Here is a 71,892-nt window from a genome sequence, read left to right as displayed (position 1 = left end):
TTTTATTTTTTCTGCCTCTCTCTCTCTCTCTCTCTCTCATTTACTACTTTAAGGACTCATGTTACCACTTTGAGGACTAATATTACTATTTTGAGGACTCATTTTACCACTTTTAAGGCAATTGTATGCATGTCATACGTTAACACATTGTAGAATTTTCCTATATATATATATATATATATATATATATATATATATATATAGTGTGTGTGTGTGTGTATATATATATCTATATCTATACATATATATATACACACACACACACATATTGTATAGATATAGATACACACACACACACACACATATTGTATAGATATAGATATATACACACACACATATTGTATAGATATATATTGTATAGATATACACACACACACATATTGTATAGATATATATATCTGTGTGTGTGTGTGTGTGTGCAATATGTGTGTGTGTGTATATATATATATGTATAGATATAGATATACACACACACACACACACACACTATATATATATATATATATATATATATATATATATATATATATATAGAGAGAGAGAGAGAGAGAGAGAGAGAGAGAAAAAAGGGAAAAAAAAAAGAAAAAGTGAGGGGTATAATAGTCATTTTAGGACCTGTTGTGTGAGAATTAGAAAGAATAAGGACTAAACTGTTTAATATTAAAATTTTGGACTAAACTGTTTTTCATGCAAAAGTATGAGGAGTAACGAGTATTTAATCCAAAAATATTCTAGCCCAGCAACTGAAGCTGGGTTTCGAAACTTGGTTGGGTGGGAAAAACAACAAAAAAGTTGCCCATAACCACTAGGCTGATGTTTGGTTTCAATGTCATGGTTTCAACAAATATAGATATAGACATATAGTATTCTTTGACTAAGTAGACAAATCGGAGGCCCCCGAGAACTGGTGGTCTGAGACGGCTGCCTCACATGGCAGCCCTCAGGGCCGGCCCTGGCAATGGCCATTCGGTACACGATGAATGTGGAAGGACTCATTCCCTTCTTTAGAGCAAACATTGAGATTATCGAAAGCCCAGCATACCCGAGCTGCACCAAAATCACAGCTAACACAAGCTTTGCCCGGCGGATTAACCCCATAAACATTTTTACTGCGTCTATGTATTGTTGTCAAGCCCTTGCAGCCTTAGCCTAGCAAAAATTGATTTATATAGAAGAGGACGAAAGAGGATATTAGTAGCTAGAAGCGTAAACACAGCTGGAAATTCTGAGGTTTAATTCAATTAGGAATTGAACTCATAAGATATCGACGAAAGTGGTAATGAGACAATTAGGACAATTATTTACTTCTACACTTTGTACATGTGGTTTTTCGGTTACATGCATCCACCAATTTGAAGAGCTAGCGCAGAATAACGTTTACATGTAGCAGAGTCTTAGGCTATGGCTCATCAGTAATTAGTTACATCAAGTAAATATTGGTCAATAATGGTAACGATAGCATTGACTCCGACTAAAGACTTGGACTTAATTGGACAGAGGATGGGACATGGCAGAATTTTAAGTTTGAGGTGGAAGAAACTTGGAAGCAGTTAGCCCTGCGCTAATCAAGCCTGGAAAGTGGTCTAAAAGCTGATGATTTCGTTATGGAGATTCATAAACCCTTGCAAAAGGTCCAAAGGCTTGGCCTATGATGATTGTAATGCCCTTCAGCTATGTCTCTCTTAACGACTACTTGTATTCTTGTAACCCAAACACTAGACAACAATAACTTTAGACTGAAACTAGGTTATGCTTTTATGGGTCAACGTCCTTGTGACTCACCCAAACAACTATTAGCAAACGTATCCTCCAAAACGCCCTTCAAAGAAGGAAAGCAACGTGAAGCATCAGAGCTGCACAACCTCAACTTAGAGGGGTTTTATGGGTCAACCCTTCACATTACTTTTATGGGGCAACGTCCTTGTGGCACAAAAAAACTACTCTATTAGCAAATGCGCTTCCATAATTTCCTTCGTCCAAACGCGCTCCCAGTTCTTGTTGCTTCCTTTGGGAGGCTGTTGAGCCTCGGTTTGTTTATTGAAACCTCCTTATGTTTAAATGTTTAATCGCCAAAAAAAAAAAAAAATCGCTCCCAGTTCTTCTCTAATGCTATGATCACAGCCCACATGGATATGCGCCAATTTTCTCTCTTATTAACACTGGATAATTCTTTTATGGGTCAACGCCCTTGATTGATTGTTTTAAATATTAGTTTGTGCATCTAAGTTGTTCGATGAATGCCAAAAACAAATTTGAGTGCCGTATCACAAGGAATCAACTTGCATTGGTGAAAGATAGGAATATGGTGTCTTGGACCCGCCTGACTTATGGTAACTTCAATCATGGTGATATCAAAGCCAGTATATCACAGCCCGAAGCATAGGACCGGTAGTTATTCATGAAACAAAGAATCCCCAAAAACTATTGAAATTAGTTCATGAAATCCAGTCAATTACATCTACGAAGTGGGTATATACCTTGTTTCCACAGAGTAAACAGGGCAAATTATCAATGCATTTTCACATTGTTGATGGACCATGACCAGTCCTTTAAAGAATGGGAATGCAGAGGAGTTCCATACTGAAAGAGGTTGGTTAATTTTATTTTGTACATTTGTATAGCTGTCATCGTAAGAAATTGATTTAGGGTTATTTACCCATAAGGTAAAGACTATAGTTCAAAGTACCATGCCCAGAGACAACTGTAGTCTGCACCATGCGGACCACTAATCTATATAACGTGCTAAAATTAAATAATTACAAGATCACCGGCCACTACTTCAAATGGTCTTAAAATACTGAGAATTTGTACTCACGGTGCAGCCATACATCTTTTATAACACTAAACATAAAAAGTAAGACATTATTCAAATTAACCATTTAAACAATTTGGCCGATAAAAATTAAAAACTATATCTCAGTTTTTTTGCCCACCAATAACAACACTAAAAGTATCCAACAATAATATTTACAATTTTATTTATACAGATACTTGCTCAAACTACATTTGGCCTAACTTAAATGACATTCTACAGTCACAAGTACTTTTGTTTTGTACCATGTAGCTTGGTCTAATGGCCTTTAATGCTTTTTGACAAAGCAAGCAAAGTGTTACAGATCATTTACAAATCTAACTCAAAATAATCCAAATCTAAGGACCTTAAGCATCTCCACAGCTACACTTCATCACTGTAGATCAAACTTGTTTTGTAGCAAGGTATCTACATATTATTGATCCTCAAATTACAAATAGTCAGATAATTGTTTTCAAATCAATCTAAAGAGGGAAGGCCTGCAAAACAAATAATAAGGCAACTGTCAGTGACAACAAATATGCAAACAATGCTCATGACACTGATTAGCAAACAAATGCTACTAAAGCTTAATAGAAAATAATACTGATATCTGAATCAATAGCAATTTACTTTCTCAAAACACAATAACTCAAAGCAAATACATAATTGTGTTTTTTTTTTATGTGGGAGGTGAAACTGACACCCTTTTTTTTTTTTTTTTTTTGCAAACCTAATCCTTAATTTGTGTCTCTTATTGTTACTTTTTATTTTATTAAAAAATTTCTTTGAGCAATAGGTAGCTGCTTTTTTTCCCTTAGGAATATTATTCAATCTGATATCTATTACTGTATTACCATGCATAAGCTTCATATTAGAGCATATTTCAATCCTTTTTTTTATTATTTGAGAGTAATAGTCAACCACTTTATTAAAATCCTTAAAATTATATGAACTTTAAAAGAGACTAAAATCAGGAGGAAAAAAAAAAGAGAGAACAAGAAAACACATACAAACAATTCAATTCTCCCATAGACTTGAACAGGCTACCATGCTGCTTTTTACGTTGGAGTGGCTCTAAGCCCTTGATTGCCAGTTTAACCAATTCTTTTTCTGGTAGCACCATGTTCAATTTTGCTTTCTGAATCTGGAATCGCTGGAGATAAGCAATAGCAGACTCATTAGGCTGCTGAGCCATCTGAGTAAGAGAAGTTAGATCAACCTCGGGCTCTATAGCCCTAAACGTTTCCCTGAAGAGTTTCTCCATGGCGGGCTAGTTAGCAACTGATCCCTGTTTCAGCTTGGAAAACCAAGTAAAGGTAGCCCCTGAAAGAGAATTACCAAAGATCTTGCACTTTAGGCTGTCATCGTTCTGGTACTGGCCGCATTGTACCCTGAACCTAGCCAGATGAGTCGCCGCGCTCTCGGTATCCACCCCTGAAAAGGTGGAGAATATGATATTCTTATAACCCCTAGGATATGGCGCCAGCATTATGTGCGGAGGAAAAGGCCCCTTATAGACCTCGTCGAGGTTAACTCTTGGATTTGCCAGCCTAATTATCTCCTCTACCTCCTCTCTCCTTACAAACTCTGGACCAGGAGGGGTGGTGGCGCCATGGTTTGGCGAATAGATGGTAGGACAGGAGCAGCTTGATTAGTAGCCGTTTCCTCTGTCATGCGAACAACGTGAGGCTTGTGCGAAGGTCGGAGAGTGGGAGTTGAGCCTAACATATCTTTGGCCAATGCCACAATTTTGACCGGATTCCCTACCTGGTCAATCCCATAATAGTTCCCTGCAAGCTCTTGATATATGTTTTCCACTCCATCACTGTCATACTGGACGAACTCGACAGGATTAGCAGAAGTACTTCACCAATCTTCAAGCCCCTTTTCTGGGCATTCGCCAGTGGGATCTTGTCCTTACCGCCCACCTGGGCCTTATCCTTATTCTTAGAAGATGGAGAAATAGCACCTGCAGGGCGTATGACAGCATCGCTGCTGCTTACTTTTTCTCTGGCGTTTGGGTGCACATACTTTCCTGAACCGGCAGGCTGGCCAATAGCGCCAAGAACCGCACCAGGATCTCCTATAGTCTTCTTCAATACCTCCGTGGCCTGGTCCAAATCAGCTTTCTGCATAGCGACCTGAGTAGCGAGGTTGGACCCATCGTTGCGTATGGCTGCAATCTCCGATGCAGTGTTCTTGCTTTGGGTTGAGACATCACTTAAAAGCTGCTGGTACTGCTCGTAACTTTTGTCGGCGATCCTATCTGCATGCATCTTAGCTTCTGTCGTAAGTCGCTCTACCTGCTGCTTAACCTCTCGGGCATTCTTGTCAATTCACTGGTTCAGCTCACGAAGGTCTTTCTTTGTTTCAGCGATCGACTTGGCCACCTTTTCCCTGTATTTGTCACTGTTGATCTTCAGGATAATGAGTTGTTCCTCAAAGCTCGCACCCTCTGGAATGGGGAGAGGTACGAATTCATCAGTTCCAGTTGTCACGCTAACCACAGCATTGGTGGCGGCAGAAGCATCAACAACCTCCTTAGGTTGGATGGTAGCAGAATTCTCGCCCTCAGTGGCGGGCTGGTGATTTCCTCCTTGTTCATTCGACAACTCGGATGATGGCGGATTGAGAGAAAATCTTTGACTTACTTGTTCTTCAGAAAGACCACGACAGTCTGCACGAGGGTGCGGCCTGTAACTGGAGGTCTTATGCTTTGGGCAGTTCGCGTAAACCTTTTGGTAAGGGTTACCGCCTGACTTCCTAATGGTAGTTAGCGCGAAGAAATTCTAATGCAAGTCCCACTGGGCGTGCCAAAATGTTTGGCTCCAAAACCAGTCTGGGTAGCAAACTGTTTCTTTTGAGTGCGCGAGCGTGCCAACACCTTGCGGTGTAGTCGTCGGGGCGTCTCTTGACCTGACTTCTTCTCAAAAGCTGTGGACGAGGGAAGCACCAACCTCGTTACCAGGTTCTTTTCTCTGCCTTTCGTAAAAGGACTTTCGCCTTACAGGTAAGGACTTATGGTGTGATCTCTTGCGTCACCGAGTTGATACTCAACGTTGTAGGTTGAGCAGAGCAATCACCAGGAAGTAGGAGAAAACACGGGTTTTGCTAAAGAGTGACTTTAGCTTCGCTGGGTTGCGAGGGTGTTACCCTTGCTTCGCTGGTTTCAACTAGGTTGAAGGTAGGTTTGCTCCGGAGAGACTTTGATAATCTGAGAGATTAGTTGATTGAAGAGTTGTCTCTTGTTGTCCCTTGAAACCCGGTATTTATACTAGGGTTTCAGCTTTTCCTTGCCATAGAAGGATAATTGATTGAAGATTCCTAATCGGTTTCTACTACTCAAATCCTATAAGGACTCGTTTTCCTTACCGATTCCAGAATGAGCGAAGCTGTAACCCAAACCCAAGTAGGCTCATTTTTGGGCCGCAGGTATCGGCCTGCTGTGCTCAATGATATTGCCAAAAATACTTTTGGGCTCAAACAATGAGAGAGAGAGGAGAGAGAGTCTGATCGGAGATGGATGAGAGGGAGGGGGAGGAGGAGGAGGAGGAGGAGAGAGAGTTTGATCAGAGAGGGATGAGAGAGAGAGGAGAGACATAGTCTGATCGGAGATGGATGAGAGGGAGGAGAGAGAGATCGATGGCATGGATGTAGTTTTTTAATTAAGCTGAGGGCAAAATTGTCATTTTATTTGAAATTGTGTAAGTGGGAATAAAAATATGTTGCTAGGGTAAGTGAGATAATTTTGGCCAATTTTAGTGTTTTTGGTCAGGAACCCATAATTATTTATTAATTTGATTTTTATACTTTGTGAGAATGCTGATAATTGATTTAATTTTGTACGTGGTCTTTCAAGTATGAGACAAGATGTTAACATTTGAACTTTTTTGATATCAGAATTCGACCAAAAAAAAAGAAGAGAAAAGCTTTAGCTGGCTGCTGGTATGACTTTGATATAATATTAATAAATTTTTTTGATTAACATATAATATTATTAAATTGAAAGAGTTATTTGAGTTCGTCATCACTTTTTCTTGGTTTCTTTCCTGTTTCTTTTTGGGGGGTGAAATTTGCACCCCAGTTTTTACAAACCACACACTCTTATAATATTTTAATAATTTTGGTTTTCTGATGAATTTTCCTCTTCCAGAAATACCCCCTACCAAGTCTCTTTTCTATTGGGCTAGTCCTGGAACGAGAAAAAGCAAGCATTTTTGCATAGATTTTTGGAAAAGTTGGGAACTTCTGAGATGGGTCTTCGTTTCTTGACCTGCAATTGGGTTTTGGGTGTAGGTCAGTTCAGTTCTCATATCTCTCTCTGCAACTTGATAGATTAGAACCGAAATAAGACGAAAAATGCTGATTGCGCACGACGAGGCCAAAATTGGTTATGAACACAGATGTTAACTGCAGCACCATCAGAAGGCAAGAACAACAGATTCGCTTTCTTATCAGATTACCCAATGTTAGTTTGAATTTAGGGAATGGAACCATACCGGTCTTTTTTCTTCAAAACCAAAATTATATCAAAATGCATATTCATGTCCAGATTCGTACCTACATCTGAGACTCCAGTTTTCAAAAATTTTTCTTTTATTTTCTGGGTTGTTGCTTTTTTATCTTTGATTTTCATTCATAGTCAAAACCAACACAAAATCCATTTCATTGAGAGGCAAACGAGAGAAAAGTTTGGTTGTTTTAATCATGAGACAAAAAAGAAAAAGAACGAAGGTAGGAGGCAAGTCCATGAATTCAACCCCGTATCCTCTCCTATATAAACCCGTCACTACCCAACAAGCTCAGTCACACTCACACAAAATCTCAATCCCAAACAAAGCCCACACAACCAATCAAAATGTCTTCTTCTTCTTCTTCCGTGCCTGCATGTGATTTCAAAATGCACAGTTTATCCCAACGAAAAATCCACAATCAAATCCCTCAAGCTTTCGGCCTCTGACCTTCCCATGCTCTCCTGCCATTACATTCAGAAGGGAGTTCTATTCAATTCCCCACCTTACTCCATCAACGACCTTGTCACTTATCTGAAGCAATCTTTCTCTGTTGCCCTGACTCACTTCCCAGCTCTCACCGGTCGTTTCGAGACCGACTCCGACTGGGTACGTCCACATCTTATGTAACGATTGGGGGATTTAGGATAAATTAAAATAAATAAAATAAAGAAAACGAAAAAACATATATACAAGGGTGGAACGCAAGGAACAAAGATCAAAACCAATTCCATGTAATCAAATTCGATTCAAACCCTATAATTGATCATCTAAGTCATGAGAAAGGAGTTGATCATGTGAAATATTCGAAAGCAAATAATTTCCCATTTTTTACTTTTCAATGCTAATTAACCTAAGTGAAAGCACAAAGATTAATCCTATCAAACATGTAATCAAGCCCTAGAAAGCTAGTCAATCATGACATGTTTAACGCATGAAACACATAGAAAGGCTATCAACTCAAGTGTACAACCTAGTTATGAATAAGTTCACCTATTTGCAATCCTCTTCAATTGAACTCGACCTTTGTCCAAAGCCTTTACTACTTTTGATTCAAGTTACACAAAGCAAAAACTTGATTCATGTTCTTAAACCTAGCACCAATTACATGCAAATCCTATAAGTGTCGACCCAAATAAGATAAACATATAAAAGTTTTCTGTAAAGCAAATTCAATCGAACAAACTCACATAAGCAACTTAGAATCACAATTATAGAATTCGAAAACTTTATTTAAACATAGAAATTGGGCTTAAACTTCGCCCTAAACGTTAGGTTAACTAGAAACAAGTTCATACGAAATCAAACAAGGAAACCAAAAAGGTTACAAGGAAAAGGAACGAATTACACCGTGAGTGGAGATGGAGATGGAGAGCTAGATGATTGGATCTTGAATCTTGGAAGCAAGCCTTCAAGGTGGATGATGGAGGATATGATCTTCACGGCTCCTTCTTCTTCTTCCTCTCATTGCTTGAAAACGCAGAACTTTTGCAACTAGAGAATGGAGAGAATTTTTCTGAATGAAAGTGTTGTGGTGTTGTTGTTGTTGGTGTTAAAACATCTATCATAGGGGGGTTTATATAGGGGAAGGCAAGGCTTCATGAATTTAATTTCCAAGGAATTTTCTGGTTGCACCACACAGCTCCAACCAATGAATTAATGCCACGTCAGCTCTGCCATGTCATTCAACCAATCAGGAAGCTCCAAAATCAATCCCTAATCTTTCGAAATATATTATTGCTGATTTTCCCAAGATTATTTCTGATTTTTCTCTTAATTTTCGGCCAAATATCTTGAGTGAAAATAGGAATGAATCGGGACTTGTTTTGGACATTTTCTCCCTTAAATCTCTCCATGGCTTTATCCTTAACATCCTCCCCTTGATTTTCTCTTGATTTCCACATTAAAATTGCAGATTTTATTCTCTAATTTCAGCCAACATATCTTGAGGGAATTAAGGAACGAATCTGGACTTGTTTTGAGCTTTTTCTTGTTGCACAATCCCTTGAAACTCTCCCTTGATATTCTCCTTGATTTTTCACGTTATCTTCATGATTTCCCATGGCAAAAATCAGATTTAATCTCCCATAATATCTCCCACGTCATCTTCAAGCCATGTAGTCTCCTAATGCCTTCAGGTTTCCTAGCCTCATCAGGATTCCTAGTCGGACCAGGAAAACTTCATTTCTTCATTTCAGCTCATTTCTGCATCCCTTCTGCCTTTAAGCTCATTTCTTCTCCATTTATTCGATGTACCTAGAAAATAGAAACTAAATTAAAAATGATTAAGTAAAGGAAATAACTAAGCAAAATATGGGGAAATAACTATTAAAACATCGCATTAAAATGCTTCTATCAAACTCGAGAAGTTTTTACTTTTTAATTAACAACCAGCCATTCTCTGGCTCTCACCCACAACACAACAACAATAGTAACCAAAAGCAAGCCTAATAAAGGCCTAAATTCTCAACATTTGGGCAAGGAGTCCGATGAAATCTGGGCAGCGAATTTGAACAATACCAACCAACATCTATGCATTTAGTCAATGATACAAAGCAATTCCAAATTAGTTGTAATAATCAACAATCTTATATTCACAAAGTCTTTAAAAAGCAGAGCCTAAACATTCAAAGTGCGAAAATCAATTGGAATCGTACCTTCAAATCTTGTCTGCAAGTCGAACTCCAAGTCTGCAAGTCAAGTCGAACTCCAAGTCTGCAAATCGAACTCTAATAATCGAACTCCAATAATCAAAGTCCAAGTCTGCAAATCGAACTCCAATAATCGAACTCGAAGTCTGCGAATATAACTCCAATAATCGAACTCTGAGTCTGCAAATCAAACACTAATAATTGAACTCAAAGTCTGCAAATCGAACTCTAAATCTGCAACTCGAACTCCAAGTTTGAAAATAGTCTCCTTTACAGCCAAATCCTTGAGAAAGCTAATGGGTTCTAAGAGATTTGCATCAGCTTGCTGCCTTTTGGAACTTTGGAAGTGCGTAGGCTAAAATGGAGAGTCGAACGATGTCCTCTGCTCAATGTCGCGACCTAGATATATAGGTCTTTAAACCTCAAAAATAAAAAATGGCGTCGTCTCGGAAAAAAAAAAACGCTGCGCGTACGCCTTGGGCGCCTCACGCGTCGCTTTTTAAGCCTTGGACGCTGCCTCAGAAGCCTCGTCGCCTTATCATCAAAAGTCACTCAATTTAAGGGCTAATTTCCGCTTTTTAAGCCTGAGGCGCCCCTGCCACACATTCAGCTGAATCAGCTCAATAGTATCTGCAACATCTATAAGTAGGGCGGACCCGTCATTAAGCCTGATGGGGTCCCGACCCCCCCACACCTTTCTATATATATATATATGCAATTCTATATGTATGATATTAGAAAATTCAATTAAAACCTCTTTATACAATATAGTGGACCCCCCCCCCTCCTTCACTCTCTCTCTCTCTCTCTCTCTCTCTCTCTCTCTCTCTCTCTCTCTCTCTCTCTCTCTCTCTCTCTCTCTCTCTCTCTCTCTCTCTCCACTCCCACGTGACAAGTAAGAAAGGAAAAATTCAATCAAGTAAAACAAATTAATTAAATCAATAGGCAAATTAATAGGTAAACCTTTTATTTCTCAAAAAAAAAAAAACAAAACTGTTTGGTTGATAATAAGTAATATTAAATTTAATTAAAAAAAAAAAGTAACATAATAAATTAACAAAAATCATTAAGGAGAGCGCCGCCTTCGGGCTTGGTTTATCTGTTCCTTTCTCCATCCTACGTGGAGTACACCTTCGGTATCCCCTTTGGGGTTGCCCAAATCTGTTTCGACTATCGCTGTGGTTTCTCTGTGGCAGAAGTTTTTCGGGCCTTCATGGCTGTCTGGCGTGGAGGCTTGTGTTTTATCGGATCATTCTCTTGTTGTGCAGGCTTGTGCAGCCCCATTGGAGGCGTCGTGTTGCGGTGGCTCGTCTAGGCCTAGTCGAGCGCGACTCAAACGTCATGATATGATGATGGCGGCGGCGCTGGCAGATCTGGGAGGATCTTGGTGGGCGCCGTTGGTGACTGGGTGAATTTCCGTGTCGGGTCAGCAACAATCTCGACATGGAGAGCTTCTGGCTGTTCGGCGTCTGGATGCTCGGCTGTCCATTTGGGTCTTGTGGCAAGACCAAGGTGCAACGGTGAAGGAGAGACGCAAAAGAGAAGAAGCCGGTGGTACTGCAGCAAGGAACGGTTGGCGCTAGTGGAGGTCTCCATTGCTGGGTTTCTCCCTCCGGTTTGCTCTCCTCCCTCAGGCGAAGGCAGCGCTGCGTTTTGCTTCAGGAGGAGATGGCAGCGGACGTCGGGCTGAAGCCAGGGTGCCCAGATAAGATTAAGGTGGGCTTGGGCTTTTGTTAAGTTTGACCCGTCAGATTTGATCACTTTGGATTCGGGCCGGATTTGGATCCGTATTTGGGACCCAGGTCGTATTCAAATCCGGATCTTGGATCCGAGACAGCTGCTCATGTTGATTTGGTATTTGTTCTGGTTCTTGGGCGTTCGTTTGCTAATTTTCGAGTTTTTGACACCCTTGGTTACTTTCGAGCTCCCGGTGAGCGAATCACCTCTCCTAGGTGATCATATCACTTGTTATGGTTATGGTTACTATTTGTGGGGGTTCTTTTGAATTAAGCAAGACTAGGCCAAAATTAACTCAATACCTTGATGTTAAAGAGAGAACCTTGTGCGTGATTCAGATATCAAGGGAGGCTTGGCAGCGTGAAGATGGTGTGGGAGCTAGAAACATACTGCGGTGAAAGAATTTGGGGATTTTTGAATTCGGGTTTTCTGGAAGACGAGCTTGAAGGGGGATTTTGGGAGAAAAGGGACTAAGAGCTAGGTTTTGTGCTTAGAGGCTTGGAGGCTTGAAGAGTTGAGGCTTTTTAATGTTTCTCAGCTTTCTGGGTTGTTGCTTGATGATAATTTCAGTTCCTGATCTCTCGTTTTATAGGCTCAATTGGAGGGGTATTATGGTGGCTCAAGCCCTTTGGTTTTCTGGGTAAGATGCTTCTCCTTTAGCTCATGCATGATTTCTGCCTTAAAATCTGGGAGAAAGAGGATGCAACAGTGAGAAAAGGTCGCAGCAGAGACAGCTGCGGTGGCACAAAACCTGGAACGAGGCAGAAGGGGAAGCTAGGGGGTTGTGAGCTCATCGTTCAAGAGGGGAGAGGACATCCGCCTATCGGTCGGAAGGTAATCCTTGCTAACTGACAGGAGGGATCAATATTCCTCTTGGATATTTGGGTCGAGTAGCGTGTTTGGCAGTGCGGGGAAAGGAAAGGAAGCTAGAAGAAAGACCGGGAAGGCTTGACTATCTTATTTCTTTTGGGTTTGGGCTTTTCTTTGGGCTTTGAGTTTTTAGGGAAAAAGGTTGATCCAAACCTCATTTTCACCAATTCGCTATTGATTTAAATTACCGGGCTTGGATCTCGAGCCCAAGATCGAGACCACCGATGACGTTAAACCAATAGACGAGCATTATATGTTTCCGTAACCTTCCACACCATACCCACTTCTGCAAGCCCCAGAAATGCGTGGATGTGGCTTGGGTCCACATCTAGGGTGTGTTTGCTTGGCGGGTTAAAGTCGAGAGATGAGTATAAAATTCTATAGTTTTACAGAATTTTATACAAATTGCGTGTTTATGCTAAAATATGTCGCGACCACATATTTATTTGTCGTGTGATTTTTCGGGTACCAACATTAGCCCCCTTGATTATGTGGGCTGCTTGAAGCATGAAATGGGCCGCATAATCAAAATGAGGAAAAATCAGCCCAACCTACAATTTCTAAGGTGAGTCAGCATGAGAGGCCTGCTCTTTTCTTTTCTTTTCTTTCTTCTTCTTTTGAACAATAACGTGTAAAGGCTCCACAGTTTCGCCTCCTCTTCCCGCTTAAGGAGTGTTGAACTCTTCGCGTCCTGCTTGACACTTTGAGCTCGCGTTCTTCAAAGATTCCAGAGATTCTTGAACCCACTGAGCTTTCGGATTCGAGGTATTCATTTCCCCTCTTTCGAAACCCTAAAATTCTTCTCTTTGTCTTCTTTTCCTTCCTTCAGCGTGTAACCGTTGCATTCCTCCTCCTACTACGGGGAATCATGATTCTTTTTCTGTTGTAGGGATCCATCTTACACCTCTTCCAATTCGTGGATTTGATTGCATGATCCTTTTCATCTAAGGTAATCTCGAATCCATGGGACTGTTGAACTGGGTAAAATTTTTGTTGAATGGCTTATGCATGCAGATGGGTTATGGATGTCTTGTGATGGCTTGAATTAATTTCGGTATTGAATCGATCTTCACTCTTGCTGCAGCTTGTGTTCAATTCCTCCTTGCGTTTATTGGCTCTGTTTTTTTTTTTTTTTTTTTTTTTTTTTTTTGTGATTGCTGCTTATTTGTGCCCAGCCTTCCTCTAACATGACCTTGGATTGACCTCACTTGAGCTTTTTTATTTTGCCATCTGATCCTATCAACTTGATGAGCTGCGATTTTGTTTCATGGGTAGTGATGCAACGCAGCAGAAGGCTTCACAATTGACTTAAAACAGCAATTTATCTTTCCCCCTTTTTTTGTGTGTTGTGTTTGGTTGCATAGCGTCTAACCTTTACCGGAATTACCGCAGCTGAATATCTCATAAGAAGATTTATGGTCCGCCTGCGTTACGAACCCTCTTGTTTTCTTTCTTGGATTTAGTTTCCTTAAGATCACCGCAGCTAACTCTCTCTGTAAATACATATGTATAAGTATATCGTGCCTGTGAAGCTTGTATTATAAAAAACAGGTGTGTGGTTTTGGCTTGAATGTTTATGTGTGTCAAACATTGCTTGAGATTGCTAGATAAGTGCATATGTGCCTGGAGTTTTTTTTTTTGAAAACACAGTTCCTCTATCATTCATCTCTCCTTGTTTTTGTTTAGTCACATCAGTCGACCAAACCCTTCTTTCTGTTTTTTTTTTTTTTTTTGTGTTGCTTGCATATATTTGTATGCGCGCATCATGTGTCTGAGGTTGATACTATGAAGGGAAAAAGGTATTTGCGGCTTTACCTTGGGATAGGCATGTTTATGCTTGGAGCTGATCAAGAATATCACTCTATTGTCTGTTCGTTTTGTCTTCTTCTTTTTTTCTCTTGCATGGGCTAGCTTATTAGGATACATCCGTTTTGAGCAAGGCATGAATATGTCACATTTTGGCTTGGCTTGTGTATTGCTTGGCTGCCATCTTTCTTTTTGCATTTCGATTTGTTTCCTGCTTTAGATGTTCCCATTCTATTTTTTTTTATTGGGGGGAGTAGTTGCATGCATCGGTGTGCGGGGTTGTGTTTGCTTGGTTGTTATAATTTGCTTGAAAGCGATGCACCGATGATGAATTTACCACGATATATTACAGTGATGTGACATATTTTGGCATGGTGTTGCATGTTTCGTTAGTGTATGATTATGCTTGGCATTCTGCCTGCTTGTTGGTGTCGGATAGGGGTTGCCATGTATTAGAAAACCAATTGCCATTGCTCACAGGTGTTACACTTTTTATTTTGCAGGAAGGCTTTCTTTTGTTTGCAATGGCTCAAGCGTCTGAATCTTCTCAACCTGTCGAACTTCGTGATCGCCACTTCTCTCTGGAGGATGGTCTAGTTCCTACTTCCACCGCGAGGAATTGTGAAGGTAGCCCAGAGGAGGTATCTCGTGAATTTTCTGGGCACTTTGTTTCTCCCAAGTTCATATCCAGGTTGCTCATTGAGAGGGGAGAGTACCCTGCAGTGCCTATATGTTTCCGTTATCCTGCGAGGACCACTGCAGGTAGGCCGGAATGGGTCAGCTTTGAGGTACAACAGGAAGAGTTTGAAAAGGCCCTTATTAGTGCTGGAGTGAAGATTTCACTATTTATTTCTGGCTTTTTGTGAGGTTTACAAAGATGACATTTGCCTTCTCCATGTGGTACGAAGATGGAGCCTTGAGACTCACACGTTCATCTGTTCTTGGGGGGAATTTACTCCTTCTCTGGAAGATGTCTGCAATATTATGAGAATCCCGATCATTGGAGATGGTAATCCCTTCAGGATAGAGCTGAATAAGGCGCAGAAGAAGAAGTTGCAGATTCTGGAAAATGGTGCTCATGACTTTAAAGAAGTGTTCCGTTTTTGTAACTGGGTGAGACACTTTTGGGGCTCAACGGATGGAGGCAAGTTTAGGCATGGTGAAGGCTTTGAATCTGGCTACCGGGTGGAGGCCATGTTTGCTTACTGGTTGAGCAGGTTCATCTTTGCGGATTTTCCCTATGAGAACGTGCAGCATCGAGTCTTCCTATTGGCCATTATGCTAGCAGCCGGTACTTGTTTCCCTCTTGCTCTTCTCTTCCTTGGTCATCTATATAGGAAGCTTGATCAGATTTCAAAGGATGACAAAGAAGGTGCGGGGCAGTATGGCATTGACTCTTTAGTATCTAGCTTCTTCCTTCAAGTGTTTGTATGGGAGAGATTCGAAGGTTCGGCTGTGGAACCTGTAACTCCTGAGTCCCTTCATCAACTTGAGGGAAGTAAAAGAGACTTCAATCTAGTAGGATTCCCGTTGTGTTATAGATGGTTCAGAAGGAAGGCCAAGAAGGGTGCATTTAGGCCTGCTGTTTTGGATGACATTAGGCAGTTCAATTTCAGACCATATTTTACTGCTCATGGCTTCCAGGCATTTCCTTTCTTTTATCCAGAAGGTAATTCATCACCGTTCTTGGAATCGGTTGAGTTGCTTCTTGCCACTAGCGCGCAGTCCATAATAGCATGTGGCGATTTCTTTGACCCTGTGATGGAGAAGTATTCCCCTCATAGAGTTAAGAGGCAGTTTGGCATCGACCAGGATGTGCCATCGCATCTATCTTACGGTGGACATCTTGGGGACTGCATCATGGGTTTCACTCGGATAGATGGTATTTCTTGTAGAGGTATGCTCTCAGATAGTCTCGGGAAGAAGGACTGTGTTGGCTCCCCTACATCAACGTTCTTGAGGTTTTGGGAGTTGCAGCGGTGCGAGTTCAGGAGGTTTATTCAGACTAGTGGGACTAGGTTGTGTCCGAAAGCCAATAGTGAGAACAAGAGACTACTTCGCAGTAGCACTGTCATGGGTGTCATGTCTAGACTTAACCTTCCATATACTGAGGTATACTCGAATGGCATAGAACATATGGTTGGTCATCTTAAAGGTGGGGATGCTTTAGAGGTGGACTTGACAAGAACAGAGGAGGGTGACAAGTGTGCAACAAAAGGCAAAGTCAGGCCTTCCGAGAATAGAGAAGAAAGTAAAAAAAAAGTTTACCGCTTCAAACCTAAGGTGGCAAAGGATCACATCCCTCCTCCAGTAGTCAAAAGTGCCTTTGGTGTTAGAGTGATACTGCCGTTGAGTTTAGCTGATGGAAAAGGGAAGAAAAGGAAAGCCGCTTCTTGCTCAAGACCTAGTGGAGCTACTAAGCAAAAGGTTACAGTTGATGCCTCACCTGCTGTCCGCAGGCGGAGCTCTCGCGTTGCTAACATGAGTTTTTCTAAACCTAAACCGTCGTCTAAGGGTGCTGCTCATGTTGATCTTAGTGACGCGCCAAGTGACGACATCGAAGGTAGCCCCCTTAGTGATAATGTCAGTACACATGAGGAGAATGAATCTGATACTTATGAGGGAGAGACCTGCTGTCATCCTTTTCTGGCACGATCTTCTTCTTCTTCTATTTTTTTGGCTGCATGACGTGCGATTTACTTGGTGTTTTCCTTTCCTAATAGGCGGAATCCCTTGGAGATGAGGATGATCGGGTGAGTTTATATGCTTGGGAATTCTGTGTAATTTTGTGTGAGGATACTTGCTTCTTTGCATGTTGCATGTTGCTACATGACCTTGGTATTTGCTCTTGGTGTGGTGTCTATGCTTGAATAATAACTTGTTGCTTTGCAGGGTAATCCAACCGTAGCTTTAATGGAAGAGGATAGCTACGGTGATAACTAAGTATGCAACCAAACTTAGGCCTCTGTACTCTTGCATGAGTTATTATTTTTTGTTTGTGTAGAGGTTGAGTTGTTGCCTCGCAGGGAGCTCATGCTGCTGTCTCGATGGAGAATCACGAGCATAATGTTAGTGGGATACGTGACCAAGGCTTTCTGCATGTTTTCTCTTCTTCTTCTTCTCTGTTTTTTTTTTGGTAAACATTTCCCTTGCAAGTGCCTTGTTAGGTGCCTGGTGCTAGTGCTCTAATGAAGGAATCTGCTGTAAATGTCTGTCCTTGTGCAGATAACCGTAACAAGCAGGTGAGCAAAGTTGTGAGTTGGTATAGCATTATTTGGTGTTGACTGCAGTGAGTTTAGTATTGCATTTTTTTTTGACATTCTGCTTGCATGTGATTTGTTAGGACATCGGTATAAATGATTTAGTGAAAGAACTGCTGTCGACGATAGTCTTTGTGAGGATGACCATAATGAGCGGATACGTAGTGTTCTAAATTGTTATTGCACTACTTGGCACTGACTGTGGTGCCTTTAGCCCCCATGATTATGTGGAGTATGGGAAGAGATAGACAGTGGAGTATGGGAAGAGATAAACAGAGTCCACATAATCAAGTTTTGCTGCGCGTTTCTTGTGAATCTTTCACTTTTTTTTTTGTAGGGTGGATCATTTTTGTTGATAGTTGAGGGACATCATTTTAGCCCCATCTCCCTGAGACAGCACTGGGGGACGAAGGCGTTACTGCTGCAATCTTGGTTAGTATAGGGGTTCCGTTGTGCATTGCCTCCGCTTGTTCTCTCGCTCTTTGACACTGAGGATCGCTTGAGTATCACTATTGATGATATTGCGCTCCCATTGAGCCGTATCCGATCTTCATTTGAGGGTGGGAAAGTTCCTTCAATTCATGGTTCCACTCACTAAGTTTGCTGAAAGGTATGGTGGAGGCAGCTTCTCTAGCTTGTTTTAGAAGGAAAGAGCGCCCGTCAAAAACAAAAATTGATTGAGGAGTTTGGTTATGTATTACATAGCATGGAGATTGATGAGCAATTCGAACAGAAGATTAGACTATGCTTTGGTGTTTTCAAATCAATCCCTTGCTTGAGATTCATTGTTCGACTAAAACTTCTGGTTAGCCTCTATAAGTACACTTGCTTGTATCCATCTATTGCATTGAATAATTAGGATTCTTTTTGTTAATTGCATATGGCATGACTCATGAGGTGGTCTCAATATCTTACCATGAGCTGGTTTGTGACTAGTTGCTTGACTTCATTCTACTCATGACTTGATTGCAAGAACCATGATATTTTGCAATAGTATGTAATTCTAACAGTGACTTGTAGACGTGAATTCTAGGATTGTATAAATGAATGTTTAGAGTATGAAAATGCCTTTTGCTTAATATTTAGCATATGAGCATAGATCTTTGCTTGCCTAATTCACTGCATAGACACTCTATTTAAGAGCAATTTTGTAATTTTGTTGTGGGTGGCAATTGAAGACAAAACACAGCAAGTGTAGGGTAATATTTGTGGAAAACTGCGGAAAAAGGTTCTGAGATTGAGTTAAAACTCTTAAATTTTGGAGTTTGGACATGGATTTGGTAAAGTTTAAGCTGGGTTATGATGATAAATATGTATGTGTTCACCACCGCAGTAAACATAGTAAAAAACCTTGGTTCAAGGAAAGGTTTAAATGTCAATTTTGGGTTTGAGTTGATATGGTATGTTGTTGAAAAACATTGTGTCTAAAGGATTGAATTTGTGGATCTCATATTTTATTACTTGAAGTTGTGACTTCTCCATGGTAGAGGACATAATTAAGTCATTGAAAATGGCAAATGCCATGCATGAACTTGACTACTGGTAAGTGTACTAGCATGACTACAAGGATAAGACTCTAGTATAATATAGAATTTGTATATAGGGGTTTTGTTCGGTGCGGTAGTAAAATTTTGGGTATAATACTAATTATTATGGTTTGATAAGACCTGCAATAATGATCTTGGTTTGGCATCATGCCTTATTTGGTATAGAGTTGAGTGTTGTGATCAATGTTAAGGTTTAGGTTCTTGAGTAGAATGGTTACTGCAGTGGAAGTTTTGGCTATGGTAGGAAGCTTTCTATCGTGGTAATGAAAATCTTAGACATGACTGGGAGCTGCTAGGAGAAAGAATAATCAAGAATACAGATCATAGTATTAAGACTAGCATTGGTTCTTTGGCTCGGGGAAATTAAGACTTGGAATACAAATGTCATTTTGACATTAGGATCACTTAGCCATGGTGGAAAACATTGACCATGGCATATCCATGAGTTTGGCTAACACAATAGCTTGAGAGAGATATCAGCTTGTTGATATTATGTCTACCACACAAAAGAGGGGCATTAATTCTGAGGTGTTGGTTTGAAAGAGATATGGAACTACAATATATGATGATCACATGAATATATTGGGGACTAAAACTTCACAATAACCCTGAACAAGATCGCCATTAGTTAGCCCCCAAGTGTCATAGCATATTATTTTGAGATACTGATTGTTTTCGACTGTGATGATGATCAATATTGTCTTTTGATTGGAGTTGGCTTGATTGAGTATTGATTCCTTGCTCTAATGGTCTTGGCTTGATTGAGTATTGCTTGTTGCTTGATTGAGTACTTTTCGACTGAGTATTCCCCTCATGCTTTAATCGTTTCCTTAGAAATGTGTTTAGTATGTGAAATCAGCATAGTCTAGCCGATAAGCTTTGGGAAGGAGCATGAATGGTTTGACTAGTTCTTTATCCTTTGCATTTTTTTTTCTTTTCCCTATTCAGTATACTACTGCATCAGTACGAGAACCTTTCCCTCATGAACTTCTTTTCTTTTTGTTTCATATCCTGAAGAATAACAAAGTGATGAGGGGGGGTTTCATTTTGCTCGATTAGAAATACAAATTAATTTGGCATGAAGCATGTATATATGATTGGCTTTATTGGATCCATACTATGCATCTGCTTGGTACTAAAATATGTGGATAATGAAGCGCTTTCATCAGAGAGCTGGTTTTTTGCTACAATACTAGTGGAATGAAAAATATGGTTTGAAAATGAATTGCGGTGTAGAGTGAATATTAGAAACAAAAATATCTGTAGCAGTAAGACAAACTTGAAACATGGATTTATCCTGACATAAAGTGATGTGGCTATGGCAGGTGAGGCTATGGTTTATTGAAGCTTTTGGCGGGCAAAGAAGGAATGGATTTTAGCTTTTGAAATTTGGTTGGAGATCTTCTGAAGTCAAGAACATCACTGAAGTGATGGAGGAGTAAAAATAGGGATCTAAACCAGCCTCCAATAGAGTTGATCACACTCTGGGATCTAAACCCAAGGATGTAAATCATAAATTGAGAACTTCCTATCCAGTACATCCCTTACACTTAAAGGGATAGATAAAATTAGTGACAAAATTCATTGGCTTGTAATAAGAATTTTGGTTTGACTTCAAACATATCCCAATTTTGTTACTGTAGTGAAAAATTGTACTATGCAGGAAAAGTTGGTTTAATAAAGGCTTGAAATAGTTGGTTTGATTTGATATCAAGCGTATTTGATCTTGAATAGTTTGATTACTGCAAGTGAAGTTTTGGTTACTGCGGTGAGAGCTTTGAGTCTGATGGTTGATGTTTTTGTTTGAGCTTTGACATCAGGCTTATTTAGGTACAAAAAGAAGGAGGAGGAGGTTTTGGTTACTGCAATGGGAGTTTTAGCTATGGCATAATCTGCTTTGGCTTGAGGAGGCTTGTAATAAGGATTTTGCAAACTATAGTGGAAGTTGTTACTATAGCTTGATTTTGGTAATGGAATGAAATATTTAACTGTAGTTGTGAATACTTGAATACTTCCTTTTGGGAATGCTAGAATGCAGAAAATCATGAATGGATTAGGTCTTTGCTTTGGCATGAACATAAATTGATGGTTGTGGTGATCAAAAACTGAACCTTCAGCTAGATTTATTCAAAAAAGGCATGTATCTATAGACCACAAGCATGTTTGCTTGTCTATATATATTGAGTATAATAGTTTAACAAGTGGCCTTGCTAATTGCATAGAACACTGTCAGGCATGGCTTCAAATAGCCTTGATTTTGAAAATGAAAGCCTACTTGCTGCAGTGCCTGGCCACCAATATAAATTCTTGTTTCCAGCTTCCATAGTTAAATCCCCAAGTCTTCAACTGAATATGTAATTGTACGGAGTACAATATATTAACAGGGGAACCTCTGCTAATTGCATCCAACAACAGTTGTGAATGACAAAGGCATGCTTGAATTGAAGAACTGCGTGATGAATCATTTTTCTGAATCACAACCTAGTCCCCAGCAGAGTCGCCAAAAATGTGGGGGTTCTTTTGAATGAAGCAAGACTAGGCCAAAATTAACTCAATACCTTGATGTTAAAGAGAGAACCTTGTGCGTGATTCAGATATCAAGTGAGGCTTGACAGCGTGAAGATGGTGTGGGAGCTAGAAACATACTGCGGTGAAAGAATTTGGGGATTTTTGAATTCGGGTTTTCTGGAAGACGAACTTGAAGGGGGATTTTGGGAGAAAAGGGACTAAGAGCTAGGTTTTGTGCTTAGAGGCTTGGAGGCTTGAAGAGTTGAGGCTTTTTAATGTTTCTCAGCTTTCTGGGTTGTTGCTTGATGATAATTTCAGTTCCTGATCTCTCGTTTTATAGGCTCAATTGGAGGGGTATTATGGTGGCTCAAGCCCTTTGGTTTTCTGGGTAAGATGCTTCTCCTTTAGCTCATGCAGGATTTCTGCCTTAAAATCTGGGACATCAGAGCTTTCTTGAGGGATGGAGTCTTGGAAAGAGGAGAAGATCGTTGCAACAGTGAGAAAAGGTCGCAGCAGAGACAGCTGCGGTGGCACAAAACCTGGAACGAGGCAGAAGGGGAAGCTAGGGGGTTGTGAGCTCATCGTTCAAGGGGGGAGAGGACATCCGCCTATCGGTCGGAAGGTAATCCTTGCTAACTGACAGGAGGGATCAATATTCCTCTTGGATATTTGGGTCGAGTAGCGTGTTTGGCAGCTGCGGGGAAAGGAAAGGAAGCTAGAAGAAAGACCGGGAAGGCTTGACTATCTTATTTCTTTTGGGTTTGGGCTTTTCTTTGGGCTTTGAGTTTTTAGGGAAAAAGGTTGATCCAAACCTCATTTTCACCAATTCGCTATTGATTTAAATTACCGGGCTTGGATCTCGAGCCCAAGATCGAGACCACCGATGACGTTAAACCAATAGACGAGCATTATATGTTTCCGTAACCTTCCACACCATACCCACTTCTGCAAGCCCCAGAAATGCGTGGATGTGGCTTGGGTCCACATCTAGGGTGTGTTTGCTTGGCGGGTTAAAGTCGAGAGATGGGTATAAAATTCTATAGTTTTACAGAATTTTATACAAATTGCGTGTTTATGCTAAAATATGTCGCGACCACATATTTATTTGTCGTGTGATTTTTCGGGTACCAACACTATTATATTTACACGTATTGCTCTCGTGACATATGCAGTGCAGCGATGTCGTCCGATATCAAGTCACATGGTTACCTTTCATTTTAGATGTGTTTGTACATCTTACTATCCTTTATTGTTTTTTCTATTTTATAGATGCGTTTGTGCATCTTGTTATGCTTTATTGTTTTTCTTTTGATGTTTTTGCATTGCTCCTTGTACTTCTTAGTTTCAATTAATATAGTTTGATGTCTTTCCCTTCAAAAACAAAAATCTTTAATGCGGTTAAATAGTCTAAGGTTTATAACATCTAACAAGCCAAAAAAATGTGTGATTTAAATATATAATTTCATTGTGATTTTATTGTTACAAGTATAAATTTTAATTTTTTTTTTCTTATTTGTACTTTTGTTCTTTTAATTGATAATCAATTTCTTTCTTGTATGTACTTTTGTTCCTTTGATCAATGATCGATTGAATTTACTAGTTGTTTACCGCAAATTTAGGATTTAGGGTTTGGAGTAGATTTTTTTTTTTGGACCCCTCCAAGATTTAAATCCTGGTCTCGCCACTGTCTATAACATTCTTAATTTTAATTATGATGAATACCCCTCTTTTGGTATGGTGTCGGTGATATTGTGTATTTTCTTAGCAACAGTGTCCTTCTCTGAGACTTGACTGCATTTGTTTTTTAATTTTTGAAGGGATGATGCCGACCTCATTGAGCGTATTGTAAATGATGTATTTGATAGAGTGAATTGGATCTCGCCACGTAGGGAGGGTGGCTTGGTTGCAATGGATTCTCATCTGCATCAAGTGGGACGACTATTATCCGCTGCGCCTGATGATGTTGCCTATGTTGGAATCTGGGGAATGGGCGGCTTGGGTAAAACAACCATTGCCAGGGCTGTTTATTACACAATTTCTCATCAATTTGATCACCGTTGCTTTTTGGAAAATGTGAGGGAAGGCTTCAGCAGTTACGGTCAAGTACAAATGCAACTTCAATTTCTATCTGGAATATTGAAGGGAATAGTCAACAGTTTCGATGGGGGTTACATGACTATGTTGGAAAGGCTATAGGTCGGATAAAAATTCTAGTTGTTCTTGACGATGTATCCCGTTCCTTGGAAATTGATGCCTTACTCGGAAGCCCAAAGGAACGTTCACTTGGTTGTGGTAGTAAAGTCATTGTAACAACTAGAGATGAACAAGTACTAGGTGGATTTAGGAAATACAAGCCCAAGCCATTAAGTGATCCTGACGCTCTTGAACTCTTCAACCAGAATGCCTTCAGAAAAATGCCACCCTCAGAAGAGTATGTTCATCTCTTAAGACGTGCAATCAAATATGCTCACGGTCTGCCTTTAGCACTTAAAACCTGGGGAGCTCATCTTCGTGACAGAAGTCCATCTGTGTGGAAAGATGAGTTGGAGAAAATAAAGAAAATCCCAGACCTAGATATTCACCATGTGCTTAGAAGAAGCTTTGATGGACTAGATGAGTACCAAAAGAACATATTTCTAGATATCGCATGTTTTTTCAAAGGAATGCACATAGAGTATGTAGAAATTATTCTGAACAGTTGTGGCTTCTTTGCCAGCAGTGGTTTAAGCGTTCTAATTGACAGAGCTCTTGTAAGTATCTCAAGGTTTGGTGAGCTCGAGATACATGATTTCCTACAGGAAATTGGTAGGGATATCGTCTGCAAAGAACCTTGGAAGCATAGTAGATTATGGAGTTATGAAGATGTTCAGGATACCTTAACACAAAATAAGGTGAGATGTACTATCCTGCATGATTTCTTATATTCATCTATCTCATATATACTAATCTTAGCATACATCTTCAACTTTAACTTGACAAATTTCTTAAATAAGGCTCCTGGACATTAACTCTCACTTAAATTTATCTATTGGTTATTCAGGCTATGGAAGTTGAAGGCGTAATGATTGAATTGTCTGACTCAAAAGATATACATGTAGATGCTGAAGCTTTTTTTAGTATGATGAACCTGAGATTGCTCAGAATCACTTACCCCCCATATGTGAACCCTTTAATTGAGATCTTCAGAAAAAATTTTGAAGGGGAATTATGGCCGGAGCGGATATACGGTTACCTACCAAATTTCGACGGTAAATTACACTTGAATGGGGACCTAAAGTTTCTTTCTCATAAGTTGAGGGTTCTCGCTTGGCATGGTTGCCCCCTAAAGTCTTTGCCGTCCAACTTTTACCCAAAGTGTCTTGTTGACCTTGACATGCGTCATAGCCACATCGAACAGCTTTGGCAAGAACCCAAGGTACATATGAACAATACTTCCGTTCTGAAATTGTATTCTAGTTTCTTTTAAATGCTAATTTATGAATTTTAGATAGGCGCCTATCATATTAATGCATGTCTTGCTGGTTGTTGTGACATGCAGGCTGCAAAAGAATTGATAAGCATCCATTTAAGTTCCTGTCAAAATCTTAAGGAAATCCCCCTCTGCACTGAGGCGCCGAAGCTTCAAAAACTAATTCTTAATTTTTGTACAAGTTTAGTGGAGGTTTCCCCATCCATTTTAGCTGCTACAGGCCTTGTTTTCTTGAGTTTAGTAGGGTGCACTGAACTTAAGAGTCTTCCAAGCAGCATTCATATGATGAAATTTCTCAAGACCCTTGTTCTTTCCGACTGCTCAAATCTTGAGATGTTTCCCGAGATTTCAGAAGATATGGAGGCACTATCGGAGCTTAAGTTAGATCGCACTGCGATTAAGGAACTACCATCCTCAATTGAACGGCTTCAGGGACTTAAATCCCTTGATCTTTACGGCTGCTCAAATCTTGAGATGTTTCCCGAGATTTCAGAAGATATGGGGGCACTATCGGAGCTTATGTTAGATGGCAGTGCAATTAAGGAAATACCATCCTCAATTGAACGGCTTCGGGGACTTAAATCATTAAGTATGAAAAACTGCACAAGCCTTGTCTGTCTTCCGGACAGTATCTCTAATTTGGCAGACCTTACATATCTCTACCTCAAAGGGTGCTCAAAACTTTGCAACTTGCCTGAGAATTTGGGGAATTTAAAATCTCTTTGTGAACTTAAAGTAGAGGATACTGGTATAAAACGACTCCCGGCCTGTATCTTACATTTGAAGCTTGGAAGATTAAAGTTTCATTATTGCAAACAAATGGAAGCCCCCCTTTCATCATGGCCATCATCGATTGAAGATCGTTGTACTGTTGTGGTGCATCTTGATTTTAGTTATTGCAATCTGAAGGTGTTATCGGATGCCATTGCTTATTTTCGTTCATTAAAAGTACTGAATTTGTCAAGAAATAACAATCTGAAGAGCTTGCCTGCAGCCATGAATCAACTGGGTTACTTAGAACGGCTTCAATTGGAAGATTGCAAGAGACTGAGATCAATACCAGAGCTTTCATCAAGAATAAGTTACATAAATGCACATAATTGCACAGCTTTGGAAGCTGTTTCAACACCACTGTCTTCCTACGATATCGGTCGATGCTTCATATTTTCTAATTGCAGTCAGCTGATACAGAAAGATTTTTTCAGAGATATTGTAGAAACTCATTTCCCTCCTCAGGTATAGACATAAAGCTGACCATGCCACTTTCTTTTCTTTTGATATATTCGCCTTTGCGAAATAAGTTAATCTGTTTTTTTCTTTGTTGTTGTAGGGTAATTGTTCCCGACCCTTCTATTTCTCTATTCCTGGAACTGAAATTCCAGAGCAGTTCATCCATCAGTGTAGGGGGTCTTCCGTAACTGCCCAGCTACCACAAAATTGGTTTCACAACAAGTTTTTGGGGTTCGCTATTTGCGCGGTTACTAATCAGCCCCAGGGTGTTGATTATTGGAAACTGTCTGCTCGATGTTTCTGTACCTTCAAAGGAGATCATTGCGAGTACCGTTTCAGTTTCTCTTTGTTCAATATTTATTTTGACGGTTTCTACCGCGACTGGCTTGTGTCAAATCACATGTTAGTGGGATATGTGCCATGGTCTGAATTTGGCATTAATAGAGAGGAAGTGAATGAACGCCATTACACTGAGGCCAAATTTGAGATAGAATTATTGCACTGTGAACCATTGGAGGAAGACAGGGTAATGTTCGACCCCAGCATCGAAAGGTGTGACCCTTGCATCGAAAGGTGCGGAGTTCGATTCGTTTTTGCCAACAACGAGGATGAGGAAGTTGCCCATCAAGATTTTGGGGAACCAATGGTACAAGGTGATAATTCTGAGATCAGGAGCCTTGAGGGCTGCTCATCTGAACGCAGTGGTAGTGACATCACAAGTGACACCTCTGATGAGGAGGAGCAATACCTTAAATTATCGGAAGTTTTTGAAGGTGCAAACAGAGAACAGAGTTACATCAGAAATGAGGACAATGAATCATCTCGGAAGAGGTTAAATCTCTATGTCTATAAGCTGATTATAAGATTGACCACTTTTTTGCATGATAACTTCATATATATGAATGAATTCAGTGGCTATTTATAAGAATTTTGACGTACGTTGCAGGAAAACTCTGGAAAGTTGGACACAAGAAGTCAGAGTTACATCGGGTCTGATGCAAGGGGACCTGGATGATGGTTTTAACTGGTTCTGCAATAACAGACATTTAATCCCTGACAAAGGAACTACGGATTTAAGGTACAAGGACTTTTTCATCATATCAAATCCATCTGATTTTTTCTTTTTATCAAACACCAGAACTTGACTTGAGCTTACCCATACAAAGAAGTTTTAACCTGTTACCTATTTGGATGAAGTGTCTCTTTTCATCACTGGAGCTCGTAAGTTAACGCTTTATGACTCAACAGTTCTTCATGTAGCTTAAGGTCCCACATGAAAAATTATGTCACAGAAGCCGAGCACTTACAAATCAGATCCATTTCTTCTCTCCTATAACATTAAATTACTATGTTGGCAGATGCGGGTATGTTTGTACACATCGACCCGGCTGTTGGGCCAGAGCTAATGTGCGATCTTTCATTGACGACCTAACAATCCTTGAAATTACTTACATTGGGAGGCACACTTGTTGGAAAACTCTTCCAATGCCAATGTTGACACACCAAGTAAGAGTTACAACAGGTATGGAGACTGAAGGTCCTTCTGATGGCTTTAGGTGGGTGAAGTATGCCCAAAGAGACATACCAGGAGCTAAATCCCCAAGGTACATATTTCGGACATTTCATTATATCAAATCTGGCTACACTACATAAAACTATCATGTAAGTACGTAGGTCGTATTGTAACGGCTTCTAAGTAAATGTAGTAATGCACGAACAATATAATTCATTTTTGACTTTGTACTTTTTGATGTTGCTTAAGGTCTCGTATGAAACTAATGTCACACAAAGTGTATATTTACATGCTTGATCTATTTTATTTTGTAACATTAGATTGTTTGTATTTAGCAAAGTCTATTATGTATGCGCTCCTCAAAATGTCGGAGGCTGCATGGCAATAAAGGAAGTACAGCGCTCCAATGATAAAGAAATCCTTAAAATTACTTACAGAGGAAGGCACACATGTACACTAGCCTCCACCAGCAATGGAGGAAGGGTTGATAGCAGTACCTCCGTGGCCAATGGTGCATCGAGTGTTCATGACCAAGTTGTCCAATCACCAAGCTCACCAGGAGCCAATGGTCATGGAGGAAATGTAACCAGAGTAGCCGACAATCCTGTGAATGACAACAATATGATCGTCTTACGAGATGCAAGCTCACAGGATATGGTACGTTTTTCATTACCATATTTTGATAAGTTCAGCCAACTTTCTTATTATATATGATCCTAACACTGACAAGTTGAAATGCTAACTCTTTTACTTTGAATGAATTCTGCAGCAAATAGAAGCATGCTACACTACTGCACTTGATCATGTTGATGTTGATATGCATTCTGGATATGTTGCTGCTTAAACTATTTTTCTGTTTTCTCCTCAAAACTATTGCACTTGATCATTACTGTTCTTATAGATCATGTTGATTTAGTTCTGCGGCAAAAACAAGCATACTACACTACGTCCAACTTTTTGTTACTGCTTAGTTCTCATCACTCGTTTGCTCTCTGTTTTTTAATTGTGACTTAAATTCAATGGAATCACATAGAAAATTGGTCTTTGTCTGACAATATTAAGTCGAAAATTCCACATCAGTAGAAATAGCAATTAACAAAGGTCAAAGGGGAGCTTACACAGGATATGAGGTTCTGAGGAGAATGCAAAGAGCTAACATTATTGTACTTTACACTTTATTCTCAAAATGCATCATTACCTTCTTTTTTTTTTGAAAGGATCATTACCTTCTTTATTTGCTCTGCTTTGCTTGCGGATGGTTTTTAAAATTATTTTTTCTTTCATCAAGCAATAGAAGTAGTTACAACATATTATTACAAGCCAGGATACTGCATAGATGAAGCATGTAGTACATTTGAACCGGACAGTAAATGGGACTGAAATAGATATGAAGACCGCAGTAAACTGAAAATGTTAGTGTGGTTTGTGCAGGAACCGACACCCTCAAATGTTGCAAGTGTTTCATCTCAACCAGTGATCTCATCACCATCTCTGACTCAAGTTAACCTTCAACCTCAGTCTTGTTCGCAGCCCATTGTTATAAGATCATCTCCTAATTCCAGAACAATTGTATGTCCCAACACAGGGATGTTAATGAAGACCAAGTCAGTAGCACATAAGGCTAAACCCATGCCTAAACCTGTGACAAAAACCAGCACAAGAGCAAGAGCCCAACAAGGACCAAAGGAGGGTTCCGACAAGAAAATGTGGAAGCCCTGAACCAAACTTCAATTTTGGATTTGTTTTGTTCATTTTTGTCAATTAAAGCTGGTCTTAGCAACCATGCAGCTATTATGATATATTTATTTGTAACCATGACTCTGTTTGCATGTATTTAATTTATTTTGAAACAGCTTCAAATACTAGACTGAATCTGCCAACTTAAATGCATGTTCGTTTTAATATGCAGCTTCAAATTGATTTTTTAATTTATTTTAGGGGAAATGATCATTTACCCAATTTTGGGGTTAATTAACCCCACTTACCCAAACATTCTAAGAGATTGCCCACTTACCCAACAGTTTTCATGTTTAAACCCCACTTACCCAAAACTCTAAGAGTTGGGCCTGTTTTCTTCGAAATTTCTGACCATTTTACCCTTTTGTAACTATCAAGCTCTCAAATCGTAACAGATTGAGATTTAGAGAGAGAAGCTCCCCGATTTTAGAGAGAGAGAGAGAGGATCGGCCTGCAAGGGTCTGGGGTTGTGCGGTCGGAGGCGGCTTGGGGGTGCCATGGACTGGCGGCGCGGTCGGGCTTTGCTTGGACGAAGCCGATCTGGGTTGGTTTCTTGGATTCGATCTGGAGAACGCGTTGTTTGGCTAGGGTGGTGATCCATAGTGCGGCGGTGACGAAAGGATGAAAGCGGTCTGGGGAAACCGGCGGGGCGATGCAGTTGGCCGAAGGTGGAGAGAGAGAGAGAAGAGAGAGAGAGAGAGAGAGAGAGAGAGAGAGAGAGAGAGAGAGAGAGAGAGAGAGAGAGAGAGAGAGAGAGAGAGAGACAGAGAGACAGAGAGACAGAGAGACAGAGAGAGACAGAGCTGGGGTGGTGATCCATGGCTCGACGGTGGCGGAAGGATGATGAAGGCGGTCTGGCGAAACCAGCGGGGCAATGCAGTCTGCCGGAGGTGGAGAGAGAGAGAGAGAGAGAAACTGGAGGAGTGTTTTTTGTAGTTCTGACTATATTATTGAGGGGCAATAATATGTCTATTGGGGGGCAATAATGTGTCTTAATTGTTATAAAGTTTCCATAAGTGTTGTTTATTGATCTTTTACTTTTTGTTCAGTGTTATAAATATTATATAAATGTGGTTGTCCACGGTAAATACTCATTAGTTATATCCTTATGATGTAAACATTACTCCTATATAAAGGGGTCTAATGAGAATGAAATACACACTTCTACCTCCTCCTATATTCTGTTTTTCTATTCTATCTCTCTCTAATTCTCTAGTTTATAACGTTATCAGCACGAATTTGCACTTATTTTTCTTCTTCTTCTTCTTTGAACTCCATGATGATCCGCAAGCCTTATGGTGCAACATAGTTGCTTATGACCAAGGCTAATGATCTATGAGTTTTCCTTCTTTCTCTCCTAGATGAATATCAATTTTCTTTATGCGATCATTTACATATATTTGTATGTATCTTTTATACAATATAATTGTTGAAAATTTATATTTCATATACGACAATGAGAACAACATGTTTCATTGCTCAAGACTCGCGTCCTCTGACCGAGTAGTCTTAGAACCTATAGTTCTATAGACATCACACGAATGTTTTTCTCGTGTGTTCCCTATGGGATCCATTGTTCATATTTATGAACTCTTCGAAACCTTTGTTTCGTATATGAATTTTTCATAGAACATATTGTTCTAATAATTATGGATCCTAATATATCTCATCTTTTCTCTTTGTAGAAAGATGACACATCTAAATTGGACTATGATCCTCTTAAAATTTCTGGCAAGAACTATTTGATGCTGAAATTCACCTTATGGCTAAAAACCTTGGAAATGCCATCAAAGTTGACAATAAGTCATCTGTGCAAGATCCCACCAAGCCTATGATTTCCTTGCGTTATCATCTTGATAAGATCCTAAAAGATGATTACCTTACGGTGAAAGATCCACTTGAGATTTGGCAAGCATTGGCTGATCAATTTGCTCACCAGAAAACCATTGGTCTATCTAGAGCACGATATGAATGGACGCATTTTGCGCCTTCAGAACTTTAAATCTGTCACTGATTTTCAATTCCGCTAAACATATGATTACCTTCCAACTAAAATTATGAGGAGAATCTGTCAGTGAAGATAACAAGCTCAAAGCCCTGTTTTTTTGTGGACAATGGAAAACATATTGATTACATGATCAGCGGTGGTTTTCTTGATACCGATAAATTTTAAGCCTATGTTCTGGCACTGATTAAACATAATTATGTTTCATTATCTTTATATGTTTAATCACATTTATTATGTTTAAATTACCTTTATTACAATTCTTTCATAACTGAATTTGTCATGAGAATTTGTTGCAAGAGTTACAATTATCATGATAATATTTTTAATTGACATTATCTTGTAGTTATTGTTATTAATAACTCATTTTATTATCATTATATTACCATTATTTATCATAATGAACATTTGTTACTTATGATTATTTTTGTCATATCTACCTCATATGATTATGTCGTTTGTGAAAAATAACAAAATTATTTTCCATAGCTGGGACTTGAACCCAGGTCTTTTTGGATGCGAACCAAATATCCTAACCAACTAGACTACAACAAATTTATGTTTATTTTGTTATAATGTTATATTAATGCATGTATCAATTACTTACTCTAAATGAGTACCCCTCTATTATTTTTGGCATATGGTACTCACATATTGGTATCAAAAATATTAATTATGTTTCCAACATAATCGAGGTATGTATTTTCATGAGTTTGACGACTTCAATTTAATTTCCTCTTATAATCTTATCTGATAATTTAATATAAAATTGTCACTTTATAATGAGATCGAAACTACATGTTTCTTGATCCAATTTCATGAGGACTTAAAATTCCTCCACTGATTGTTATACAATCAAATAGATCAAAACATCTTGTTTCTTGATCTCCAATTATGTCAGGATGGACCTTTGTCCCTTCTCTTTATGAGTACATGTGAACCTCTGTTCACTCCACTTTTAGAACATGCTTCTAATTGTGAAGACTCAAACCAAATGTTTTGAGTATGAGGGCTATGATCCCTAAATCTATTATTATTCGAGTATATGCTTATGCCCATATGGACTATTGTCCCAGCTCGAAATTTGAGTATATAATTTTAACATTTGTTTTCAGTGTCAAACAATAATATGAACCACGTGTTCATTAATAAATTCAATTTGAACCATGAATGTTCATGATAAATATAATGACAAACATAGTTGTCTTGCATGCATATAATGCAACTATGGACATGATCCATTGCAATTGTTGATAATTTTTCACAATTGATGCTTCCAAAAGCTAAGGTAACAATCATCTCAAGAGCTGCAGATCTTGATTGATGGCCGACTCCAACTGAGCTCATATTATGTTACATATATGGAATTACCACTGCATATATTGGTGATGAAATTTCCACCGACTTTATGTTGTATTAATCAACTATGAGTATACTACTGTATACTATATCATGAATTAAAAGCCAAATAAATTTATTTTGGCGTGACTAATGTGTCATTACTATGTCATGTAGACTCATCTACATACATACTCTACATTATTGTATAATACAACAATAATTGCAAACTTTCCTAACGAGGAAGTTATAATTTATCGCATATCTGCGAGTTGTCACTTTAATAAGACAATTCTCCCGTCATTAGGGGGAGAAATATTATGAAAAATGATATGAATTGGTGTGTGATATTTATCCACCATGTCTTATCATTATCTTAAGAAAAAGTCTCAATCAATTATGAGAAATTGAGAAAGTGACACTTATTAACGATAAGTTTTTGACCTAAAAATTGGTTTGGGCTCGCCACCCACCAATGGATTTCCAATCCAAATTTTTTTTGCACGCATATTTTGCGAATGGTCAAACTAGATGGTCTTCCCACCGTTAGGGAGAGGAAATACTATTGTAAAGGCGTGCATTATGTGGGATATATCCACCAAGTCCAATGTTTTAATCTCTCTATATATAAGGGAAGATTATACAAGCCCTATAACACTCGTTATGAGGTTATACAAATATCCACATTCTTTAATTAATTTGTCCTTGAGAGACAACAAATGCCCTAAAAGAGGCATGGGTACCTGATATGAATAAGCTTATTATAGCTAATGCATGCATATATTTTGAATGTGTGATAGATCTCTAATTGATGATATCTCATCTATAGTAGCGCTACTAAAAATTATCAAGGGTTGTATACTATACCACGTTTCGCTGTGTCGACAAACTATAAAATTGTCCAAATTGGAAAGAGGCAATTCCAATGAATTTAAATATTGTAAACGTGATGATATACTTGGACTTTATCTACCCTAAAAATTACAAAGGGTGTACTAAAGTGAATTGAAATCACTATGACACAATTCTCTTTATAGAGACATGGGCATTCTTCTCTAAGCGACAACTTTTCTATAAGTACAGTGTTACATATAGCTGTTATATTGACGAGAGGCTTATAGCAGGTTGTCATAGTTATTATGAAGATCTTAAAGGCAAATTACTAAAAGCAATTCCCCAAATGTGTCATTATAAGCATATTGCTTAATCAAATCCTTGACCGATTCATATTACTCAAGGGCAAGTCCATGAATGAGTAAAAGAGCTTAAAGCTCACTCATGGAATCAAAAGGTCTAAAGTTTCATAGATACTCATTCATTTACAGTCAAAGTAACTTATTGCCTCAATGAGTACTATGACAAGACTAAGAAATCGAATTCGAATCATACTCATAATGTTGCAACATATTCTAACTTTCGCGAAGTTATGAATTTATCTAGAGCTCATATTGAGCCTATATAAAATTATCAATTACACAAATTGATATCTATGGCTAAGTATGTCATACATAAATTTCAATGCTCGGAATATTGAATAAAGGTAAATGTGTCAATTGTTGTTCCTTTATATTGTTATTCTTTAACTAATATCTTTATCTATAATTTGAGCATATGAAATTGGTTCTACTCTAATCAAGTCAGGTAAGATTCATTAAGAACATCATAGTTTTATTGGTAATGCCCTAAATTTTGCAGGAATTGCAATTCATGATCAGTCCCCTTTATGCAAAGCACACATAGTCTCACCTATGTGATCGACACACCATATCTAATATATATGGTGCATGTATTTTATTACATACATGACTGAAGCTTGCAACAATCAGGGGGAGATTCTCATCAGGGGGAGCATTCAAAATTATGCTACCTAGGACATATGCGCGTTGTACTCTTTTTCTCCTTCGACCAGGGTTGTTTTTGTCCCACTGGGTTTTTGTTACCTGGCAAGGTTTTTGACGAGGCAACATTAAGCGCGTCCAACACCATATCATTTAGTGGTGGACATCCAAGGGGGAGTGTTATAAATATTATATAAATGTGGTTGTCCACTGTAAATACTCATTAGTTATATCCTTATGATGTAAACATTACTCCTATATAAAGGGGTCTAATGAGAATGAAATACACACTTCTACCTCCTCCTATATTCTGTTTCTCTATTCTATCTCTCTCTAATTCTCTAGTTTATAACATTCAGAGCATTTTGTTACATTTTCTGAAATGTTTTGGTAGTTCTGTCTACATTATTGAGGGGCAATAATGTGTCTTAATTGTTATGAAGTCTCTATAATTGTGTTCAGTGATCTTTTCTTTTGTGTTTAGAGACAGCTTCTAATGTGTATTGGTAGTTCTGACTATATTATTGGGGGGCAATAATCTGTTTATTGGGGGGCAATAATCTGTTTATTGGGGGGCAATAATATCTTTATCCTCATGCTGTCCCCAGCTTCCAACCTTGGTTCCTCCGCTGTTATTATGCTCTCCATAAAAGGTCTGCAATCAGCACTGTGAAGCAGTAAATGAATTCATGTTAACTTAATTGGGGACAATAAACCAACATTATTGGGGGGCAATAATCTATCTATTGCCCTCCAATATACCACTCTAAAAATCACCAGTTTCTATCATTGACAGATTATTGTACTTTAATAAACTCAAAATAACATATGACTTATCAAAGCTCTAATTTCAGCAATAAATGAACCACAGTTAAGAAATTATTGGGGGGCAATAATCTGTATATTGCCCCCCAATAGACCACCAAAAAGACACTCCATTTTCAATCAACAACAGATTAGTGTGCTTTAATAAACAACGCAGTGATTATTGCCCCCCAGTAGACATATTATTGGGAGGCAATAATCTTTTTTCTTTATTGGGGGCACAGACGACGCCGGTGCGAGCCCCGACCCGGAACAAAACTCCATGGCTTGCAGAGGCTGCAATTGCGACGATCCTCTTCTTCTTGCGTCTTCTTCGCCTGGCGGTGGTGCTCGGGATCAGAGATGCAATTGAGGTCAACCTGGCGGTGGTGCTCGGGATCGGAGATGCAATTGAGGTCGACTGCGACAGCGACCGATCCAGCACACCGCCGATCGGAGATTGAGGGCAGAGGGACGACGGAGAAAGATAAAGAAGAGGAAGTAATCGGACTCGGAGGTCGCAGAGGACGTAATAGGACTTGGTGGCAGAAGACGTAATCGGAGGGTCTGGGCGAGATTCCTGCAATGAACTGAGAGAGAGAGAGAGAGAGTATGAGGGCAATACTGTCAAACACTGTTAGATTGGGTAAATGGGGTTAAAAAACTCTTAGTGGAGTAAGTGGGCAATTTTCAGGCTAAAATTGGGTAAGTGGTCATGGCCCCTTATTTTTATGATTTACAGAGAAATGAGTGAGAATTATTGAGTTTGTTTTATTTTTATGATTTAAGGAGAAACAGGGGAGAATCTGTAGATTGAGTTTGTTTTTATTTTTATGATTGGGAAAATCTACCGTACAGTATTTGACGTTTTACCCATTATAAACTTTTGTACCTCAAGTTTCAAAAACTTTAGAACGATACTTTAGGTTCTAAACCTGACCGAAGATTTGTACCTGGAGACGTTGGCTCCGTTACGAAGGCTGCCAGACGGCGTATTGAAGGGTATTTTTGTCCCTTAAGTTATTCCCGCCATTTGAGTCCTTATACGTTGGCGCCAAATTTTATTCATGACTCGTTTACCGCCAAATTTGAAGAGAATGGTTATTCCCTCCATCAGATGTCCAAACTATATATAATTGGTACCTTATGTTTTTTTTTTTTTTGAAAAGAAGGGCCGATGCGGCTGCCCTCAAGCCTTCATTAATGAAACTGCTGAATACAAAGGGGGGACGTAAAGCCTAAACCCCGAACAATTAGTAACACGAGAACTTCCTGAATAGTAACAAGAGCTCCCACTAATCCTATGTATTCAAACATGCACCAACTAGCAAGGGTTGACATATCAGATATCTGGGCAACACCATTTGCTTTACAAAAGTGACATACCGGAAAGATAAAGCTCATACAAAGCCATAACACAATAAAACCAGCTTTCCCACTATGCTGCCGACCAGAACAACCTCTGGCGACACTTCGTTTCATCCTGCCACTAGGAGGTTGCGTCCATTTGATAATGACTCGCCACCTCTCTAGGACAAACAAGGCACTAAGAGTGCACACCCACACCGACCTATGGCAGTGACTTATTATGAATAGTAAACAAGCATAAATAAATTGACAAACATAAATAACATAGCTAGCCCAAGCCGGGCCCAAGAATGGAGCCCAAGCCCAAGCAACAATCCAAGGAAGAGGAAGCCCACCAACAGCCAGCAGGGCCTGGCCCAATCCCATCCCAGCCACCGCCGACAGACCACCTTCCCGCCATACTCGCCTGATTCCCACCGTCCACGCTCCACCAGCACGCCTGACCGCACCACCCTGCCAGAGCAAAACCAAATCGCACCTGACCCTTCCAGATTGGATCCACACCAGAATGGATCCAGTCGATCCAAACCATATCACACCACCACGATCCCTCCAGATCGGGTAAAACCCAAATCCGAACGAACCCCACCGCCGATCTGAATCAAGCCATGCCACCACCCAACCAATCATCCTCCGATTCCGCGGCAGTACACCACACCTCCGCCCAGGCCAGCAAGGGGCAAACCACAACCCGAAACCTACCGTGTTCTCCTCCTTCCTCACCTCACAAACCGCCGCCGCCATCTCCCCACACCGGCTTAGAATGTCGATCGAGGAGCCCGACACCACATTAGTCCCACAGGGGACGACAAAAGCCCGTCTGACGACGTCGAAAGGGCTCGCCGCCGGACAGGAGGAAAGCTCACTGTTTCTCTTCAGGCACTTGCAAGCGCGTTCTTTTTACTCAAACCCTTGTTTATATACAAGGTACCTTATGTTTTTAACTATACTCAAAATTAGTACGTATAATGATTTATTGTCTAGAGGGATTCAGCAAAACGGTGGGAATAACTTGATCGGACAAATATAGCCCTCAATATATTGTACTTGATCAATTATTTAACGATCAAGTAGACGGTAGTGAGTTAAGTGAAAGACGGGTTCAAAACTGAGTGAATTAAGTGATATTGTTGAAAATACAGTGAGTTAAGTGTTGAACATGTCATAACTCAGTGATCACTCCTGATTTTTCCCCTATTATATATGATCCAAACACTGGCAAGTTGAAATGCTAACCCTTTACTTCGAATGAATTCTTTTACGGTCTTGCTTCTGTCTTGATTCTAATTGTTTCAATAGAATTATACAATCATCAGGTTTTAATAAACACTTTCAAAAGGTCAATGATATGGAAGATAAAGACATGGCTAGCTGTTTATGCAAATTATGGTGGTGTTGGAGGCTCGGGACTTCAATAACCTCAAGAAAAGGACCTGAGAAATTAATGATGGCATGGATTCTGATCAACCAAATGAATCCAACTCCATTCCAAGCCATAATCCATGAAGATCCTCACCAAGAATGCTAGTGATGTGCTGGGAAGAGCCTACACTTGTGTTTTATTTAAGATACTAGAGCTGCTAATAAGGATCAATCTAAGCTATATGGCAATGTGGCGGTCTTGACTTTGCTGGCATTTAAGAATAATTAATCTTAATGTTTTTTTTTTTGAAGGAAAATCTTAATCTTAATGTTTTATCTAGTCATGATCGTTTTATTCACTACCTTGTTCAACATTTTGATTCTTTAATCTAGAATAACCGAGTCTCTTGCCTTTCTCCTACAGATCCAACAAGATCATTTTCAGAAAAGCAGCAAAAATTAAAGTTAATTCTGTGTTTTTTCATTTTACTTTAAATTTCAAAGGGATAGAAAGCCTATAGCTTTTTCAACCGATCAGTTGTGGACATGTGGCCTAGTCCATTCAATTCAATTTTTTTTCCCTTTCCTTTTGGACCATTGGAGGGTTGTTTACTTAGTGAGACGTTACAACTTTGCTATGACTGCTGCACAAGCTTCAGGTTGATGGAAATGAAATTTGTTCAAGCTTTATTGCAATATTATTGAAAAATGTCCAACGATCGAATCAAATATAACTAAATGTATTCAAGAAATCTTCTATTGTATTCGAATTGCGGCCTCAAGAAAAAAGCAAAGACTTTAGAATTTGGCCACTAAAAGAGAGAGTGAAGGTTCCCTCTTTTAGTGGCCAAATTCTAAAGTCTTTGCTTTTTTTTTCTTTGATGGGTTGAACCAGTGAAGGGAGGGACCAAAATGATTGAATTGATCGACTTCTTACTGGATTCTAGCCATCAAAAAAAGGAAGCAAAGAAAACCACCAGGCACAATATTTGAAACTATTTTTTGCAACTCTCATCCTTCTTTATGTATAAAATCATTTTTCGGACTGTGTCATTTTTCCTATGTAGTTATTGGTATGGCTGAAAGGGATTGCAATTTTCGGTTCCTCTCTCTCTCTTTCTACTTTCTCTCCCATTATCTATAGCCCATCCTTGTGGGTTCTTGAATTCGATTAGAGACGGACATGATTTGTCCACTATATTGACTGATGAGGTTTAAATATATTATAAGTAAATAATGTTTATTACATATCAAATATATCATACTGTTTAAGAATAATAGAATTGAGAGAGATTGATGAGAGAATTGTATTTCATTATTGAGAATAGGAGCCCTATATATAGGGATTACAAAGTGCATGTTCTAATGTTACAAGGAAAACTAATCCGAGTAGGACTAGGAAAACTAATCCGAGTAGGACTAGGAATTCTAGAACCTTCTCTCCTACTACAACCATGAAACTAATCCTAGTTTGAATAGACACACAAAACTGATTTTCCTTCAACACTCCCCCTTGTGCCGCTCAAACTTGGTGGTGACGCTTCGTCCGTTGCCTCTTTAAAAACCTTGCGCGAGTGAAAAACCCTGTGGGATAAAAACAAGCTCGAGGAGGAGAAAAGAGTACAACACGTCCTTCACTTCTTCGAGATCAAACATGTAGACATCATAACTCCCCCTGATGTCGATATCTCCCCCTGATTGCTACAATCTTGGGAGTTCGGATAACTTTCTCAATCTGATGGTCTTCACATGTTTCTCGAAGGTGGATTTAGGTAACGACTTAGTGAATAAGTCCGCTACATATCCCTTTCCAATCAAGTAGTCACTTTAGAGCGTTTCAACCTCGTTGCAAACGTGCTCCGTGGTCTAGAGCCACTTGACTTGGGAAAATGAAGTTCACAAGAACCTTCATTATATTCCGTATCTAGATCCCCATAGAGATACGTAGTGACCACATTCGTAAGTTGCATGTTCAGTTATTCAGAAACTACCAAACTGACAAGGTAGTGGAGTGCAATGACATCCATTACGAGAGAATATGTCTTCTCGTAGTCGATTCCAGGGCGTTTTGTGAGAAACCTTGCGCCATAAGGTGAGATTATCATCTCTTTTTCTCATCACGCTATCTAACGAAGACCTATTAATGTCAACAGGTTTTATGTTAGGAGGTGTTGGCATCTCAAGCCCGAAAACCTTCCTCTTCGTTAGTGAATCAAATTCAACCTGGATCGCATCTTTCCATTTAGGCCAATTTGCTCTACGTTGGCATTCCTTTCAACGGAGTAAGGTTCGATGTCATTGGTCTCAATAATTCCACGTCCTCATGTACACTAGTGTAGTTTGTAGAGATCTCTATATTCTCAGGAGTTGGTTCTAACATTGAGGCGTCCCCCAACAATGTCTCTTGGACATAACCACAATCCAGAATATTCTCATGAGACGGATTTTGAGTATCAATGATCAATGGATCAAGTTGTGCCGAACTCGCTTTCTTCCTAGGGCGAGAATCCATCGAACCTATGGGTCTCCTACGCTCTTTAGCGGAACCCATGGCCTATGACGCCACTATGCCACATTGTGGCGTCACTATACCACCATCTATGGTGGTGATGCCGTGCCCATCTCTTTTGGGTGGCGCCATGTCCTCTTGAGTTGACATCTATCCTTGCAGGCATGTTTGCAGCAGGTATATGTGATCTCGTCACTTTTTAGGGGATCAAGATGAGACATAGTGGGGACAGACCACGACAATTCCTGTCGTTCCTGTTGAACATAGACGTTCTAATCTCCCCCTAACGACGGGAAGACTGTCTCATCAAAGTGACAATTCGCAAATCTAGCGAAAAAGAGATCGCCTGTCAAGGGTTTTACATGGCGGACTTTATGGTTGGAGACTTATGTCCAACACAAATATATATGCATTCGTTGCAATGACTCATGTTGATGCGCTATGGCGGCGCAATTGGCACATAAACCGCACACTCAAATATGCATAAGTATGAGATATTAGACTTGAACCCAGTCACTAGCTGTAACGCAAATAAACGTTGAGTGGCTGCTATGAGTCGTAGACGAATTAGCATAGCTGCATGCGATATTGCATAACCCAAGAGGAAATATTGGTGCGCATTACCAAAGTCCGGGCTACCATCGTAGTCTTTTAATGATGGTTTTATCAAACTAGGAGTAGTAATAGGAGAGAAGGTGATGTTGAAGAATTTTCTGGTTTTGGATTTTTGATCTCAAGGTTAGGGCTCGTGCTGATAACGTGTTTAAGAATAATAGAATTGAGAGAGATTGATGAGAGAATTGTATTTCATTATTAAGAATAGGAGCCCTATATATAGGGATTACAAAGTGCATGTTCTAATGTTACAAGGAAAACTAATCCGAGTAGGACTAGGAATTCTAGAACCTTCTCTCCTATTACAACCATGAAACTAATCCTACTTTGAATAGGCACACAAAACTGATTTTCCTTCAACACATACAATCTGCCAATCTATTAACAACACAAAATTGATGACATGTGATCAACTTCAATACTCAAAGAACAAAGATAGACAAACTATACAGGGATTCCATATGAATTATCCGTGCCTGAAGTTATTGAAACATGTTTGAAACAAGAACATCAATGTTTATAAATGAACATATGTAAAGCCACTCAAATTATCACGCTCTCACATGCAACGTCACTTAACATTCTGTAACATATTTCAAACTTCAATATGATGATCGCAATTCTTTGCTTTTTTTTCTTCTCTTTGATGGGTGGAACCCTAGGTGGGTGCCACTCGAGATCGCTCCGAAAAACTCAGAGGTCCTGGCTGTTTTTTTATTTTTTATTTATTTATTTATTTTTATAAAAACTGCCTACTTAACCACATTGAACGATGATATATGAAGAAAGAGATTTATTACATAGTAAATTGTTACCTCATCACCACTTGAGTCAGTATTTTCTTCATCGTTATCCGCATCTATGTGTATCACCGGCCTTCATCATAATTATGAGATTAAGTTAAATTTATAGGGCTGGTCTTGAGAAATCGAGGGCTCAAGTAAATCCACGGTACTCGAGATTTTATTTTTTTGGTTATATTGGAAGGAAATCAAACCTCTGATTTAGCTTAATGCGAATGCAATTCTCAACCTTTCTCACTACTTGAACAAGTTTTTGTTAACTGACCTATATCAAAAAATATTAAAAGAACATGAAATAAAAATTTCATGTCATAGTAGATGAATGCATTTCAATTTAAAGCTTTTTCTATAATTATGAAAAATCCCATAATAGAAAACCAAATTCATAAAATACATAGCAATAAAATTGCATATGAAAATACTTTAAACTTGAGTATCAAGTAATTACAAAAAAGAGACAGCATTGAAGAAATTGGAGCAGCGAGCGAAATGGGTGGAAAAGTTGCTAATTTCCTCTTTACTTTAATTATTTTTATAGGAGGTTTTCATCGACGATTGTTCATCATTTTTGTCTTTTTGGGAGGTTTTCATTGGCAAAGGTCTATCCATTTTTATTTTTTTTATTTTTATGGTGGGCATTTTCTTACGAATAGAGGTGGCAAACGGGTCAGCCTGGCCTGGGCTGGCCCACTTAATTAGGATTCGGGTCATGTTCGGGCCGGCTCGAGTCGGCTCGTTTCTCATCGGGCTCGAGCTCAGGGGCCCATATACTCAAACATTAGGCCTAACCCGGCCTAATGCCCACAACATGCTGGGCCGTGCTGGTGCTAGGCCAATAGGCAGGTCGTGCCGTGCCACAAAATAAAATTAGTCGAAGCCAATATTATAAATATAAGTTGCAACTCATATACCATTGAAAACTATTCATTAAAATTTAATGTTATAAGTTTATTGTTTATAAATTATCTTTATATCATTAAATATATATATATATATATATATATATATATATATATATATATATATATATATATTATATTTTAGAAACATAAACTATTCATTAAATAGTTGCAACTCATGTACCGTGGGAAACTATTCGTTAAAATTTAATGTTATAAGTTTATTGTTTATAAATTATATATTATCTTTATATTTAAAAATATATTAGTTGCAACTCATAATTACATATAAGTGCATCTTAGAGTGTTTTTTTAGCCATAAGGCCACAAACTAGTTTTTTCCTTCATAAGGCCACTAGATTAAAAAAGATGTTATATTTTGGATATTAAAAACCAATATATTTACATAAATGCCACTAGAGTACAAAATCAACATTCATTCTCTCTCTCCTCTCCGACGAGGTCTCCGGCCAACTTCTGGCGAACTCAGGCCGACTTCCGGCGAGTCTCCGGCGAACTCTGGCGACCACAAAAGCTACTATTACTGACACCAAAAGCTACTGTAGCTACTCTGATGAAATTTCTGGCAATCTCCGGCGAGGTCACAAAAGCTACTATCACTAGCAACAAAAGCTACTGTCACTAGCAACAAAAGCTACTCTAGTAAGATTTCCAGCAACCTCCAATGAGATAACAAAAGCTACTATCACCAATAATAAAAGCTACTGCTTACCAAATAACATATGCTCCCCAAAATAAAAATCTACTATCCCCACCAACAAAAGCTACTGTCACCAATACCAAAAGCTACTCTCACCAGCAACAAATGCTACTGTCACCAACAGCAAAAGCTGCTTTCACCAACACCAACAGCTACTCTCATCAACAACAAAAGTTACTGTCACTAACACCAACGAGCTACTCTCACTAACATTAGAGAGTTACTCTTGTATCAAAAACTACTCTCACCATCAACAAAAGCTACTCTCACCAACGCAAAAAACTACTTTCACCACTTCAAAAGCTACTCTCACCAATGTTAAAAACTACTATCACCACCACAAAAAGCTATAATCATCACCACCAAAAGTTACTCTCACCAAAGACTAACAAAGCTACTATCACCAACTGAGAAAGCTATTACCAACCTACACAAAAACTACTATGAAACATTAAAACAACTATAAATTTACAATGTCGAAAGCTTGCAATGCTCAACCTTGCACGTATTGCACATATCATAATTGATCAATATAACTTGTATCCATGAGCATCATTCACTAGAGTAAGCCGTAAAATCCATAGGAATTACCAAAATCAAACCAAAGCTATCAAATTGACAAATATCAACAAATGAGTTTCTACCTAATCCAAAAACTATAACAATACATAATTCCGGGTTTTGAACGTGTAACAAAGCTTTGATCTCTGGAATTAGTACTCTCGCTCTTCCCTACACCTAATCTCACCATCGAAGACTCATCGCCATCATCCAAACAGCCCCTGCGTGAAAATTCAACAATCAAAATCGAGATTTTTAAAATAATTTGCACCTGCAAATTCAAATTCAAATCAAATCAAATGAAAAATGCAAATTATTAGGGAGACAACGGAGCAGAGGCTTGGAGATCCAAGCGGGAGCACGAGAACATGAGGCAACGTTGACGGCGTTCGAATCTACATTGACGACGCCGTGCACGAGATACAGTCGCGAAACGGCGCCGTGCGCCGGAGATTCAATTTCAGTCTGCCAACGCGATCCAGTTTTTCCATGACAACAAAATTCACAATTCCAGGAAAAAAAGTCAAAACAGCAATTAGGATAGTGATTACCTTCATGAGAATCAGGTGGCTTGAAGGAGTCAACACCAAACTGAGCCCTAGACGACGTCGTCGATGCCTGGGCTGCCTTGCCTTGCCGTGCACCTTCATCATCGTCGCGATCCTCCTCTCACCTTTTCGATCACAATCATCAAGCAGTGATCAGACGGCCACCGACGCCTGCTCCTCTCTCATTTTCATTCGATCTATAATTTTTTGATCAGTTTCATTTTTTGGAAATCGAAGGTGACGACGATGGTGCAAGATCTGATAGAGCCTTGCCGGTGTTCGCCGGAATTGGAAGCAGAGACAAAGACGTGAAGATCTGTTATCGAGGGGAGAGAGAGAGAGAGAAAAGAGGGAGGGCGGGGGAGAGAGAGATATGTGATTGATGTTATTTTGGTCAAAATGTGATCGATGTTAGGCTGACGGAATTGGGCTTCTTAGGTAGAAGGGTAATATTGTCATGGATGAAATAATCTGTGGATGGAAGTGGCCTTATTTGTACAAAAAAAATTAGGTGGCTTTAAGGCTAATTAAAGTTTCAAACTGACACTTGTATGTAATTTTCTAATAAATTTTGTCATTTATATTATTTATAAATTATTATTTTTTTGATATATTTATTTATAAATTATATATTGTCTTATATTATTTAAAAAATTTATATTATAAAAATGGGTCAGGCCGCAATCTCAATATGCCATACTCGAACCGTGCTGTATCGGGCCTTTGTGCCAATATTTTTCGGCCCAGATGGCAACCTGAAAATGCTCCTCGAACACAATAATACCAGTACCATATATGTAGTCATAGCACTACGTGAACTAATACCACTTATGTACTTAACTGATACAACCAGCCCAAATGGCAACCTGAAAATGCTCCTCATGCTTAAGAACACAATAATACCACATATGTTAGCGTCACTCGTTTACTCGTTTGCAAAGGTTCTTCTTGATTGATGTGAATCTTATAGAGAATCTATCCCACGTTCGCAGTTCATTATAATAATAGGTTTACTATGTCAATTGCCAAATTCCTAGAATCGTTACTATATACGAACACGTACTACCATGTTATGTAGCACACAAGTTTAGAATTTGGTGTGCAAAATGAATTCAAACTGATAGAAGTTTAGAATTTGGTGTGTAAAATGAATTCAAGCCGAGTGGAAACCTGAAAGTGCTCTTGATCATGCTAACAAGCGAAATGCATGTGATGTTAAAAGAAATGTTAATGTCAATCGTTCATACATACAGTGGATCGTCGTGAATTGTTGAGTGAATTTGATGCAAATCAATCAATTATTAACAATTGCCATTAGAGTAAAAATAAACTGCCCACATACAGTGGACGTACTTAACAAAATCCCAGGAGGGTCAATTCAAGCAATCCATACGGAACCAAATGACTTGATTCTTAAGAAACCAGTCGATTCTTAAGAAACCAGTCTTGCTGACAAGTTAAAGCAGGCATATACCCAACTCATCTCATGAGTGTCCAAATGGGAAGCCAAAATTGAGGTCTTCAAATAATCAGAAGGGTGAACCCGGGCGGCATGCAAAATGACAGGCAATAAATTAAAGTCTAACAGAAAAATTGAAGCAACTCCACATATATAAAACATGTTAGACTCATTCAATAAAAAAAAAAAAAACTTAAAAGACAAGGACAAAATAGCAACCACTTGAAAATTTCCCAGCTCCATGTCACTGTCAAAAACCAGAGACAAAGAGGAAGACCACCTTTACAAATCAGCAGGCTTGCCATGGTGTATACTCTGGCATCAAATTCTGCCTGAACTTCCTGAGGCATCATGTTCTGTCTAAAATAATCACGATGATTCAATTGCCCTGCAACTTACCCTCCATCAAGAATTCAAGATGCAAACTAGTACCTTATTGTAGAGTGCATTCTTCTTTTCTGGAATTAATTAACTTGCAGAGCACGAATTTGAATATAAGAAATAAAATAAAAAAATCGCAATTAAAAGCAAAGCAAGTGCTGTGCTGGGGCTACTATTAAACATACCACTTATGGAGCCTATGAGCCTTCAGTTACTAAACAAAGACACCATATAGTTTTCCAAAACTGTTCCATACACAAGAAAGGAAATGTGGCTCAGAAAGGAACAAGAGAATTACTAGGCAGTAATAACATGCATAATTGCCAAAAAGGTTTTTCAAAGGCACAGGAAGGAGCAAAAATAGAAAGGTAAATTCTGTGCACTTTAACAAAGGAAATTGGAGATAAAAAGGAAGTTACACAAAAAACTTGGTGTCAGAAGTGCCCATAACAAACTATATTCGGAATTGGACGTTGCTAAAATAGTGGTGAATTGTGGGTAGTCTAATTGGAAAGTTTTTGCTTTTCAACTACTTCCACTGTCATTGCCTTGCATAATTTGAATAGAGGCAAAATGGGAGAAAACAAAATGCTAGAGAGATATTCACCAGAGCAAAACTTTATAAGTGCTTGACATATGTCATTTAGGGTATAGTCTTGGGTGATCCTAAGCCCTATAAGCCCTATATGAAAAGAAAAGAGAGAACAAGAAAACACATACAAACAATTCTAATTATGACATAGAATGACAAAACTTTAGAAGTGCTTATCCTGGGCTTATAGGGCTTAGGATCACCACTATCTCCCTCCAGTTTATTATTAATTTTTAACTTTGTGGATGGCGCTATCAATATTTTGTTACACATTATGAAAGTATACTTGTCTCCTGATTTGAGGAAAGTTTGAATTCTTTGAAGTTCTAATGAAGTTGCCTTGATGGTGTTGCAAATAGAAATAATTCAATGGGGTCGGAAATTGGAAGGACAAGGTGTGTAGATGTTTCTTTGTGCTAGCATGCTCTCAAGTTCCCTCCACACGAGTGGCCTATAGAAGCAAATTATGTGCATATCAAATTCTTGTTAGGAGCCGCAAAACAAAATAATGTATTGTTGTTTTCTCTGTGTGCCAACTACAGAGACTAATCTACACCTCATGAGTTTTGAGTAAATATGTGTAAATATCATTCTTGCCAATGACAATTTGTGGAATAGTTAATTATGATTCTTACAATAAGAGTATTATCTAACTTCTAATATACCTTCTCTTCACTCTGGTGGTCTGGCCATACTCTTTACTATCATCACCCAGAACCTTTCTTGTACATGTACGTCTAGGAACTGGTAATATGCATACCTCCATTTCGTCCCATTTTGTCACAAGCACTAAAGGGCCAGAAACTCTCCAAAATCCTGTTATGAACCCAAATGCAACCATGGAAATTGATGCTCCATCTCTGCATCTTAGGTGTTCATATATATCAGATGCGTCAGTGCCCTTAGGCCCCGTTTGGGATTGCTTTGCTTTAAAAAAAAATCAGATTTTGTTCAAAATTTTAGATTTTATTGTGTTTGGTAAATAAATAAAAAGCAGCTTTAATTGAAAGTTATAGGTCACTGGCAACAGATTTTAGAAGCAGCCTAGAGGTTGCTTTTAGAAGCTGTTGTGGATCAAAACACACTCTGCAGATGGTTTATGTACGGACAGCACTTTTAAAAATATTATTTACCAAACACGAAACTGTTTTAATTCACAGATGATTATTCTCACAACACAGCAGCAGCATATTTTTTTAAAAGTCACAGCAATCCCAAACTAGCCCTTAATTGTTTGACACTTTTAGAAGTGTGTTCATGCGTCAGTGCCCTTAGTTGTCTGACACTTTTGGAAGTGTGTTCATATCAGGTGCGTCAGTGCCCTTAGTTGTCTGACACTTTTGGAAGTGCGGCACCACAAAGTTTCAGATCTTCCTCAAACGCAGAAACATTGAAACTCTGGAGATGAGTACTTGATGAGTTGATGGTATTGGCCCTTCATGATTTTTTTTTGGGCTAATTACTGTTTAGTACCCTGTGGTTTGTGCCCAACATCAATTCGGTCCCTCGACTTTCAATTTCATCAAAAACACCCCTGCATTACTATATCTCGTTTAATAGGTCCTTCCGTTATCATTCTGTCAACAGCAGCCGTTAACTCGCTGACATGGCATGCCACGTCAGCTCCTGTGGGCCCATCTCTAAGGCAAAATTCCCAAATTGTCCATGCCTCCATTCTAACCCCTCTCTCTGCCATCTGCTTTCTCACCCTCCTCACTGCAACTACCTCGCTAGACACCGCCGCAACTTACCCCACTCCGCCGTCTCCTCAGTCGGCCTCTCCTCGCTCCACACTCTGGAATCTTTCCATCAAACCTGGTTAGCCTGGTTCGACGGGGACATGATCCTCACCAAATTCCCATCAAACCCAGTTCACCATATTCCAGTAATATTAAGCTCCAATAGAGTAAGATGAAAGAACACAATTAACACCAAACTAACACCATGAATCAGAGAAGCTCAAACAAACATAAAAACCCAGCAAAATCCAAAAGGGTATTCCAATTCAAAACACCCACCAAGTAGAAACAAGAAACACAAATCCGGAATCGAGAATTATATCAAAGAGATCAAGTCTTTGGATACCAAAATGATCAAGTCTTTGGATCTCTCTCTCTCATTCCCAGCCACACTCGAGCCTGAACACCACCGCCCTCAAGGAGAAGCAGGAGGGCTCGATCAAATTGGTTTCACCTCCGGAAATTCGCTGGAAAACTCAAACATCTTCTCCTTTTCGATTCTCTGTCCCAAGTTGACAGATGGACAAGAAGGTATCATAAGCTTCTTCACCTCTCCAAGATGAAGCTACCGCCACCAGTCTAGCGTCCAGTTGTGGCCGGAGTCGGAAAATATGCGGGAAAATCCAAGAAGTTTTTGGGCTTCGTCCTGCCGTCGTCGCTGCTAGTTTAGAGAAGGGAGGACTGGGCTCTGCTTCACGCCACCGCGAGGAACCTAACAGCGCTGATGCGACTTCGGCAGCGGTCGGAGAGTGAATATCTTAGATCTCCATCACTCTGATTCGATCCCACCATGGCCAGATTGGAGAGCTTGATCGGCCTCGTCAACCGAACCCAGCTCGCCTGCACCTCCCTCGGCGATCATGGCGGCGAGGGCATGTCCCTCTGGGAAGCTCTCCCTTCCGTCGCTGTCGTCGAAGGCCAGGTTATCCATGACCTTTTCTAGTTTTCAATGAAATCGTGATGCAGAGAGAGAGAGAGAGAGAGAGAGGTGAACAGTGAGGGCTGTAATGGGATTTATGGGTTAGAATGGAGGCATGGACAATTTGGGAATTTTGCCTTAGAGATGGGCCCACAGAAGCTGACGTGGCATGCCATGTCAGCGAGTTAACGGCTGCTGTTGACGGAATGATAACGAAAGGACCTATTAAACGAGATATAGTAATGCAGGGGTGTTTTTGATGAAATTGAAAGTCGAGGGACTGAATTGATGTTGGGCACAAACCACAGGGTACTAAATAGTAATTAGCCCTTTTTTTTTCAAGTCATAATAATTATTGTATTATTTTTTATCCAAAAAACATAATTTATTGTATTATATTATTTTGATCTTTATTCTATTATTGCTATTTGGACAATCCATGCACTTATTAAAATCCAAACAAATCTCTCTAATAATTTGTTCAACTCCATATGGAATTAAAACAATCCGTGGATTCTGTAGAATTCACTAGAATCCACGGATTATAAAAAATCAGACAAAATCATTTAAAATCTAGATTGAATACACCCCCTTAATGATGTCGGTATTATATCTTAAGTTCCTACTTTATTTATACAGGAATCTACTATCTATCCCATCTTCTTTTTGCTATATAATATATTGGGTTCTTAACCCAAAGCACCAAAATTGGCTAAAATTATTCTACTTACCCCAGCAACATATTTTTATTCCCACTAATCCAATTTAAAATGAAATGACAACTTTGCCCATAACTTAATTAAGAAATCGCATAATGCCACTCCCTCATCTCTCTCTTCTCTCTCTCTCTCTCTCTCTCTCTCTCTCTCTCTCTCTCTCTCTCTCTCTCTCTCTCTCTCTCTCTCTCTCTCTCTCTCTCTCTCTCTCTCTCTCTCTCTCTCTCTCTCTCTCTCTTCTCTGTATCCAAATTCTTATCAAAGCCAAACCGATCAGACCGTGAGGCCACGATTTGGTCTGAATTGAGGTCCGCCGATGCCGGAGGGTACCAGACCGTAGCAGGCGATTGTCGACGTCGGTTCGGTTCGGACTCGTCGACAACGCTAAGTCGTCGTTGCTACTCCGGGAGAGATGTCACGCCCCGAATTTTGAATAATCAATTCAAATCCGAAACATGAATAATAACAAATTACAACTAACATCCTGAATTTTTTTCTCACAAACAACCACACTTCACAACTCTCAAATTTACAATAACCCAAATCCTCAAGTTATTTATTACAGCACACTCCCACCAAATCAAATTGTAATGCTCAAATGAGCTTAACTCGCCTCACTAATACAATTGCTGTAAAACTATAACCATTGCTCTAACCGCACGATCACCGTCCTGGTTCTCCTGTCCTGTAGGATTACCCGCTACACAATTTGAATAGTGTACCGGGAGTTGCAACAACACAAAACCCGGTAAGCTTTTTACAGCCAGTATGAGTAAACAAGAAAGAACTGTTGATTTATTAAATTACAATTCAAGTAAAATTCAACAGTATTACGTCTGCAAAGAGACATCAAACCACTCATGGAAAACCACAAGGAATACATTTTCACAATCCTCAAATCACAATACACCACACTGGTCCTGCAAAAACCCAACCCACATAACACCACTTTGGTCCATCCCAACAGCACGTTAGAGCTCTAACCACATCGCTACCAGTCACCTTGGCCTAGGTGCAAGTAATGCGACATACTTCGGTTAATAATAAACCGTCGCGCTTTGGACATCCCCGTCCTCAGCACACAACTTCGGTTAATAATAAACCGTCGCGCTTTGGACATCCCCGTCCTCAGCACACAAACACTCCGGTTATCCTTAACCGTCGAACTTCGGACACCTCATCCTCAGAACCCTACATTCTCTAACTCTATACATCCTCCAATGTAAATCATGAATATTAACAAGAACTCATCAATCATGTTCATCACATATAATTATGGTAAGTCACATGTCAATTCATAATAATTTAATCATCCCAATTCCACACTCTTCAATGTCACACCATTCACATATAATCACGTAAGTATATATATACGTAATTATCCGCTCAGGGATAATCACTAATACCAACTATAGTTCACATGCAATAAAACCGAGAAATTCATTTGTATAGTAAAAAATCATTTTACTTACCCATGGACCGTAGTTGATCAAGTCCATATGATTTTAAAACAAATATTTATTCCATAAATATTTTCACGCAATTACGACAAAATAAGGTAATTAAATTTATTCGGTTCGTAATATGAACCACGTGAGGTTTACTCACCTCTAAATTCCCGCTGCGTCTTCTTAACAGCTCAAAATACAATTTCACGAATCGTCCGCCAAATCAAACCGTCGATCACCTAATCAAACATGACCTTAACTTAGCCAATAACTCAAAAACATAATCAAACGACAATCCAACGGTCAGATTGAAATTACATGATGATCCAACGGTCGGATCCTCACGGATCGCCTTCCTAATCACTGTTTTGCATTTATACGAAGATCCAACGGTCGGATCTTCGCCCATGACCACACAAAGCCACTGGGACAGTCATAAGATCATCATATCAAAACTACAAGTCCATCTGACGGTCCTAACTTCACAGATCACAAATTTAACGATCGAAATCGATCTAAACTTAAAAATTCATAACTTAATCATACGATATCCAAAAATTGCGTATAATATATCGAAATGATCGTATTGAAATATAGAATCTGAAAATGTACAGAAACCATATTTTTGATCCCCGGAGGTGGCCGGAAAGGGCCGCCGGAGTTAGTGGCAGAGCCGCCGCCGACCACCACCAATGGTGTCGGGGCCGGGCTGCTCTTCTTCCTCTCATCATGCTTGACAACTTTCATAACTAGCACGAAGTCTGAAAATGACCGGAAGGGGTCGAAAATTACCTTGAACAGTATGAAGGTGGCCGGAATTTTCCAGAAACCGGCGAGAAACTGCAGAAAACGGCGAGCTCCAATTCGACGTAAAAACGTCAATTTAAGGCTTCGATTCCTTCTGAAGAGTTGTTAAGAAACTCAAGAAGAACTCACTGGTTCAAGAATCACAGAAAAATATGGTCTGTAGCTCGAGATATACCGATCGAAAGCTTCGGTGGTCGGAAAAATTCCAGAATTTTGCAGAATCCGGCAAGGCTTGATTTCGACGTCAAAACTTCAATTTCAGGCTTCGATTCCTTCTAGAGAGTTGTTAAGAAACTCAAGACGGACTCATTGGTTCAAGAATCACAGAAAAATAGGGTCTGTAGCTCGAGATATATTGATCGAAAGCTTCGGTGGTCGGAAAAATTCCAGAATTTTGCAGAATCCGGCAAGTGCTCCGATCCACGTAAAAACTTCCACAAATCGCTTCGATTCCTTCTGGAGATTTGTTCAGAAACTCAAGGTGAGTTTACCAATTCAAGAATCACTCGAAACGAAGCTCCACAGCTTGAGATATCTGGATCGAAAGTTCCGTTCGATCTAGCTCGGGGTTGACTTCAGCAGCTGCTACGAGCCGCGCCGCCGTGCAAGGGTGCTTCTGGGAGTTTCAGAAGGTTGAGACGAACCTGAGGATGGAGTTTGGCAAGGATTGGTGGCTTGTAGCTCGAGTTATCAAGCTCGGGACCAAATCGGGTTAAACCGGCCTCGTGCTCCACCGCCGTGTACGGCTCACGAGACGGCCAAAAGATACCACCGGCAGCTGCGCAAGGAAGAGGTGAAGGCGTAGGACGTGGTCCGGTGTCATTTGGTGGTCTGTGGTGCTAGAGAGAGATTGGAGAAACCGTGCTCTGTTTGTTGCTGGGTTCGGCCGACAGAGAGAGTGAGAGTGTGAGTGAGAGAGAGGGAGAGTGTGAGTGTCGGTCGATCACAATCAACTCAATCAGTAACCCTACTAATTAAGCATAATCATTAAAGGTAAAGCATCAAAATCATGAAAGTAAAAGCAATGTTGTTTTGCTTTGATTAAAAGAAATGGGTTATTACAAGAGAGGTCAGTTCAACCGACTCGCTACTTCGTCAAGGAGGTCATCACCGACTTCGATGAGACCGATCTCCACCGCTCGACTCGAGGACCGGATCCATCAAGGACCTCAGCCCCTCCGCCGACGTAGGGGCGGCGAGGTCTTCGTTGGTGAGCTTGGGGAAGTGGTTGGTGGCGAAGAGAGAGAGAGAGGAAGATGCAGATGGTGGAGTAGAGTGAGCTAAAGAACCCATTTGCGGTGAAGGTGGAGGTTGAAATGGCGGCGGAGGCGGTGACAGGTGTGGTGGAGGTGGGTCGGTGCTCGAGAATTTCAGGGTAGTCGTTTTGACAGAGCCATGAGTCGAAGAAAAGGTCGGAGACGCTGAGGGATAATGGGTTGGCTGAGAATACCATGATGAGCAGAATCTTCTCTTTCTGTAATTTTTTTTTTTTGATGAGAAATCTTCTCTTTCTGTTGGGTTTGTTCTTTCCTTGGAACCATAAATCATGGTAAAAAACCAATAGTACATTTTTATTTTATTTTATTTTTTAAAATTTGGATGGACCTTATTCGTTGCAAATCAAAATGGTGCTACTCATGTAATGCAACAAAATGCTCAGAAGGAAAGAAAAAAAGAAAAAAAAAGTTTTATTAGAGGGCAATAGACATCTATTATTGGGGGGCAATAGGCATCTATTGGGGGGCAATACATGATTTGAATTGATATAATCTCTTTGTTTTTTTTCTTTAATCAAAGTTTTATTTGTTTAATTTTAGGAATATTAGTTCCCATTTCAGCTACCGAAAGTTCTATTAGGAGGCAATAGGTGTCTATTGCCCTTCTATTGGGGGGCAATAGACATCTATTACGGGGCTATTGCCCTTCTATTAGGGGGCAATAGACGTCTATTTGGGGCAATAAATGCTTTCAAAAAGTTTCGGTGGGCAGCGGTCGATAACCGGATTCGGGCGACCGGTGACGGAATTCCGACTAAAGTTGGCCGGAATCCGACAACAGGTGATCGAAATCTGGCGAAAGTTGGCCAGAATCCTGCAACCGGTGACAGGAATCCGGCGACCGGTAACCGGACTCAAGCGGCTGGTGATCGGCTCCGGCGAAGTCTCATATGGTTTCTTCCATTTTTTTTTTCTCTCTCTCTAAATAACAAAGGGGTGAGGGTAAATGGTATTTAAAAAAAAAAAAAACCTTAATGAGGTATTAGGGAATACCTCCTTAGAGTGTTTTGAGTAAGAGAGAATTAAAAAAACTTAATGGGATAAGTGGGAAAAAAACTCTAGAAATAGGGTAAATGGACAAAAATCCTAATATATTCTTTTAATTTCCCCCAATATCATAGTTCGAGTGAATTAATAAGATGAAGAAAAGATCAAATATGGAATATTTTCTTTCAAATTCCAATATCATAGTTCCAAGTGAGCTAATAAGATGAAGAAAGATCAAATATGTAATTTGGTGTCACATCAAATTGACAATAGCAATATCATGTTAATTATACAGAACGAATTATCCAAGTGTGATGAGTTCATTGCAATGTTGCTTGAATGATACAAACCTCAACTTGAAATTCCAAAGTGATCCTAGCAATAGCTCATCAAAACTTGAAAGTAAAAGCCAAAATCACAGTTTTATTTTTACTGATCAAAATTCAAACTTACACAGCATAAACACAACTAAAATAGTAAAATCAACCAGAAAATTTGATATCCTAATTTAAAAAGTTCACCATAACAGTAACATTATTCTGATTCAATCTTCTGAAGAACAAACAAAAACCTAAAAATCAGAGCACCGACCGTTTTTTTCCCAATCTCCGAACCGGGTCGGCTCAGGCCCTTTTGGCCAGCCGATCTCACCCGTCTCTTTATTCAAATCCAACTTTTTTCTGTCATCTTCACCATCCTCATCTCTCTTTTCACTCTTTTCGTCGTCAGGTTCGGCGCTTCCGACGTATTTTACCTCGGCGTTTTCGCGCTCCGGTTGAGACTGCCGGGTCGAGGAGGACAAGAGCCGACTCACTGAGTTGATAGCTGAGCGAGTTAGAGGCTCGGCTTTCGTCATCGTTGTTGATGAGAACATACGGCTCAGATTCGTCGCCATGTTTCTTCTCTTTTCTTTGCAAAAACAAAAGAAATAGAGGAGGAGAAGAAGAAGAAGAATACCAATGTGGTTAGTGGTACGAGTTCGTGTTTATATGAATAACGAACTTTGAATGAAATCAAAGGAAATGTAAAACTTGTAAGGACTATGGTCTTGATAGTTTGGATTCTAGTTCAGTAAATACAGGATTCATTTACAAAGCATTCATTTAATCACAATTAATTCAAGATCAAAACTGCAGAATAACAAACCAACAATGAAAACATACTAATTTTGATGTCTTACTAAGTCACAGGATAGAAGGGGTATTAGCAAGGAGTTCATCTAGGTGCCATAGGCCCAAACGCACTCAAAATATCAGCCTGTATAAGTTTTTTGGATGGTTTGATTTGTGTTTTAATAATGGGATGGGACATGTTGTATTCGGTTTTGATTTTTACATGTGGAGTAAGAATTTATGTTTTTGAATTGTTTCTAGTTCAGCTTGGAGAGGGTGATCTAATTGTTGTTTGCTATGGTTTGTTGTTAGCAGGAAGGAATTGATTGAATGTCGTGTGCAGGGTACAGCAGGGGAAGGTGTTGGAAAGCCATCAGTTGTGAGACCTCATGTCAGGGGTCCTTGTTGTACAGTCACTTTGGTATTATGTTTGAAAACAGAAAATGAGAAAGAGGTTACTTATCACAAATAATCCCAAACTAAAGAAAGAACACAAGAAAAAAGATCAAACACCTTACATTAGGCAAGCTAACAGTCCATAGCAATCAATAAGTGGAACAGTTTTTTTTTTACTCTCCTTTGTCAATATATTTTGTACTTGTATGGTTGACAAAACAGAAAGGCATTGATAAGAAAAACTAAGACGCAGGCTGTTATATTCAATCTGAGGTAGTCGCATGCCAACACATACATTAATCGCAAACCTTGAATCACTACATTACCCAAACACGGTTTTGTTTAGGGCCAACACATAGTTGATTCGATTGTTCTTCTTTGCTAATGTTCTCATATTTGATCAGTTTACATGGAAGAAAGCAATCGGTAAGATAAAGTAAAAAGCAGGTTGTTATTGTTCAATGAGATGAGTAAGTTGCATGCCAGCACAAATATTAGACACCAGCCTTGCATCAGTACTTTAGCCAGGCATGGGATAGGCCATTAATGCCCTGCACATAATAAAAAAAGGCCCTCGGTCCTTTTTTCATTCAAGCACTTAGTTTCTTAACTCGAAATCAACTCCATAAGTCCAAGTCACACAGAGATCATAGCATATAAGAATTTAAAGTTGACTAACCATTTAGTAAAAGCTAGGGCTCTGCCAAACTGTTAAATCCGTTTCCAGTTAGTTGTACATTTCAATTTCCAGGTTTATTTCAAAACAAACATATATAGATCATGAAGGTCTCAATTATTTTTCCGAAAATCACAACATCAGTGAATAAAAACAAATGAGAAAACCCAGAAAGAATGAAAGGCACACTGATTCAGACACAGAAATATAAGTTATTGAAATTGTTTAGTAGTTAATCAGATTCAAAATTGCAAAGCATCATAGATTCAAAAAAATTACCAGGCAAGAAATGCTTTCCCTCTTTGTCAAACTACAATTAATTTCCTTCTCACCAGCTCCAAGCTCTCAGCTACCTGCAAAAGCAAGAACTTGATTAAGGTATAGCACCAAGCATGATCAAGTCATGAGATAGTCCTCCTTTTAAAAAAGAGAATAGTAAATTTACAGTACTTAAATCATACATATCAACTTATTGTTTAGGAATCAAAACCAGCTTAGAGTAAGCAAAGAAGAACATCATCTATCCCCACAGACGAAATAAGGAAAAACACAGCTTTAATCAACTTACTATTGATTCCAACTTTGATCCTAACCAAACCAAAACAATCAAGACTAAGCTCCAGAGCAGTACAAATCAATGCCACCTTTTCAAAAAAAAAAAAAAAAAAAAGCTTCATTTGTTTGCTGTCAGAGGCAAAAGAAGAACAAGCATCTCAAAGATTTAAAATTAGTAGGGGGTGTATTGTATATGGAATTAGTGGAACTTTTTAAGAAATCTATGGAATTTAAAAGTCTGGGTGTATTCAATATAGACTTTCAGCAGTCCATGAAAGTCTTGGGGTATTCGATTAAGATTTTTAAAGACTTTATGAATTCCACCAAAATCTAGGGGTATTCAATTAGGACTTTTAAAAATGAATAAAAGTTCAGAGGTATTCAAAATTTCCTTCATACTTATGGAATTAGAAAATCAAGGATAATCATGGACTTTGTAGTGTTAACTATACATTCCAAATTCCAATAATTTTCTACCCACCAGACCAAAGATTTTTTTTTTTTTTGATCGGGACCAGACCAAAGATTTGAAAAAGTCTATCAAAGATATTTATTTATTTTTACCGATGTTAGAATAACCTTTTACATCGCGTGAAATCTGGACCGATTTAAATGACTAGCATTGTTCTAATAGTATATCACGCTACGGCGGGAGGCAAGAACAGAGAGAGAGCTAGGTTGGGATTTCGATTTCTCCAAAAAACAAAAGCACAGTATAGCCATGCGGAAGACGGACTTGGAATTTCCAGAACTAAGCAAGGTGCTGGTGGAAAACAGTGATGAGGTGTGGCACATAATTTTTTTTTTTTTTTGGTGAACTGCGAATAATTCTTCATGGTGCCATAAATCCCGATCGGGATATAATCTATCAACGTTTTCTCTCTGCACGCAAAGAGGTTGGTTATTTATCATCTCTCTTTCTTGTTTCTTCTTATCTTTTCTCTAATCTTTCATGATATCAATATTTTTTGATATCCAACACGTTCATTGTAGTTGTTGAATGTGATTTTTTTTTGTTCAATTGTGATAGTTGGAACCCTAATAGCAATAAAAAATGATTTATGAAACCCTAAAACCCCAATATTGTGGTCTACCCCGCGCTCTTTGCTAGTTGGTGCCTAGTTGAATACAGTCATTTGGTAGAGACTCGTGATAGTATTTCAGGATGTTCTCTAGATGTTTATTGTAATCAAGGGATTAGGCTCAATGTCCCCCCCCCTTTGTATTCGACAGTTTCATTAATCAAGGCTTGAGGGCAGCCACATCAACCCTTTATGAAAAAAATAATAATAAAAAAAATAAAATATTGTGGTCTACCCCTAAAACCTTGAATAGTGTTGCTATGAAATACTAGGTTTTGTCTTATTAATTAATTATTCTCATCAATTTGAATTTATGTCATGGTTCAAGGAAAGCTTAAACAATTGATTGATTATAGATCAAGACATTGATCAATATTTTTTTTGATATATGTTAATAGGTGAAAACAAAATTGATGAGAATAATTAGGGAAAAATGCACCAACAGTGTCCGGACACTATGAGGACTGTCAAAATGATACCTGAACTTACAAAGTTATCAATGTGATACCTGGACTCATTTTTTCGTATCAATATCGTACCTACGACCAAATTTCGTCACGGAACCGTTAAATTACGACAAAAAGATCGATTTACCCTCAAAAGTTTGTTTTTTTTCTTTCTTTCTTTCTTTATTTCTTTCTTTCTTCTTCTCTCTCTCCTCTCTCTCTCCTTCTCTCCTCGCCAACACCACCGCAACCAACACCAGACCACACCAGTTGATCAGTTCAACCAACACCACCGCCGCGCCCATCGAGCCCATTTCCTTTCTCGATCAGTTCAACCAAAAAAAAATCTGGCATTCATTCACTCGCCAAACACAAACCAAAACAAAATCTTGCATTCATAAGAAGATAAGAAAAACAAACAACAAAATTGTGCCAAAATCCAGAACAAAAAGCTCCAAATTGAACTAAGAGAGCAAGATAGAGATAAAAGAAACTTAATTTACTCAGACCCATCAATGAAATCAGCACCACCATCTTCTTGATCAACCGGGTCTTGTTCTTGCCTCACCATTTGCTATTGTGATCTCAGCAAGCGATTGAGGCCATCAACAACCAGAAAAAAGCTCTAGTACAGGTCCTGATCGGCCACTGGAACATCATTGAGCACAGGGACGTCACCTATCTTGATCGAATTGATAATAAACCTTCTTCAAAAGTCGGCAGCAGCTTCTGGACCACGTGCTCCCTGAAAATCACTGAGTAATCGGAGTTGTTCCTTGAGTAGTCTTTGACGGCAATGAAAACCATCAGCGCCGTATTTTGGTTGAACCCAATCATTTGGGCATCAAGAAACGCGTCCATGATCGAACAACCTTCAGACCTAAGCAGATCTGAAACCGACCCGAAAGACCGGTGTGGCTGACCCGAAACTCTAGCAATCGGAGCCGGCGTCGAAGCTTCATCAGCCTCCAAGAAAGACAAGTTAAAGAACCGATCGATGGTGTATATCATCATCGACCCATTGTCCAAAGAGAAATTCGGGTCGACCCGAACATCATTGATTGACAAATAGCCTGTTGAAGCAGGAGATGAAGTCAAAATCAGTGTGTAATTTGGGAAAAGAGTTCGGATTTGTGAAGAAGACATGTCTAAACTGAGAGAGAGGAGAGTGGAGAAGAAGAGAAAGACCTTGGAGAGGTCCGGCGAGGCCGTGGTCTGGTGTTGGTTGCGGTGGTGTTGGCGAGGAGAGAAGGAGAGTGAGAGGAGAGAGAGAAGAAGAAAGAAAGAAAAAAAAAAAGAAATAAAGAAAGAAAGAAAAAAAAAAACTTTTGAGGGTAAATCGGTATTTTTGTCGTCATTAAGTGACTCACGTGCGTGGCACGTGCAAAATTTAACGGTTCCGTGACGGAATTTGGTCGTAGGTACGATATTGATACGAAAAAATGAGTCCAGGTATCATATTGATAACTTTGTAAGTTCAGGTATCATTTTGACAGTCCTCACAGTGTCCGGACACTATTGGTGCATTTTTCCCGAATAATTAACCTTAAGCATCAAGTGATCTATATTGTATCTTTAAGTTGATTGAGAGATTAGAAAGGAGAACAAACTAGCTGACAGAGTAATAATAATTCATTTGAGTCAAGTTCTACTAAAAGATACTTGACTATTGAAGAGACAACAAGTTATTATCTTGCTTTGCATTTGGATGCATTGGTTCTGTTCTTTGTTTTTATTTTTATTTACTAGAAAATCTATAGAAGTCATTCATAATAAAGTATATAGATTTTCAAGAATCAATAAAAAGTCTGTTGCTAAAATCAATGCTTTTAAGAAATCAATAGCAGTCTATCAACTTTTTGAAGAGTCTATGGACTTTTCAAAAAGTCTGTCAATTAAAAAAAGTCTGCGCCAAGTACAGGAAAAGGTGAATGGCAGAGTTGTAAAAATTTTACAATGGGGGGCCAAAACCGTCTTTCCAATTAAGCCTAAATAGACAAGAGAGAGAGAGACTGAGAGAGGTACCATTTACAGAGCTCCATCCCCAAATTGGTGAGAGAGTTAGGGTTTTTGCGAACAATGGAGGGTTGGGACCCGAATACGAAGTCGACGCTGACCCAGATTCCGCTGCTGACGACGAAAGCCGGGCCGCGAGATGGGCCGGCGTGGACCCAGAGGCTGAAAGAGGAGTACAAGTCGCTGATCGCCTACACCCAGATGAACAAGTCCAACGACAACGATTGGTTCCGAATCTCCGCCGCCAATCCCGAAGGGACACGTTGGACCGGCAAGTGCTGGTACGTCCACAACCTCCTCAAGTACGAGTTCGACCTCCAGTTCGATATTCCGGTCACTTACCCTGCCACCGCGCCGGAGCTCGAGCTCCCTCAGCTCGATGGGAAAACCCAAAAGGTCCGGGATTTTGTTTTGATTTTACGATTTTGCCATTGGTTGTTTGTGAGTGTGGTTTTTTTTTTGAATGTTTTGTGATTGGTGCAGATGTATAGAGGAGGGAAGATTTGCTTGACCGTGCATTTCAAGCCGCTTTGGGCCAAAAACTGGTACTTTTGCTGTTTCGTAGTTCCTGTTACTTTGTGTGTTTGTTAAGTTATTGTGATTTGATGATATGTTTAGCACCCCGGAAAAGGAATTGTATAAATTGATAAAGTATCAGGGATTTCAGAATTAGCTGCGATTTACGGCTTAATTGTTTGATTAGTGTATGTCTAATAGAGTGGTAGCGTAGCCATGTGTGAACTTTTAGATTGCACTGTCTGAGTTTATTAAAGCCCGTGGAAAAGGGAGGTTTAAGCTCATTGTAAGGATACAAACTACTTGAACTTCTTGGATTTATGAAGTTCAAATTGACACTAGAGTAAAATGTAGGCTAGCAAATTGGCTATTAAGCAATTTCAAAATTTCATGAAGGTAAGTTACAAGCTTAGATTCGTACAATGTAGACCAGGAGCTCTTAGGTTTGAAAGTATGTGGCTTGAGCACCAAAAGACATTTTAAAGACTCCGTAAGTAACAAGGAAATTTACCCCCTAAATGTATGGTAAGCAGTTAAAGACTCAGTAGATCGATGTGTTTTGCTACTTTCCTCAATGATATGTGAGCAAGATGTTTGTTAAATGACTGAAAGAAGCTTACACAGTGGCAAGGGATGCTGATGTGGTGAGGGGTATGCCAAGAGACTAAGGCAAGGAGTTCAATTAATTGCCCCAAAGAACTTAGGACCAGGGCAATCGTCAAGCAATGATAGCTGGGGTGAGAGCTTCTGTGTCTTGCTTGTAGGAAGAAAAGTATCTGGGTCCGTCACTTGTGAGAAATAACAAATATGAGCTTATAGAAAAATAGTGGCGTGCAAATTTGGTGTTGAAGGCATCTAATCAAAGTCCATAGAAGATGTATCCACCCAGGGTGTGATCTTTTCATTTGGTGCTGTCAGCTCATAGTTGGCAAGGGTGAATACGCTAAGGTTCAGGAAGAATCCTATAGTGGAAGTGATGCTTTAAAGCTTCTGTATCCTACCCTATATAACCTATCCAGCTTCAAGAATTAGCCATTGTTAATCCCCCTGCTTGATCCATCGAGCTGGGACTATGGGTTTAGGAGGAACTAAATGATGTGGAGGTGTAGTGTCTTACATATTATTGCTGATGGAAAGTGTTGGCTTATACTCTTTCAGAAGTGATGCAAGGAGATGGAAGCTTTAATCTTCTTGGAATTTCTTAATTATAATTTAGCAGATTTTTAATTCTACTTAATATTTAATTTTGGAACTCTAAGGCCAGATATGGAAATTGGAAGCTCATTCTGTTAAGGTTATTGCTTGGGCAGTTGGCCAGGGGAACTTGGAGAAGTTAACACCTATTACATAACATGGTTCAAAGTAGAAGACTGGGTACTTGTCTACATTGCCAAAATGTGGATCACATCTTTCTACATTGCGAAAATGCTCTTAATCTGTGGTTTAAGTTATTTAGTGAGGTGAATGTCAGTTGTGTGGTGGGGGTTGTCTTCTTTCTCAAGTTAAAAGAACAAGGTATTAACAGGTTGGAAGAAGGCCTGTAGACAAAATTGAGGGTGAACTTAGGGGACAATTATATTTTAGTCCTCATTTTGGGCATCAGTTTTTATAGAATTTGGGGACCTTCGTTATTCGGCTATATTGATTAATTGGAAGGTTGCTCTGTGTTTTATTTTTATTTTTTAAAGTTATTTAAACTCTTTACTGGTAGTAATGCATGTAGTTTTCTGTTTTGCTAATCAAACACAAATTGACAGTTACTGTAGCTGCAAATTGGAGCCATCAGTTTACCATATTTTTGCCATTGTTAGAATTAGATTTCCCAAGTAAATGTGTAGGATAAATTCTTCTAGGTAACTTTGCTTTATAGTCAGAAATGGTACCTGGTAGGAGTAAGGCTTACATTCAATATGAGTCATGAACAAGGCATGTGCATCATACGGATTTTGGATGACATCATAGTGACGGACAAGAAAATTATTTCAGAGATGCAACAATAAAGCTTTAAAAGCAATTGTAAATTTGTAACAAATAGAAAACATTGAGCGATGGAACTTTGGTATTTCATGTCGTTCTCATGGTGATTGATTACTAGGAACTTTTCGGTCTTTTTTTTTTTAACCAATAAACAGGAAGAATTGATGGAAATAAAAGCATTGCATGTTCCTCAACTTAGTTACTCATTTCCTTTTCACGTACAAACTGCAGACCTATACTAATGATTATAAGTGCCTTATCTTTTTCACTTTATTGGAGTACTTATAGGTTTGAGTACTTAAGAACTAAAATCTTTCTTATGTAATGCAGCCCTAGATTTGGTATAGCGCATGCTCTCTGTTTGGGTCTTGCTCCATGGCTTGCAGCAGAGATACCCATTCTTGTCGATTCTGGTATGGTCAAGCACAAAGATGATGCAGCAACATCGGCCGAATCTTAGTTGTAAAATGTAATACTAAAGTTGTAAGAATTGTTTTGCCATAAATAGCAATTTACTGCAACTGAGTTGTGAGGATTATAACTTTTATCTTCGGATAAATTACATCTTGAGATAATATACATACTCTTGAATTATCCACCTTCAGTTTTGAAATGCTATATAAATCTACAGATATGAGATTGATATTTCCTTATGTATGTTTGATGTGATGTTGTGGCTCCTCTCTCTTTAGAGACCTTTTGGTTTTTGGTTTGTTTTCATTTTTAATGTCAATTATACTTCCAATTGTTTGTGGGCTCCAATTGTGTTGAGATGTGTGGTGTTGGTGACTGGGTCTTGTTTCATAGTAATGAATTCTCTTCTCCTACAGCTTTAGATTTTGCTAGATGTAAAGGAACTGCTGACAAATACCGATCCATTTACCTTTTATTTTTTATTATTACTTTTCTTTTCATTTTGACTTTAGAGGAGGGAAGTCCACATTATATTCTTCCTCAGTTCTCCAACATTTCTTCCACCCCACAATGTAGCTCAGGCACTCATTGTGGTGGGAGATCATGGTTCATGTAGGGAGTCGAGGGACAGGTCTTGGTAACCTTTGGCGAGCCCAGAATGCAGGTATCTTCCATGCTCTATGGTTGCTGATGTATCTGTTATTTTCCTTTGGAGGACACCACAACGCAATGGTTTTGCCTTGGAGTTGAGAAAAGCAAATATTTCTGTTGGTCTGGGAGGTGCGGTGTTGCGTTTTTCACCTTTTAATGAGTCATCCTTCTCTTGTAAATCTTGAAGTGCAGTGGGATCGATCTTTGATCCTTTTCATAAGTTTTAGGTAATTTTTTCATGTTCTGCACCTGTTCCATTGGAAAGATGGGTGACCTGAATAGCTAGATTTGCCTTGCAGCTCGGCAGCTAGGCTGTCATGTGATGGTGGTTTGAGAAAAGACAGAGACAATTGCTTTATTAATATCAGAACTTGTAAGCATATACAGAGCCACAAACTGAATGACACCGACAGAAAGCCAGAGCATCACAGCACAAAGTAATTGTAAATTCAATATATGAAACCCATCAAGACCGAACAAAGGAACCTCAAAGAAGCACAAGAGGTTGTGGAGACAACATTCTCAGAATTTAACACATAAGAGTTGGGGTTGGGGCTTGCTCGATATAACTTCTAAGGATTCTTCTGTGAGAAGCTATATATAGTTAACATTCTGCTTGTATCAGCAGTACAACCAATTGATTTCTCTATGCAACAGATGGGACATTGTGCATCAACCAACAATGCTGTGCTGATTCTTGGGCATGGATTACCAAACTGATGGCATATCCCTTCTTACCTAAACAAGCTTTCTTTGCAATTGCGGTAGTCATCTGAGTCGAAGCTTCCAGTGACATAATCTTACAATCATGAGAAGGTTTGCTAAAGCTTGCAAAAATGGAGATGTAGCTGACTGGAGGACATCTGGGTAACATAAAAGATAAAGTTACCATATCAAAGTTATACTGATTTTGCTAACTTGAATCTTATCCATATTATTACTTGCTCTCTTCAGGCCATTATACTATTGTGGACTTCTAGTTGTGGCTAAGAATTTAATTTGAAATAAGATAAACTTATAATTTGACATTACTGCATGATCAGTTAACTTGATATCAAGGTGAACTCAACTCAATAATGGCCAAAAGTGTGGAACACAATTCCAGTTTTCAGAGCTATTTCTTTGTCAATTTTTTTTGGTTACATATTTCTTGTGTCAAATTACATGTATCTGTTTTATCAGATGTATTAAGGTTGGGAAAAAAGTCAAAAACAAGCATAAGATAACAAAAGCTATAGCATTGTTCATATAAACACAGAAGTCTATGTTCCATATTGACTTTTTATAATGTAACAGATTCCATATACATAGATGCACATAAAACAACAAAATCAAGCAACATCAAACCCTGAAAAAGAAACAAAAACAAGCAACAACTTAGATAGAAATATAATGATACTAAGCGTCGGTCCATGTGATATCTAAGCCACCCCAATTGTCTTCGGATACACCTAAGGCTTTCCAGACAGCCTTGGAGGCATCAACAATGTTGCTGGGACAAGGAGGCTGATAATCATGGTCCGCATCACATCCCTCAGTAGAGTCACACTCATCCACCACCTTGGCCACTACACTGCGCCCATTACCATTAATTCTGATGTTGTTAAGGCACCTTGATCCTCCATTGTACCATCCGGTGGATAATGCCACAACCGGAGTGTTGTCATTGTGGTACTTGCCATCACATTCAGATGGGCCTCCTCCGTCACCACCTGCCTCAAAGCTGTTGAGAGTGAGGTATGCCTGGGTTTTACCTGACATTGGTGGTGAGCATGTGTATGTTGGGTACATTTTTCCAGCTTTGCAGCAGTCAGAGTCATCTTCTTGGTTACATTGTCCAGGAGGGGGCTTCTTTCCTCTAATCCTTCCACTTGGACGACATTGCTGTGCTTCACTAACCAAGCAAATTGCTAAAAGGAGAATGACTAGAAAAGACCCTTTTGAGAAGAAGCAAGTCATTTTCTATCTGTTTGCCTTTGCCTCTATCTATCTCTCTGCTTGTAGATGTGGGGATGCTTGATGCATGAAAGCAATTGAGGATAGGTATTTATAGCTTCAGAGTACTAGAAGATAACGATCACAAGTTCAGCATATCATTTGTTACGCAGTTACAGTCACACTCCATCAACGTAACGAAGACCCCAATTGTAAATATGTACGTTGTGAAACAATGTGTCAGCTTCTACTAATTAAGGCTACAATGGTGCCCTCACCTTTTGTTTATTAAGAATTTGTATAGATAGTGAGGTTTAGCATCGGGATGGTTACTACTTTTGAATAGTCTTATGGACTGTTGTGAAAATCTGCACTGAACAAAGCATTGCTCTTGTTTTGTTTTCATCTTAATGTGACATCTGCTTTATTTTCCTTCTATAATGTCGTCTCATTGCACTTTGTTTTATCTAAACACAGTTGAAACAAATGTCTTGTTATCGTTTTTGTTGACTTATTCCTTGTTCTTCTTGGCCTCAAGTCAGTCTTCCTATGAGGGTTTTTGGAGACGTACTGTGGTTTTTTTAACTTCAAAATCTGGTATTTCCGAGGTCCTATTCAGATCACATGTTTCCAACCAACTATAGCTTGCGGTTTAGCAAAACTTTACTTCATAGAACTGATATTGATCACTTGAATTTATGTCGGCGATCTTTTTGAAATTTACTTCTAATTTGTGACTTAAAACAGAGGAACTGTGTTGACTATGCATGCAGGTGTGCTTAACTCCAGGTGCGGTCCATATAAGTTTTCAAACCTAATCTACGTGTAGTATATACTCATCTTAATTACTTTTAGAATTGAAGCATGGTACCACTTGCCTAGTTTGCCTATGAAGACCCCAATGTCACAAAGGCATTTTGAACTTTGGATGTGGTTCATCAATGATAAATTCATATTTCAGTGCAACAAGTTTCATACACAGAACTGGGTTATGTCAGAAAGGTAGCTGAAGCTCCTTGCCAAGTGGTTTTATGCAGTCTCACTTTTAGTCCTCATTTTTGGTATCAGTTTCTATAGATCAAATTTGGGGACCTTCCCTATTCCGCTATATGTTGATTAATTGGAAGCTTTCTCTGTATTTTTTTATATTATTTTTTTTATTTTTTAAGTTTTAAACTCTTTACTGGTAGTAATGCTTGTAGTTTTCTATTTTGCTAATCGAACATAAATTAATCCAACTGTAGCTGCAAATTGGAGCCATCAATTTACCATATTTTTGCCATTGTTAGAATTAGATTTAATGAACATGTAGGATGAATTCTTGTAGGTAACTTTGCTTTACTAATCAGAACTGGTACCTGGTAGGAGTAAGGCTTACATTCAATAACAAAAGCACTCTTGAGTCATGGACAAGGCATGTGCATCGTACGGATTTTGGATGACATCATAGTGGCGGACAAAAAGGTTACTTTCAGAGAGACGCAACAATGAAGCTGCAAAAGCAATTGAAACATATAGAAAACTTTGAGCAATGGAACTTTGGTTTTTCGTGTCATTCTCATGGTGATTGATTAGTAGGAAATTTTCAGTCTTTTTTATCTAATAAACTGATGTAGGACGAGAATGGATCCAGTTTAGCCGAAAAACCATAAAAGTAAAGAAGCGGTGTAGAATCAAGAAGAGTGATTGGAAAATAGGTAACTCACACGTAATCAGGTTACTAGCCGCTGGAATATTCAAGAAGATTTGGTTTTGGACTTTTCGGGTTTCTCGTGCGAAAAGTCAGGTTTTGATTTTGAATCAGATTTGACCAACTTTTGGCCAGAATGTCCGTTTGAAACGCATAATACCTTTCCAGAATGGGAACGACGAGATCTTCAAGACTCACTTTAGTGAGCCCTATCAGATTTAGGCCAAAATGTATCATCTTAATTATCCGATTCGTGATTTAATATTTTTAGGTTAGTTTTACATTCTTTTTATTTTAGGTTTTCTAGTTTATTTTGGATTTGTTTTGTTTTAATCCGTGGGCTTTAGGGTTTCATTGTTAGTCGCCCTAGGGTTTCTTTTCCCATATATAAGCAACCTTAAACGGCTGCAGAACTATCTTTTATCATATTATCAATCAAAATTGAGAGTTTTCTCTTTTATCTCTGGTGGACTCCAGAATCTTTGTTTTAGGTTTATTGCTTGTAAACCTAGGGTTACTTCCGCCCGCGTCAGTTGGTATCAGAGCGGGTTTCGCCCGCTTCTTAGCAGACGACTATCCAAGGGAGAAGTTCACTACCACCAACCTCAACGACGCTGGTCGTAGAGTATCTATCAAAGAAAGTTTCGTTGAAGAGGAACATACCAAGGGATTTGCCCTAGGACAACCTCATCAATCAAAAAAAAAAGAAAAAAAAAAAAAAAAGAAGAAAGAAGAAACATGGAACATTGGATATTCACAACGCCGGATTATGACGACTTCCGAACTACATGTGTCATCAAAGACAAGGTATGCTCTGTAATAATTGACAGTGGTCTACGAGAGAATTTTGTAGCAAACAAAATTGTGGATTATTTTCAATTGCCGACAGTGAAACTGAGTGATCCATACTGGATTCCATTTGGAGAGGATGAATATGCACAAGTAACAGAGGTTTGTAAAGTTCCTGTCTCTATGGGAAGATTTTATAAAGAAGAGATTACTTGTCATGTGATTGACATGGATGACACTAATGTGCTTTTTGGAAGGCCATGGCATGAAAGCGTCAAAGGTGGTTATTGCAAAGATGACACATATTTATTTAGGTGGGAGTCACACAAAATTAAAATCAAAACCTGACTTTTCGCACGAGAAACCCGAAAAGTCCAAAACCAAATCTTCTTGAATATTCCAGCGGCTAGTAACCTGATTACGTGTGAGTTACCTATTTTCCAATCACTCTTCTTGATTCTACACCGCTTCTTTACTTTTATGGTTTTTCGGCTAAACTGGGTCTATTCTCGTCCTACATCACTAAAATAAATCATTCAGAGCCAGATGTTATTCAAGAGTACAACCTTGAGAGCTGTGAAGAATCTACTAAGGTTGCCTATAACAGACTCATCTATGGTGTTGGGTTCATGATTGTGTCATCAAAATATGCAGAAGATCCAGCCAATAATCCACATGTCCAATTGTCTAATTTTTTCTCAGGTCTTTTGTCTACATATTCCTGTCCTTTATTCAAGAGGAACTCGAGGGCGAGTTCTTTCATAGTGGAGGAGAATGATGTAGGACGAGAATGGACCCAGTTTAGCCGAAAAACCATAAAAGTAAAGAAGCGGTGTAGAATCAAGAAGAGTGATTGGAAAATAGGTAACTCACACGTAATCAGGTTACTAGCCGCTGAAATATTCAAGAAGATTTGGTTTTGGACTTTTTGGGTTTCTAGTGCGAAAAGTCAGGTTTTGATTTTGAATCAGATTTGACTAACTTTTGGCCAGAATGTCCGTTTGAAACGCATAATACCTTTCCAGAATGGGAACGACGAGATCTTCAAGACTCACTTTAGTGAGCCCTATCAGATTTAGGCCAAAATGTATCGTCTTAATTATCCGATTCGTGATTTAATATTTTTAGGTTAGTTTTACATTCTTTTTATTTTAGGTTTTCTAGTTTATTTTGGATTTGTTTTGTTTTAATCCGTGGGCTTTAGGGTTTCATTGTTAGTCGCCCTAGGGTTTATTTTCCCATATATAAGCAACCTTAAACGGCTGCAGAACTATCTTTTATCATATTATCAATCAAAATTGAGAGTTTTCTCTTTTATCTCTGGTGGACTCCAGAATCTTTGTTTTAGGTTTATTGCTTGTAAACCTAGAGTTACTTCCGCCCGCGTCATAAACAGGAAGCATTGATGGAAACAAAAGCATTGCATGTTCCTCAACTTAGTTACTAAATGTGTTAAAACAAAAGCCAAAGTTACTAGATGTGTTAAAACAAAACCCATTCCTTTTCACCCCAAAAAGCAAGTATCTTCCATGCTTTATAACAGCTGATGTATTCTCCTTAGGAGGACAGAATGTTTATAACCCCAAGGCACTCCGATGATTTTGCCTTGGAGTTGATAAAAACAGATATTTTCTGTTTGGTCTGGGATTCCACCTTTTATTGAGTTATCATTCTCTTGTAAATCTTCAAGTGTGGTGGGATCGATGTTTGGTCCTTTTCATAAGTTTAAGGTAATTTTGTCATGTTTTGCATCTGTTCCATTGGAAAGATGGGTGACCTGAATAGCTAGATTTGCCTTGCAGCTCGGCACCTAGGCTGTCATGAGATGGTGGTTTCAGAAAAGACAGACAATTGCTTTATTAATATCAGAACTTATAAGCATATACAGAGCCAAAAAATGAGGGCTTTAACTAAGAACTGAATGACAGAAAGCCAGAACTTCACAGCTCAAAACTGTAAAGTCACCAAGAGCGTACAAAGGAACCTTAAAGAAGCACAATAGGTTGTGGAGACAACATTCTCAGAATTTACACATAGAGTTAAGGTTGGGGATTGTTCGATATAGCTTTAAGGACTCTTCTGTGAGAAGCTATATCTAGGTAACATTCTGCATGTATCAGCAGAACAACCAATTGATTTCTCTAGGCAATAGATGGCGCATTGTGCATCAACCAATAATGCTTTGCTGATTCTTGGTTCTGGATTACCAAACTGATGGTGTATCCCTTCTTAGCTAAACAAGCCTTCTTTGCAATTGTGGTATAGTCATCTGAGTCGAAGCTTCCAGTGACATAATAGTACAATCACA

General features: G+C 39.1%; 4 protein-coding genes, 2 long non-coding RNA genes and 1 other non-coding gene across 7 annotated transcripts in view; 3 read left to right on the top strand and 4 right to left on the bottom strand.

Annotated features, from left to right (window-relative positions):
* The first annotated feature begins 14,893 nt into the window (after nucleotides 1-14,893).
* Nucleotides 14,894-29,780, top strand: LOC133744356 (disease resistance protein RUN1-like). The gene is made up of 13 exons (XM_062172478.1): nucleotides 14,894-15,131; nucleotides 15,247-16,952; nucleotides 17,537-17,611; nucleotides 17,713-17,790; nucleotides 17,967-18,061; nucleotides 23,502-23,683; nucleotides 23,746-24,575; nucleotides 24,725-25,099; nucleotides 25,223-26,389; nucleotides 26,484-27,214; nucleotides 27,330-27,461; nucleotides 27,742-28,553; nucleotides 29,328-29,780. Exons 1-12 carry the CDS (start codon nucleotides 14,894-14,896, stop codon nucleotides 28,034-28,036), a joined length of 5,904 nt encoding a protein of 1,967 aa, XP_062028462.1. The 3' UTR covers nucleotides 28,037-28,553; nucleotides 29,328-29,780.
* Nucleotides 29,781-32,119: 2,339 nt separating this feature from the next.
* Nucleotides 32,120-32,193, bottom strand: TRNAA-CGC (transfer RNA alanine (anticodon CGC)). The gene has a single exon. It is a non-coding gene; the product is annotated as a tRNA-Ala (tRNA).
* Nucleotides 32,194-51,264: 19,071 nt separating this feature from the next.
* On the bottom strand, nucleotides 51,265-54,080 carry LOC133742195 (uncharacterized). Its single transcript, XR_009862412.1, has 3 exons — nucleotides 53,051-54,080; nucleotides 52,419-52,497; nucleotides 51,265-51,510 (listed from the first exon to the last, which is right to left on the bottom strand). It is a non-coding gene; the product is annotated as an uncharacterized LOC133742195 (long non-coding RNA).
* Nucleotides 54,081-60,274: 6,194 nt separating this feature from the next.
* On the bottom strand, nucleotides 60,275-60,742 carry LOC133744355 (uncharacterized). The gene has a single exon (XM_062172477.1). It carries the CDS (start codon nucleotides 60,740-60,742, stop codon nucleotides 60,275-60,277), a length of 468 nt encoding a protein of 155 aa, XP_062028461.1.
* An 869-nt stretch (nucleotides 60,743-61,611) lies between these two features.
* Nucleotides 61,612-64,709, top strand: LOC133706571 (ubiquitin-fold modifier-conjugating enzyme 1). The gene is made up of 3 exons (XM_062132103.1): nucleotides 61,612-62,008; nucleotides 62,096-62,157; nucleotides 64,436-64,709. The coding sequence occupies exons 1-3, from the start codon at nucleotides 61,676-61,678 to the stop codon at nucleotides 64,563-64,565; spliced, it is 525 nt and encodes a 174-aa protein (XP_061988087.1). The 5' UTR covers nucleotides 61,612-61,675; the 3' UTR covers nucleotides 64,566-64,709.
* Nucleotides 64,710-66,382: 1,673 nt separating this feature from the next.
* LOC133745876 (putative ripening-related protein 1) lies at nucleotides 66,383-67,200 on the bottom strand. Its single transcript, XM_062174040.1, has one exon. The coding sequence runs from the start codon at nucleotides 67,127-67,129 to the stop codon at nucleotides 66,569-66,571; it is 561 nt and encodes a 186-aa protein (XP_062030024.1). The 5' UTR covers nucleotides 67,130-67,200; the 3' UTR covers nucleotides 66,383-66,568.
* A 4,361-nt stretch (nucleotides 67,201-71,561) lies between these two features.
* The window catches only part of LOC133742665 (uncharacterized), a 1,672-nt gene continuing 1,341 nt past the window's right edge, over nucleotides 71,562-71,892 (top strand). The window contains exon 1 of the long non-coding RNA XR_009862665.1: nucleotides 71,562-71,892. This exon is cut by the window's right edge and continues 418 nt beyond it. This is a non-coding gene — a long non-coding RNA (uncharacterized LOC133742665).

This window comes from Rosa rugosa, chromosome 4 (assembly GCF_958449725.1).
Source record: "Rosa rugosa chromosome 4, drRosRugo1.1, whole genome shotgun sequence".
Lineage (NCBI taxonomy): Eukaryota > Viridiplantae > Streptophyta > Magnoliopsida > Rosales > Rosaceae > Rosa > Rosa rugosa.
This window is presented reverse-complemented; position numbering and strand designations above follow the sequence as displayed.

What these genes read in the sequence shown, in the direction of transcription:
- LOC133744356 (XM_062172478.1), top strand. Translation starts at nt 14,894, where the DNA reads ATGGCTCAAGCGTCTGAATCTTCTCAACCTGTCGAACTTCGTGATCGC. An exon ending in CTGGGGAATGGGCGGCTTGG is followed by an intron (nt 23,684 to 23,745) that starts GTAAAACAACCA and finishes GATCACCGTTGC; the next exon opens with TTTTTGGAAAATGTGAGGGA. An exon ending in ATACCTTAACACAAAATAAG is followed by an intron (nt 24,576 to 24,724) that starts GTGAGATGTACT and finishes TTGGTTATTCAG; the next exon opens with GCTATGGAAGTTGAAGGCGT.
- LOC133744355 (XM_062172477.1), bottom strand. Translation starts at nt 60,742, where the DNA reads ATGTCTTCTTCACAAATCCGAACTCTTTTCCCAAATTACACACTGATT.
- LOC133706571 (XM_062132103.1), top strand. Translation starts at nt 61,676, where the DNA reads ATGGAGGGTTGGGACCCGAATACGAAGTCGACGCTGACCCAGATTCCG. An exon ending in TCGATGGGAAAACCCAAAAG is followed by an intron (nt 62,009 to 62,095) that starts GTCCGGGATTTT and finishes TGATTGGTGCAG; the next exon opens with ATGTATAGAGGAGGGAAGAT. An exon ending in CCGCTTTGGGCCAAAAACTG is followed by an intron (nt 62,158 to 64,435) that starts GTACTTTTGCTG and finishes TATGTAATGCAG; the next exon opens with CCCTAGATTTGGTATAGCGC.
- LOC133745876 (XM_062174040.1), bottom strand. Translation starts at nt 67,129, where the DNA reads ATGACTTGCTTCTTCTCAAAAGGGTCTTTTCTAGTCATTCTCCTTTTA.